The sequence below is a fragment of the Homo sapiens genome, chromosome X (assembly GCF_000001405.40).
Source record: "Homo sapiens chromosome X, GRCh38.p14 Primary Assembly".
Classification (NCBI taxonomy): domain Eukaryota; kingdom Metazoa; phylum Chordata; class Mammalia; order Primates; family Hominidae; genus Homo; species Homo sapiens.
The window spans coordinates 137012948-137084594 of NC_000023.11; the positions used below are offsets into that span (position 1 = coordinate 137012948).

At 42.4% G+C, this 71647-nt stretch overlaps 1 protein-coding gene across 1 annotated transcript, besides 5 other annotated features; it reads right to left on the reverse strand.

Annotated features, from left to right (window-relative positions):
• On the reverse strand, positions 10982-21048 carry GPR101 (G protein-coupled receptor 101). The gene is made up of 2 exons (NM_054021.2): positions 20855-21048; positions 10982-18819 (listed from the first exon to the last, which is right to left on the reverse strand). Exon 2 carries the CDS (start codon positions 18725-18727, stop codon positions 17201-17203), a length of 1527 nt encoding a protein of 508 aa, NP_473362.1. The 5' UTR covers positions 18728-18819; positions 20855-21048; the 3' UTR covers positions 10982-17200.
• Positions 18060-18604: an enhancer, noted in NCBI's record as "H3K4me1 hESC enhancer chrX:136113166-136113710 (GRCh37/hg19 assembly coordinates)". NCBI's record gives its function as "activates a minimal SCP1, AML or CMV promoter by ChIP-STARR-seq in naive H9 embryonic stem cells {active_cell/tissue: H9 hESC(naive)}" and the evidence as "EXISTENCE:reporter gene assay evidence [ECO:0000049][PMID:30033119]".
• Positions 18605-19148: an enhancer, noted in NCBI's record as "H3K4me1 hESC enhancer chrX:136113711-136114254 (GRCh37/hg19 assembly coordinates)". NCBI's record gives its function as "activates a minimal SCP1, AML or CMV promoter by ChIP-STARR-seq in primed H9 embryonic stem cells {active_cell/tissue: H9 hESC(primed)}" and the evidence as "EXISTENCE:reporter gene assay evidence [ECO:0000049][PMID:30033119]".
• Positions 39415-39464: a silencer, noted in NCBI's record as "silent region_21033". NCBI's record gives its function as "represses an Ori minimal core promoter by ATAC-STARR-seq in GM12878 lymphoblastoid cells {active_cell/tissue: GM12878}" and the evidence as "EXISTENCE:reporter gene assay evidence [ECO:0000049][PMID:35858748]".
• Positions 67015-67516: an enhancer, noted in NCBI's record as "H3K4me1 hESC enhancer chrX:136162121-136162622 (GRCh37/hg19 assembly coordinates)". NCBI's record gives its function as "activates a minimal SCP1, AML or CMV promoter by ChIP-STARR-seq in naive H9 embryonic stem cells {active_cell/tissue: H9 hESC(naive)}" and the evidence as "EXISTENCE:reporter gene assay evidence [ECO:0000049][PMID:30033119]".
• Positions 67517-68016: an enhancer, noted in NCBI's record as "H3K4me1 hESC enhancer chrX:136162623-136163122 (GRCh37/hg19 assembly coordinates)". NCBI's record gives its function as "activates a minimal SCP1, AML or CMV promoter by ChIP-STARR-seq in naive H9 embryonic stem cells {active_cell/tissue: H9 hESC(naive)}" and the evidence as "EXISTENCE:reporter gene assay evidence [ECO:0000049][PMID:30033119]".

A 71647-nucleotide genomic window follows, 5' to 3' on the forward strand; every position in this document is an offset into this window, starting at 1 on the left:
ACTAAAAATACAAAAATTAGCTGGGTGTGGTGGCACACACCTGTAGTCCCAGCTACTTGGGAGGCTGAGACAGAATCGCTTGAACCTGGGAGACGGAGGTTGCAGTGAGCTGAGATTGTGCCACTGCACTGCAGCCTGGGTGACAGAGCGAGACTCTGTCTCAAAAAAAAAAAAAAATTGGCTGCCATTGCCATTGGGTAGTAAATTAAATATTTTATACAATGATCTGTATTTTAGGGAAGGAGTTAAAAATGTTTGCATTTAGCTGCAGTCTCTTATTCTAGAGCAGTGGTTCTCAACTGCGGCAATTTGCCCACTACCCCAGGGAACATTTAGCACTGTATAGAGACATTTTTGATTGTCATGACTGGGAGGATACTAATGACATGTAGTGAATAGACATCAGGGACACCACCAAATATCCCACAGTGTGCCGGACAGCTTCCACAACAAAGAATTATCTGGCCTAAAACGTCAATAGTGCTGCTGTCAAGAAATCCTGGTCTAGAGTGAGCCATTTTTGAACCTTACATTTACTTGGGAGTTAATGCTATTTTCAGAATACATTTTTGATCATTTTGAGAGATTATGTCGAGAGTCTGAGACCCTGTACCACCAATCACTGGGCAGTGACTGAAGCCAGTGTGTTACAAAGAGATTTTAAGACCCAGAAGTATTAGCCAAATGAAGAGTGCTTTTCTGTTGGCTTTCTCACTGTCTGTGCTTTGAATATATTTTTATTCATTAAAAGAAGCTAATGAAGTTCAGTATATTTTGGGACAGTCTACTGTGTAATATTTTATCACTAAATTAAAGAAGATTTCATGTTTTCACACAGAACAAGATGAAATATACTGAAGGAAATGTCCAATTATCTTAACACACAAATGTTAGCTATAAGGGGCCTTTTGTGTTTTATTATACCAAGTTGTTGCTAGCTCTACCTTATTAAAATCTTCAGTTTTAAAGGCTGAAAGATCAAAAAGAGATAAAAATGTATTAATGCTGATTGTTAACCAACCAGTAAGTATTTATTAAGCATCTTCTATGGGCTTGGTAACATATTAATTGAGAATAAGGAAACATTAAGATATAATACTATTTTTATTGAGTTGATTATGTGCCAGCTATTTGCACACATTTATCTCACTTAATTTTTACAATTGCCAACTGAAGCCCAGAGAGATTGACTTGTTCACAGTCACTCAGCCAGTAAGTGGTAGAGCCATGATTCATTCAAACCTAGGTTTGTCTGACCTCAAAGCTCATTCTTTCAAAGTACAACTCTCTATGTCCTCCTCAAGAGGCACTTTCTCGAGCTAGAGCCAAACCAACAACTAAAGGGTGCCTCCAAAATCTGCTCTGTAGTCCTCTATTTGACCAAGTGGACTGCTCTTAACTGGGGGAACTAAGACTGGTGCATGTAAAGCAATACAATATCACCCTCAGGAATAAAGGATGACAATAGAATATCTCTGGTCTTTCCCATGCCCCTTCAACCCTTCTTTAAAAAAAACATCCTTTCTGTTTTACTACATGATTCTGGGATACAGGGAGTCAAGGCTAGTGTAACCTCTGGAATAATTCCATTACGTTCTTAATTCCAGTTTATTTTGATCTCAGTTTACATTTATGGACCGAAGAAAGTGGTAGGTTCTGTAGGAGAACAGGACACAGTCATCCCTATTCTCAAGGATACAGAAAACTTCTGGGTCCTGTTCTTTTACTCAGTGCAAGTAGTTATAGACTAACTATGGGCCTTGTGGTGTTCAGTATTCTTCGAGTTTTGAGTATCATACTAAAAAGTTTCAACAGAAAGTCTCCTCTTAAAGAGGTGTTCTATTCCCCCAGAGGTAATCAGAAGCTGCATTCTCTGGCATTCTTGTGTTGTGCATTTCACGTCCTCTGGCATCTCATGACTGGGTTGGTCTCTCTACCTTTTCCTGTCTAACTGCTGCTTGTTTTTTGAGGTCTTTCTGCACAAAGTGGTTTCTGGTCACGTCAGCCCATATTGATATCTTTCCTAGAACAATCAAGGGCAGAATCGGCTTTGACTCCTATCTGCTATTTATTGGGTATGTATTATAAGGCAAGTCACTTCACCTCTTTGAGCCTCCATTTCCTTGTGGAATGCGGAAAATAATAGTACCTGCCTCAGAAAAGCACAACTGAATGTCATCACACATGTGAAGCCTGTAACTCAGAGACAGGCATATAATTTAGTAAAAGCCAATTATTATCATCATCTTCTTGAAATACAAATTTGATTGTCTTATTCTCTGGCTTATGTATCTTCACTGGCTCCCAGTTGCCCACATGGTCAAATCCAAACTTCTTAACTTGGCATGCAATATCTGGCCCCCTTATCTACTCTTGCAGTGTTTTCTCCTATAAAAAAAAAAAAAAATTAGGCCAGGCACGGCGACTCACGCCTGTAATCCCAGCACTTTGGGAGGCCGAGGCGGATCGCCTGAGGTCAGGAGTTCGAGACCAGCCTGGCCAACATGGTGAAACCCCGTCTCTACTAAAAAATACAAAAATTAGCCAGGTGTGGTGGCAGGCGCCTTAATCCCAGCTACATGGGAGGAAGAGGCAGGAGAATTGTTTGAACCTGGGAGGCAGAGGTTGCAGTGAGCTGAGATCAAGCCATTGCACTCGAACCTGGGGGACAAGAGCGAAACTTCTCTCAAAAAAAAAAAAAAAAAAAAAAAAAAAAAAGAGGATCTCACTCTGTCACCCATGCTGGAATGCAGTGGTGCTATCATAGCTCACTGCAGCCTCGAGCTCCTGGGCTCAGATAATCCTCCCACTGCAGCCTCCCAAGTGCCAAGGAGTAGAGAGGCATATATGCCCTCTTTAGTGCTCCCTTAATTGTCTATCTTACACTTTTAATGCTGCAATCCCTCTGTCATGGTTCTTACTGTTCCTTAAAACTGCCAGGGCTTTGAGTGTTTTTTTAGGCCTTTATGGGAACTTTATTCCTCTCTCTGGAATAGTAGTCTCCAATCCTCAAATGTGTCTGAACCCAGCTTTATAGAACTTTACTCTATGATGCCTGCTCCAAAGTCCCACCATTCATTCATTCAGTAAGTACATATTGAACGTCAACTGTGTGCCAGGCTCTGCTGTAGGTACTGGGGTTTTAGTGGTGAGCAAAACTATAAAGGGATAAAAATCCTGATCCTCATGGAGCTTACATTGCTAAGCAGTTAATTTAAATACTTCAGTTTAACAAATATGCATTGTCCACCTACAATGTGCCCAACACTATGCTAAGCACTGGGGGCATAAGATTAAAGACTTAATTCCTAGCCTGAAGGCTATAGTCTTAAGAGAGAAGACCCTTAAATGGGTCATCTCCATGCATGGCAGTGCAGAACCTGATACATTGAAGCCCAGGGTTTTGTGAAAGCACAGAGGAGGGCACTTAGCTCACTTGGGGAGAGTGAAAGAGGGAAGGAAAGACTTTTCTCTAGAAAGTGATAGAGATGTGTCTTATGTTTTGAGGGAAGACTGAATCTTAAAAGTAGAAGGTAAAGTTGACAACTGAGCAAGGCATGGCATATAAATATCTCTAGATAACTTGGGGTTGCTGGAGTTTAAAATTTTAAGGTGTAAACTGGCAGGAACAAGGCCTGAAGGAGTAGGTCATGACCTGACCCTGGGGGGCCTTGTGTGCCAACACTAAGGAGTTGTAATTACTTATTTTATTTTTTAGAGACAGGGTCTCACTCTGTCACCCAGGCTCGAGTGCAGGGGTGCCATCATAGCTCACTGTAACCTTGAACTCCTGGGCTCAAGCGATCCTCCCACCTCCGCCTCCAGAGTAGCTAAGACTACAGGCATGTACCACCATGCCCAGCTAATTAATTTTTTTTTTTTTTTGTAGAGACAGGGTCTTACTATGTTGCTCAGGCTGGTCTCAAACTTCTGGCCTCAAGTAATCCTCCCACCTCAGCTTCACAAAGCACTGGGATTATAGGCAGGAGTCACCACACCTGGCCAGGAGTTGGAATTTTTGCCAGATAAAGCTTGGACGTGCATCAGATTCACTTGCGGCAATTATTTAACATCAACTAAAACCAATAAATCTGATGTCCAGGGACTATCCAAGAGCCTATGGGTCAGAATCCCTGTTGATCTGTATTTCTAATGGCTTAACCAGTTCCTAATACACTCCAGGGCTTGAGTACTTTTGCTATGGGGAAGTGTTTTTTTTTTTTTTTTGAGACAGAGTCTGGCTCTGTCACCCAGGCTGGAGTGCAGTGGCATGATCTCGGCTCACTGCAACCTCCACCTCCCGGGCTCAAGCGATTCTCCTACCTCAGCCTCCCAAGTAGCTGGGACTATAGGCGCTTGCCACCATGCCCAGCTAATTTTTTTGTATTTTTAGTAGAGACAAGGTTTCACCATATTGGCCAGACTGGTCTCGAACTCCCGACCTCAGGTGATTCGCCCGCCTTGGCCTCCCCAAGCGCTAGGATTACAGGCTTGTGCCACCATGCCCGGCCAGGTTTTTAAGGGCATGACAATCAAATTTTGTGGCTTGGAAATATCACAATCACATTGACAGAGTAGAGAATGGATTTGAGAGGAAGACTGGAGGTAGGGAGAGAAGTCAACAAACGGTTAAGTGAGAGATGAAGAGGGAGTGGCTTAATATCCCATGGCTGTGGAGATAGACGGATATGGAGGAGAGGGATTCAAAAGCTATTAAGGAGTTGCAATTTGCAGGACTTGGTAACTGACAAGATGTGGGTGCAAAAGAGGGAGGAGTTAAGGGTGATTTCCAGGTCTCCGACTTTGACCTCTACATCAATAGTGATGTGTAGCACAGCCACCAACTGAGATTATTTTCTACAAGAACCCCTTTTCTATCCCTCACACTACCTGGCAAGTGCCAGGCCCAGAGAAAGTGCTTAGTGAACGCAAAATGAAATGTGGCTAAAGGGAGTCAAGGCCCCCAAGACCCTTATCCCCAAATAAGCTTTCCCTTTATTATTTTGCACAGTGGCTGAAATTCCAGCTTTATGGACAATCTTTTTCCTGCATGTCTTATTCACTGCTGCAAGTTCTTGGAATTTAGTCTCCATGGTGGCTGTGGAAAGACTCTTTAGAAATTTTTTTTGAGATGAGATCTCACTATGTTGCCCAGGCTGGCCCCAGCCTCCCTAGTAGCTAGCACTACGGGTGTGCACCACCACACCCCCACCAAAAGATTTGTTTATGTTGAATAGAAAGTAGTAGACTTTCAAAATGTTTTATTTAACTAGTTTCTTTTTCTTTTTTTAGTGTAGTTATATGACCACATTGGGAAACCCTTAGAAGAAATGTACGTTGGATACCTATCCCAGGATCAGACTGAATTATTTTCATTGTAGAATTGCAATTAGGGAAGGGAAAGGGGAAAAATGGGTTTCTCTGCTTTTCTTGGACTGCCTCATTCAGGATCCTGTGGTTGGATTGTCTTTTGGTTCTGTATCATTATGAAAGGTTCTGAAGCTTAGAAAGAAGCTAGGGCGGCCGGGTGCAGTGGCTCACGCCTGTAATCCCAGCACTTTGGGAGGTCGAGGCGGGTGGATCACGAGGTCAGGAGATCGAGACCATCCTGGCCAACAGGGTGAAACCCCGTCTCTACTAAAAATACAAAAATTAGCCGGGTGTGGTGGCACGTGCCTGTAGTCCCAGCTACTCAGGAGGCTGAGGTAGGAGAATCACTTGAACCCGGGAGGCGGAGGTTGCAGTGAGCTGAGATCATGTCACTGCACTCCAGCCTGGCGAAAGAGGGAGACTCCATCTTAAAGAAAGAAAGAAGCTAGGGCATTTTTAATATTGGTTTAGTGCTTTCTCTGACCTGAAGCAAAAGTAAGCAAAGATATCAGGGTGATAATTCTCCCCGTTTTTGTTTTATCTGCTGTTTTCTACTCTTAAATTGTGATGCAAGCAATTCAGCTGTAGAAAAAAAATTAATCTCTCCAGATCCTTTAAGTTGCTTTTAACTTGTGTGGTTCAGTGGCCCTTTGGTTCAGTGGAAGACGGAAGGAAGGAAGGGAGGGAGGGGCAGACTAGCTGAGAGGGGAGCTTTTTGAAATCTTGACTCTCAGGCTGCATCCCAGATCAATTAAATCAGAATCTCTGGGGGTGTCACCCAGGTGGTAGTATTTAAATCTCCCCAGGTGATTTCAATGTGTGGCCAATGTTGAGAATTATCACACCAATCAGATAAACCCCATGTGATCATAAATTTCAAGCCCCACATCAGAACATTAATAATAGCTATCATTTCTTGAGTGCCTACTCTGACAGGCACTCTAATATATCTTGTCCTTTTTCTCTCAGGAAAAGCCTTAGTTGCATAAGTGGAATTCCTTTTCACATTTGAGAAACAGAGGAGGTAGGTAGCTTGTTCTACATCATATAGCTAAGTGTCTGCTTGACTCCAAAGTCCAGATTGTTTAGCTCAGCTGACTACCAAAATAGTGTGAGGGTTGATGGATTTTTGTGTTTTAGGTAGGAGACAATTGTGTATTTTAGGTAAAGCATCAAAAAGTTGAGAATTCATAAACATTTCAATGGTTTATGGGGAGAATAGGCAGCAAATCAAAATCAGAGATGTTTTTGATTCTGAGACATGTGTTAGCTATACACCTGCCATCTCCTGAACCTTTGAAGTTGGATTCAGAGAAGGAAGCTTAGAGTAAGAATAGGTATTATCATCCCCATTTTCCAGCTGAGAAAACAGAGGCTTGGCAAGATTGTTACTTGCCCAAGATCAGACATCTAGTAAACCAATAGAGTAGATCTGTGTTACTCTATACCCATGGTCTTAATCACTATACCATACTGATTCCTGATGAGCACTGAAGAGTAGAAGGAAGTGGTATGATATATTGGATGGAAAGTTATCCTAAGTTTGGAGTCTGGCAAGGAAAAAGGTACCAACTGCTGCCTAAAACTTTCTGCCATCTCCTTATTGAGTAAGATGTTTTCCTAGATGAATTGTCCTGGGGTGCACCATTAGACTATAGAATCTGGAATTTTCTTTGATTAAGTCATTGAACCATAATATCATCTGAAAAGTTTTTAATAATATGAATGTCAATGAAATCATGTATTAAAGAAAAATTTGCTCATAATTATATCATCCTGAAATATAAAGGTGCCTTCTTTTATGTATGCTCTGCTCTATCTGGTCCACATATTTATGCTTATATTATGTTCACACTGGTATGATACCTGGGAATCATTTAAGGCCTTTTATCACCTGATACCATATTATAAAGATTGCCTTATGCTGCTACATAGTCTTTACATTGGTCATTTTTGTATTATTTCATTGAGCACTCGGGACATAATTTAGCTAATTGCCTATTTTGGTCGCATTTGGTTTGTTTTTAATTTTCTTTATATATATATAATTTTTATAAATCATAGTATTATCACCATTTTGCATGTAATTTTTTGAATATGGGGCCATTTCTTTAGGATAAATCCTTCCAAATGAGATGTTTTTCTCATTTATTTCTTTATTCACTTATTTATTGAGATGGGGCTCGCTATGTTGCCCAGGCTGCATTTGAATTCGTGGGCTCAAGCGATCTCCCGTCGCAGCCTCCTCAGCTGGGACCACAGGCACGTGCCAGTGCACCTGACTCCAAGATGGTTTTAGAGTTTAAATAAAGTTTAAGGCCAGGCACAGTGGCTTATGCCTGTATTCCCAGCACTTGGGGAGGCTGAGGCGGGCAGATCACTTGAGGTCAGGAGTTTGAGACCAGCCTGACCAACATGATGAAACCCTACAAAAAATACAAAAACTAGCTGGGCATGGTGGCAGGCTCCTGTAATCTCAGCTACTCGGGAGGCTGAGGCAGGAGAATCGCTTGAACCCTGGAGGTGGAGGTTTCAGTGAGTTGAGATTATGCCACTGGACTCCAGCCTGGGCGACAGAGTAAGACTGTCTCAAAAAAAAAAGTTTAATAAAATTGTTAAAGTTTAATGATACAAAACTTTGATTTATAAAACTAATATATGCTCTGGATATGCAAATAAACAAGATTATTACCCCCTTTGGCTATGGGTAGTGATAAGGGTTATTTACATTTTCTAAATTGAAGCAAGTTATAAGAAGTTTTTTTGTATCAGAAACTAGGCTTGGACCTCTTTTATTCTTTTTGAAATGGAGAAGTTAAGCTACTAATTTTGTTTTCTTGCTTTGGTTAGAGACCTGCAGAATTCAATCAGATGGATTCTCACACCCGTTTGCAGATGACTGCCTCTGGCCCTGTTGCTCATCCTGTTTGCTCAGCAAGAGAACCTGTTGGTTTTTATTTGATAAATGTACAAATCTTGAGAGTTGGGAGAATCAGTAGCCCACCTCAAAACTGACATGCTTTGTGTTTTTGAGAAAGCTACTTTCATTTGCTATGACGTCTGGCTAACAAAGATCTTTTTCATTTTGTTTCAGAGACAGTTGGATTTTTTTCCTGTTTCTGGTTAATTGCTAAAATCTACAGTGTGCTGAAGGTGGAGTAAAGTATTTCCCCAAAGGATTCCAAGCACATCTCCCTTGCCCTTGAATATCTGTATATCTATATGAACATCAATTGAGATATATATGTGTGTGCCCCTAATTACATAATTTTAAGCATATATATAAAAATGTAAAATCTCATTGTCTGGCCTCAGTTTGTATGACACAAAATACTGATTGTATGGAAGAAAACAGATTGGGAAACAGATTTATTCTATATCATATTTTCCTGAAAAGCTACCTTAAAAAGATTTAAATTAAAGCAATTAGAGCAAGGGAGGCACATTTCTTTAAAAAATTAAAGTTGAGTACCATACTGGTTTTTCAGATGAAATTTTCTTTTCCTTTTTCTCCTTCATATTGCTCAGAGCATCTAATTCCATCAGAACTATTGTCAAATAAATTTTATGTAAAATGTGTATTTTTCTAATGGGAGTTGATTATACAAACTGTATTACACCTTTGTATCTGAGTGATCATTTAAAAATGCATATTGGTTTAGCACATAGAGTTTATGAAATGCCAGATAATGCTCTTATTCCTCAGTGAAATCTGCACATTTCTAGTTGTTGGTGGTCTATTTCTGTTTGCTGTTCCTTGGAGGGGGGCTGAGAATGTTCAAGTTTGACTTAGCTGTGTTTAAGTAATAAATCTTTGGAGTCAATTTTCTCGGGTTTATTTGCTTTGCCTAAACAATAGTCAGGTATCACATCTCCCAAAATGCTGGGAATTTGTATTGCAAGTATTCTACTAGCTTGTAGTTTTGGGAGAGCAGTCATGAAAATCATACATTTTCTACATCAAATTGTATTGATAAATATGGGTCTCATTTAGGAAAATGTTTGAAAAGTGTCTACACATACCCTTCAATTAAGGAATATTCTCAAAGCCATCCTTAAGCTGAGGAGTACTTGTTTGTGTGTGCAGGGATCAAAGGGTTTATGTTGCCCCTGGATGGGAGATTGGAATGAGGAGGGATAGGGTCAGAGAGTTGCATTCTGAAATAGAGTGAAAGGAGGAGAAGGAGTTGACTAGTTACCTCATGGAAGAAGAAAATAATTCACTAGCCAGTAATGTGTCTGTATTGGAAGGGTCAGGGCTACGACTGGTGGCAAATGGGCCTGGGGCCTAGAGCAGCCTGGTGGGGGAGGGAGTGGCTAGAGAAGGCTACAGAAGGTTTCTTGACAGTGGAATTTTTCACCTCCTCTCAACTCTCTCCCAGTCAGTCTCATAACCTAGGGCTGAGCCCTTAGCCCTGCTTGACAGGAGAAACTGCGGTTATGAGGCCCATTGGAGCCAATTCTATTCTCCTCTAAATACTCTGAACTAAGTAGTGGTATATTGAGCTTCAGGGACCTCTTTTCCCACCAGGTTGGCTGCTTGATTGTTTTATCTGAGCTCCCAAGCCCACTTATTTGCATTGATGGTAGTAGTTTGCTAGAAAGGCACATTTATTTCTGCAGCTGGAAAATGTCATTGCCTAGATGGCGTTCATAGATTAAAGTGAAGGCAGCCACCTGCAGGTCTCATGGCAGCCATCTTTGAACATCCTGAAATAGTCAGCATTTAGCTTGATTTTGGAGTGAAAAATGGAGAAGAGCACTTTACTTTGATTGCAATGGGGCTGAATAGCTCCCTGAGCCTCCCAGTGTGGGCCCACGAATACCGCTTTGGAGGCAGGAGGCATGCAGTTCCTCTGCTACCAATGAGTATCAGAAGAGGAGCTACTAGTAGGTCAAGTACTTCGACTCAATAGGAACTAGGGGCTCTTAGGTTTTAGACATATTTGCCTATCTCATCTGTGTACAGTAGTTTCACATGTAATGGTTGCAATAGAGGTATAACCATTTTCTGAAAGGAGGGCTTGAGGGAACGTGCTCTTGCCCTCCTGTTCTATAAACCCTGGTGAGTTGGGGCTGAACCAAGGTGTGTGTGGAAACTAGGCCAGGCTGGGCTGAGTTGCGTGGAGGGAAGTGGCCTGGGCTAGAGTGGTAGGGCAGCAGGGGCTGGAGCCCAGTGGCGGTGACCTGGGTGCTAGGCAGTACTGTTTCCTAAAGACAAAGGCTACTCACTGTCCTCCCCCCATCCCTTGCCCCTAGACTTCATTGTCTTTAGAATAAAGTTGGGCATTTGAGAGTTCCACAAACCATCTGGCCCCAGATTTTCTCTCTGCCCACCCCCTCCCTCCTTTTGAAATCCTTTTCATTCATAGAAGACCAGGCTTATACTCTTCCAGCAAGCCCTTCCTGCTGACCCCTCTCCATCCCTTGCATATTCCTTATATTAGAATACTGGAATATGAAATATTGGAGCCCATATATTTCATTCTACTTTGTAATGCAGTTAGTTGTTCATCCCCTGTCTCCTCCACTCAAGCAAAAGAGAAGGGATGGAGACCAAGGTATCTGTCTCCCTCACTGTTTCCTCAAGGATCTTGGCATAAAAACCAGATACACACATAAAATTTGACTTTATTTAGAATATTTAAGAGGAATATACCAAGGATAGAATAACAGCACCTATTTAAGAAACACAAACATCACTTAATAATACTTAGTTAAATCACAAACATCAATTTCTCCGCATTTCCCAAGCAGGAGTCCGTTATTCCTTTCCAGCAAAAGAAAAAAAAAGGCATTGTAACCATTTTAGAAAGGATCCAATTAAAGCCAACCAATATGTGAAACCTTGGCCTTGGGCAGAATCTCTGGGACTGCTGGCCCATGTAATAGTGTTGATTTATGAATTTGATTGGGGTGTGAGTGGGATTCTCTTCTTGTTGAGGGGAGGAAGATAAAGCCTACCTGTTTTGTGCACCTGAAGGTAAGTCGTGCCAATGGGAACTTGGCCTCAGGACTGTAGTTTGACAATCCTTTGAGAAGGCACTTTTCAATTACAAATTCTTACTGTTTTTAAAGAAAAATGAAACTTTTAAATTCAAACGTTAAAATATTAAAGAGAACTATTTATTGATTAAATACATTTTTCTGTTTTCAGTTTCAAAGCAGCTCACAAAATTTGGTATTAAAGGCAGTTTTAAAAACAATTTAATGAGGGTATATATAGTTTTTTAGTTGTAATATTTTGTTCTGAAAATATAACAAAATCATCTTATAGTTTTCTTTTCTTGTCTGACACAAATTCCATTGATACAGTACTGTAACTATCAAACACCGTAGCTGTGACCCCATAGAGGAGTCCCACTACCTCTCTATCTAGTTAGCCATCCATGCTGTCTCTATCTTGTCTCTCAGACAACCAACCAAAGGGGGAAAAACAGAGCAGCCTTTTTCTGGGTTTTGCTACTGCTTTAGGAGGGCATGGATGGTCACATTATGGATCTGCCAAGCGCGAAACCTGTCAGTTCACGGTCAGGTGTTGGTTGGGTCTTCAGGGTGCAGTATTCTTTTCGTCCTGCTAACTGGACTCTACTTGCCTATCCTGGAGTCCTTCCTTTTTAATGGAGAAGGATGGTCTTCTTTGAGTTTGCATTCTATATATTCAGTGAATAGAAAACAGGCACACCAGTGCCAAGTGTGTTGTGGAAAACTGTCAGCAAGGACTTCAGCCACGATGATTAGTTCACACTAATGACCAATTGTACCAGAATAAGTCCTCACCTGTCATATATCATATTAGGGATTTAAGGAATGAAAGGCAACACTTCCTGCAACCCCACCTTGGCACTATTTTACATATCCTGTAGTATATACTTCAAAAATAAATTTAAAAAACAAATGTACCATGTTCTACATCAGAAACTGACTAAGTTGTAGGTCACACATAGAATTTGGCATGCATTTTATTAACTAACTTTACAAGTACATACTACCTTTGAGGACAACACTATCTACAAACACAATCTAATATCTAGCACCGTATCTCCAAGAACACTTACATTTTATATACAGTTATAGTTTACATTTAGGAGAATTACTACAAAAAATACTACATCACTAAAGATGAAAATACCAAACTTTTAACATTAAAGTTGTAGCACAGATGAAGAGGGGGGAAAATCCACTCACGTTTGAAACATCAAACTAAAACCAATCTTGTTTTTCTCTACATTTTAGAACAAGACAGATAGAATAATTATTCCTCAGACATAGTAAACCTCCTGCTGAGTGTCTAAGTCACTGTGGTTTTCCCTTGGTGTGTGTACTCTGAGATATGGAGGCTTTGGGAGGCAATGATGGAAACACTTGACACCTATTAGCAACCTTCGTTTACCTTGAGGATTCTTATTCTATTTACCAAAGAGCAGTGAACTTGTCAGTGACCTGGCAATCTGTGGCCAGGTTCAGTGGATTTTAGCTTCACTGTTTCTTCCTCTAGCCAGTTTTGTTGCTTAGGGCAAAAGACTGCTGTAAGCAAGCTGGGCATTTGACGTAGAGGAAGAGATCATTGCTAAGTAATTGGAAAGAATTTATGACAAGGATTTCTCTTCTTTTTGGATTTTAGACTATCGCATTTGCTGTTTCCAGCTCATTGCTTCTGTCTCCTCATGCCTTAGCTTAGAGGGGCTTTGAGGGGCCGAGAGCACTAGTCCAGCCCATGGAAAGTAAGAGGAAGAGATAAGGAGGGAGAGGGTTAAAAGCCATTGAGTGGCCAGATTTTCTCTCCTTATCTTGGCCACTGGCTAACAGCTAACTGTTCCTGTAATCTTTTGTCTGGTCTAGAAGGAAACGGCATTTTGCTTAGAGAAACCTCTCCTGACAGCGTGAGGTCTTTCTTAAAGAGGAATACAACAGAAAAGACATTATGAGGGGAAAACACGTTATTTTTTTCCTCAAAATATTGGGCAGGGTGGTTATGAGAGAAAAATACAGTCCAGTAGTTTAAATTGTTGCTCATTGTTTTATCCCAACAACCCATGAGAGTTTTATCTTGAGAGTCCAAATTACCAGATGATGCGTATTTTTTTTCTTCCAAATGATGTGTTTCAGACACTTTTAAAAGCTTTTTTGGCAAAGTCTAAGTAAGCCTAGTTTAATCATGTAAATTATTCTTCAGGTAGTATGAAAAAATCTTCTTGAAGTAACTTTACCTAGCTTAATTGGCTAATTATATATAAAATAAGGCAATGTTAGGCATCTTATAATTCTGTAGGTGAAACATTTTTTAGTGTTCTATTTTTGCTGAAATAATTGGACAGTATCTACAGTATTGACTATTCCCCCAATGATGTGTAATATCGAGTGCTTTTTTGGTAAAAAATTAGGTGCCTACCTTCTACTAAATAATAACTGGCACTTTTCCTTACCTGTTGAATTTGAAGTAGGTATCCCGTCATCTCTAAATTGGATTGGAGTTGGGTAGGAGACAGAAAAATACCTTTCATTGCTCCTATGGCTCACTTCTCTCCTTCCCTGCTTCCATAGGCCCCCAGGTCCCTGTGAATCTGTCAGCTCTGGGTTGGGAAGGGATGGATGGGGAGTAGGTGAACACGCAGAGCTTCAAGCATGGACTATTCCTGAAGGGCCAGTGCAGCAGAGGGAGAGGGAGTGAGGCAGGTGAAGGCAGTGGGCTGATGGCAAGAGGTAGGCAGGGAGCTGGAAGTGCAGAGGCCTTCCAAGCAGCTGGTACTTGTGGTGTCTCAGAGAAGTGGGACCCTAGCATCACAGAAGTCACAGAAGCCCAGGGCTTGCTCCTTATTACTGCCTTCCCAAGCTTGTGGAAATTGGTGTGTTAGTCAAAGCACCTGCGACTTCTTGGCAAACTAGATGCTCTATTATTCGTAAATAAGGAAAATCATTAAATTTAAAATCACATCATTTCATAGTCTGGTTTGTCTGGCCCCTGTACTTTAATGGGATTTTTTTTTTTTTTTTTACTGCACATATGAAGTGGCCTTGGCAAAAGAATACATCCTTTAAAAACATTCAGGGAAAGCTATTGCACATGAGGATCTGTGAGGCTAATGATGACTTTTTTTGTGTGCTTTCAGATTTTCAAATGACAAAACAGTATGTGCAGTAAAACCTCATTAAGTTGATAGTGCTTTATTCAAAATAGCAAAAAATTTCGAGTACTTGCTATCTCCAAGCTAACCATAGGCCTTATTGTTCATTTAGAAGAAAATGTCATCAAAGCAGAATGCTCTTAATTAAAAGGTCCTCTTTTCCAGGCTCATAGTTTCAAAAGGTCTTCACTTTTGAGGAATCCAATTTACCAAAATAATGGACAATGACTAAAATAGGGAAAAGAGGAACTTCAAAAAGGAAAGGGAATCTCAGTGCCCTTGAGAATGTTGTGTGTGCTGTTAAATGGACTTACCATACTTGTACAGGTTCTGGTTCCATTTTGATTTGAGATTTTGGCAAACAATTTTCTCTGATACACTTTGAAGGGGGTGAGCTTTAAAAATAAAACAAGAAGTTCAGTTTTAACACAATGTTTGGAGACATTTATGTTTGAAATCCTGTTTCCTACCCAAGTAAGCATTTCTACTCAAAGGATAGGCTATAGCTACCTTGAACTCCTTTGACAATTTGAACAGACCTGAAGGCACTGCCCCTCCCCTGTAGGAGGATTGATCACATAGGCCATTTCTTCACCCAGATATCCTTTAAGGAAAGGTCAGTTCAAGAGTTTGGCAATAAATTGGTAGAACAAATTTATGACTGTTAATTCACTTTATGCATTTTGGTAGAAAAATAAATGATAGTGTAAGGGTAAACTTTAGCCCCCATGCCTTGTCTGAATAACTACAAGTTCCAAATTAATGGAGTTGGAATTAATAAGGTTATCATGGTATTTTTATTGGATGGGTCAGCTCTATATTATTTGGTTCTATTCCCTCTACTTTCCTAAATTCTGAACATGGCAATCCCAAATTCCCATGCAGAGTTATTCACAGTCCAAATACATTGCTGTTTACCCCTTGAGAAGTTCATGTTGAAATCTGTGAGGAGGAAGAGATAAAAAAAAATAAATGAGCTGGGCATTTATTTAAATGAAACTTGAGTTCTAATAAAGGCATGACAATCACACAAGAATGAGGCTAAACTCTGAAGATGGTCATCTTACATCATACAACTACCTGATTAACCATTTTCAACCAAACACTCCCTCCACCCATATTGACAGTGGATTTCTGCATGAACAGTTGGTTGACTCTGGAGTTGCTTTAACTTGTTCTGTAGGAGGATCAAAAACACTGGCTTGACTGTTTTTTTGGTTCCATGTTACTTGGTCACATACATACGGCCCATGCCCTCAGAAATGTATATGTATATCCCTGCCCAAAGTTATTTTGCGGTTTGGGATTTGAGGAATGTTCCTGTGAATTGACCCTAGGGATAATTTAGATATTGTTAAAGTTTTCCCAACGTGATTTATTTCAACAGCATTAATTAGGATATGTCTGATCTGAATGCTCTGATTTTAGGACTGTTTGGAATAGGTTACATGTTTTCTAGGTATTGTGAAATCATCCTCTTTGTCATTTCTGACTCTCTGATATTTCTCTTTCACATCTGCAGAGAGCTTAAAAGCTTTAAAGAGAGCCACAGGTGGAAAAGACACATGGGTGTGCCTGGAGGAAGAAAAATGTTCATTCTGCCTTCCTTGCTCCCCATGTGGAGATCACATTTATTGTCTATGATCTCATGGACACAAAATATATTTCTGATGAACAAATTATTCCTCAGTGACATCATGAATTTTGTAGGACTTAGGCCACTTCTAGTTGAATTTCTTTTTTTCTGTAAATACTGTTTGACTAAAAAAGGCTTATTTGACAAAAACAAACCAAAAGAAAACAGAAGTGTTGGCAGAGATCTGAAGAATTCCCACCAGCATCTCAATTCAGTCACATAAGGGAAGTTGTAAAATAGTGGCATGATTTCTGCCCCACTATTATTCAAACAGGAGACAGAAAATATTTGTGTCAATTGACAATTTACACTTAATGACCTCAGTTCCAGCCCATGCATAAACCCAAGATTTTATAGGAAAAAAAGTCAACTGTTTAGCTCTCCAGATGTGTGTTATTTCTCAATCTTTTCCCTTGGACTAGCTTCCCATTTCATACATGTCCTTCTACTTTTCTGGATCCCTTTAGGGGATCTAGAAACCTTCTTGAGATTCTAACTGTAGGAGGCCCTTTGTTTTAGTTTGTGTAACAGTCTTTGCACCCGACTGTGGGGCTGTTCAGTTCAGAATTTGGCTCATATGTTGATCAGTCCATTAGGTTCTGTTTCTTGGGCTCCATGAATGATTTGGTCCATTGCCTTTCTTTCAGTTGAACACAAGCTGTAGCTCTGGCCCATGAGCTCCCGACCCGAGGGCCGAAAAGTCCTTAAGTTCACAAGCATCATCTTCCCTTTCCTTCAGAGCTAAAGTTGGCATGTTGTAGCTCTGGAAAAGATAGAATACCAACTACAAGTCCAAAATGGATAGCCCTTGTTGCTTTAAGAAATGTAGAGCCTAATAATCTTTGGGGGGAAAATTTCAGTCAGAATCCTCAAGTCCATGCTTTTACGGAAAGACCCCAGTTCCTGCCTCTTCTATATATTTATCTACCTTGTGGTGAAGAGCATGTGTGTGCAACACCTTTGCCTGAAATGGTATGGTTTGGCATTAATGAATTGTGGGTCCATTGAAAAGAAATCTCCTCTTGTTTCTCGTGTTATGGACAGTTCAAGGTTTGCCTTAGAACTAACTTCAAGGAAAAGTAGCAGAATCGTAGGAAGGGACAATCTTGCCTTCAGTCCCACCCTCTGTTCCGGGCAGGTCTGGGTGGCTATCTTCTTTCGGGGGCTTTTCCTTGCAGAAGAACTTCTTCAGCATGTCCTGGATTTCCTTCTTAATGGTCTTGTGCATGTAGCCATAGACATAGGGGTGGATGCAGCACTGCAGGAAGAAAAGCCAGATGATTATGGTGATCACCCACTGGGGTACCTGGGTTTCGACATCCACCCACACGGCCAGGACTGCTAAAAAGCAGTAGGGCCCCAGGGATAGCACATAGGAGAAAATGATGATGAAGATCACTTTAGCAGCTTTGCACTGGTAGCACCTGGGCAGAGGAGGGTTGCTGTTGCTGTTACGACGACTGGGTGGGAGGCTCTCCGGGATGTTCACTGCCTCGACGTCATCCTCACTGAAATTGATGTCGTCTTCACCAAACTCCATGTCATCTTCACCCAAGTCAATGCTGCACTGGTTGACCTCTGTGCGACCCTTGTCTGCCTTCATGCTGTTCTCCTCAACTTTGGTGCTGCCTTCCTTACCCTCCATGCTGCCGTCGCTGGCCACCGTGCTGCTCTCTCTGACCTCCTCGCTGCCCCTGGCCTCTACACTACTCTCACTGGTCCCCGTGCTTCCTTCCTTGGCCTTCAGGCTGCCGTCCTTGGCTTCCATTCTGCCCTCCTTGGCCTTGACCTCACCTTCATGCTGGCGGCGAAACTCACTCTCATCCTGGAACTCCTCCTTCTTCTCTGCTCCCTCTTCATCCTCATTCTCCACACAGTCCTTGACTCGCACTTCCAAGCTGTGTCTCTTGACATTGTACAGCAGAGCATGCTGCCTCCGGGCTGCACAGAACACCACGGAGTAGCAGGCAATCATGACAATCAGTGGAATGACGATGAAGGACACCACGCTGAGAATAGTGTAGCTGGGGCTGGCCCCCCAGATCATGGAGCAGAGAGCATTGCGCTCATCAAAGGCAGCCTGGCCCCAGCCGTAGAGTGGAGGAGTGCTCTGCAGGATGGCCACAATCCAGGTGCCATAGAGGAGCAGGTAACCGCGGCGCTGGGTCATCTTGGACGGGTAGGAGAGAGGGTGGATGATGGACAAGTAGCGATCCACTGACACCACGACAATGGTGTTGACGCTGGCGAAGGCGAACAGGTGGGTGAGGCTAACCAGGGCCGTGCAGAAGTGGCTGTTGAGGGGCCAGAAGAGAGGCACAGAGGTGGCCACCACCCAGGGGGCCACGAGCGAAATCTGCAGCAGGTCGGTGACGAGGAGGTTAAAGATAAAACGGTTGGTCACCTGCAGCAGCTGCGGCTTGCGCTGCAACACTAGCGCCAGCACTATGTTGCCGACGAAAGAGGCGGCGAGGAAGATAACCAGCACGGTTGAGCGGATGATGCCGTGGGCCAGGCTGATGGGCATTTTGGAGAGGGGCATGCACGTGTGGCTGCTGTTACTCTCGCGCGTGCTGTTGGTGCAGGTGGACGTCATGGCAACAGCCAGAGGGCGTGAGACAGGTTGCAGGCTCAGTGCCGGCACCGGTGGGTGGCAAAGGGGTGCACAGACCGCACTCAGTGCCTATGCTGGTGACAAAAGAAACACGCAGGCAGAGTTAGTCACCCGTCAAGGGGAGAAGCCTCCGCGCCCAGCAAGGACGCTGCAGGACCCCCTACCCCGGGTTTCCGCACGGCTCCATCCCCAGTGCGGGCAGCTTCTATGGCTCCTTTCCGGACTCTCCAGATCTGTCTGCCTGTCTCTCTCCAGGGCTCTGATTTCCTCTCATCTGTTTCTCCTGCTGGCGCGTGCGTGCGTGCGCTTTCTCTGCTTGTCTCTCACACTGTCTCTGGCTCCGGGGAGTTTTGGTCGCTAGCGCTAGCGCATGCGCGTGCGCTCTCTGTTTCTGTCTGTTTACGACCGTCAGTTTCTGTCTCTTCTCCAGTGTCTCTCGCTAGCGCACTTTTTTTCTTTATCTCTCGGGTTGTGTGTCTGTATGTGTCTCACCGTTTCCTGATTCTTTCTCATCCTTGTCTCTCACTTATGTCTGTCTCTGTTTCTCCGTCTCTCGATAGCACGTGCACGCTGTCTCTTTCCTGTTACTCTCATTTATCTCTTCCACTCTGTTTGTCACTCAGTCTCTCTGTGTGTGTCTCTTTCGCTAGCGCACTTTCTCTGCAGGGCTTGCGCTCTCGCTCCCTATCTTTCTCACAGTCTTGCCCGTCTCTCCCTCAGTCTCTTTCTGATCCATTCTGTCTCTCTGTGTCTCTGCCTGTCACTGTGTCGCTCGCTAGTTCATGTGTGTCTCCGTCTTTCCCTAGTGCTCTCTTGTCTCTCCATTTCTCTCTCAGTCTATTTCCCCAGCAGTTCATCTTTGTGGGTCCCTAGCGCACCTGTTCAATGTCGTTCGCTGTGTCTCTGCCCGTCTCCGTGTCTCTCCAACTCTCTTGTTTCTGCGTCTCCCTCGGGTTCTCTGGGTGTCTCCTTCTGTCTCTCACTGGCACGTGTGCGCTTGCTCTGTCTTTCTCGGACCCTCTTGTCTCTGTGTCTCTCCGTGTGGTTTCTGTCTCTCCCTGCCTAAGTTCTCTCTGCATTACTCTGCCTCTCTCTCCATTGATCTCTAACACTCTACTGCTTGTCTCACCTGTCTCTCAAGCTATCTCTTTAGTGTGTGCACTCTCTCGTTGGTTTCTCTGTCCTTCACTTTCCTGTCACCCCAGGACTCTGGCTAAACACTTGCTTTGTATCTTTGAGTGTGTGCGCATCTCTATTTCTCTACATCTTTTTCCCATGGCCCCTCACCTTGGTTTTTCTCTGGCTGGATCTCTGTCTCTTTGGATCTCTGTCTCCCTGTGGACTTTATTTTGCCGTGGAAACCACCTGCCGCCCCGGCCACCGCGGGCTTTGGTTAAAAAACCCTTAGTTTATCAGCAGTGCAATGGAGACTGGAAAATGCAGAGAGGATGCCTATTGAGCTCCCCTACCCTCACCCTCCACAGCCCCATCCCCATTCCCAATTTGGCATCCTCTTTGCTTTCTCCGGATCTGCTTGGTGTCGGTGACAGCCGAGGGGAGTGGGAAAGGAGCTGGGGAGAAAGGCAAAAGAGGCAGGGGTGCAGGGTGGTGGAGAGAGTCAGAAAGGCAGGGCGAGAGAGACTGAGAGGCAGAGAGACAAAAAGGAAATGAGAGACAGCGAAAGAATGAGATACATACAGAGAGACAGAGAGAATGTGAGCAACAGAGAGGGAGAAAGAAAGAAAAAAGAAGAAATGGGAGCGTGAGAGTGAGAGAGAATGAGAGAGCAAGACAGACTGGGAGAGACGCAGACAGAAAAAGCAAAAAATAATAAGAAAAGAGAACAAGCAGAGGAAGAGGGAAAGGATGAGGAAAAAACGAGAGAATGGAGAGGAAGGGGGAAAAGAACGCACGAGAAAAAGTGAGAGAGAAAACGCGAGGGCGGGAGGATGGCTAGGGAAAGGCGAGAAGGGGCCGCACCGCGGGCCACCGCGCCTGGTAGCTCAGCAGCCGTCGGGACGCTTCAGAGGGGGCGTCGTGGGCTCCCAGGCTCGGGGCCCTGCCGGGTGCTGGGGGCCACGGAGCCCGGAGTAGGGCCGGGCTGCTTACCTGTTGCTGCTGCAGACGTGGCGTCGCGGGCGCCGCGTGCAGGTCCTTCGGGGCTCCTCGCGCTCGTCCCGGCCGCCTCTCGGGGCTCGGGCGGCTGCGAGCTGGCACGGGGCAGCGGGCGCTGCGGGCGCGGCAGGAGCGGGGCACAGCGTCTGTGCCCGCACGTCCGGCCAGCGCGCCGCGCTGCAAGCTCTGAGAGGCAGCGGGGGCGCGCGGCGTCTTAAGGCAGCGCGGTGCCCTCACCTTGCGGTGCCGCCCTCCCCTCGGCCCCCGCCTGCGCCCGTGACGCACGAGGCCGCCGCAGCCCAGGGAGCGGGGCTGGCAGGTGGGGGGCCGTGCACCAGACCCCACTCAGATTTTCTCACTCCGGGTTCCCACCCCTGGGGCCCCGAGTCCACCGAGAGCTCACAGACTGGGGATTGTCACCGGGGCTGATTTTCGTGCAAACCCCGTGCCTTCCTAGCCCCCTGATTTCGGGCCAGCTCCCAGGCACAGACCCTGCACTATCCTTCCGATTCTTCCAAATAGGAGGGCCCGGGACTCCCCTCGACTTCTGAAAACCCTCCAAAGTATGAATAGCCCCTGAGCCCGAGAAAGGAATCGTGACTTTAATGTCAACGATTTTCCACGAATTTCTCTAGCTCCCAGGAAGAGCTAAGCGGCAGTGCTTTCCCTGTGGGATTTGGAAGCATTTCATTTAAGACAAGCCACATAATTACCCACTATATTCTTTGATTGAAGTATGTCTGTCTGTAAGTCAGTCAGCATCTCTCCCTCTCTCCCTCTTTCTCCCCCTCTCTCTGCCAGGTACTGTGTTAAACTGTTTACACAGAGAATACCGCTGAATCTTTACCCCAGCCTTGTGAGATAAGTACCGCTATTATCTTCATTTTATAGAGACAGAAGCAGAAGCCAAGAAAGATTACCCTACTTGCCTAAGTTCAAGTAAATATTGCACACGTTCTATTAGCCAAGACATTCTGGTCTCTCCTAAACACATACTGGGTATTTGTTGTATATCAGGACTGAGGAGGCCCCCTCTTCCCTGCCCCCAGAAGGTAGGGAAGGTGACCCAGACCAGGGATCATTTGCATTAGATTTCCAAGGGATTAGGAGGTGTTTTCTAGGCAGGGCACAAGGGGAAATGTGTTCTGTAAAAAGAAGATGCATGGGGTAAAACTAGGGCTGCAAGAGAGACTTGAGTTCCAAAGGCTGGGAAAACAGGCTGCAGCATGGTGAGTGCCAGGAGGTTAGCTGGTTAAACTGGGTAGAGACAAATCCTGAGGGGTCTTGAATGCCAGTCTGCAGACTTCGGACTTTACCCTGAGATCCCTGGAGGTCGTCGGAGAGTCGTTTTATTATGAAAGACTTCAAGCATACACAAACGTAATGAGAATAATAAAATAATCCTCCATGTTCCTATTACCCAGCCTTCACAAGGGTAAATAATTTGCCATTCTTGTTCATTGGTGGGTTTTAGGTAGGGCGATATTCTAAAATCAGGGCTGGTGTTGGATGGAGAAAGCTGAAGGGAGGCTGTGGCAGGAGACAAAGAGGGTCTTGACAGGTCCAACAGAGCGGGGCAAGCAGAGACCTACAGAGAGGCAAATTGACAGGGAATAAGGGCAAGGAGGTGTTGGGGAGGGTCTAGAATGAGCACAGGGTTTGGAGTTGGTTGATGGGCTGGATGGAGATACCTCCTCCCCTTCTCGTCACCTGCCTCTGAGACAGGGAGATGAGACAGGTGTATAATCGGGCCTCAAGAATGCTCTTTGGATCTGGAGTCCTGCATTTGCTCTTAGATCATTTGTCCTTTTTCTGCTATGCCTGATTTTATCTCCCCAAGGTTGAATGGTAAAAACCTGGTCATTTTTCCTAGAGACAGTTTCCGTGATAATCACTCACAGTTATTATTAATTCCTAGCTTCGTGCTGGCCATGGTACAGAATCCTGGGTGGCATGCACTGTCAAGCGGTAGTTTGTTCAGACTCAATGATTTTACAATCACTTGGGAGGCAGTGAAGCTGCTAGAAGTGGCCAGAGACAAAGGCCAGTCTTTCTTGACCTTTCCTATTTTTATTGTGGTTGTGACCATGCCCGAGACTGCTAGGTTCCAGCAGGGGACCCTCTAGACACATGTTAAAGATTGGTGCCTCAGAGGGATGGGCTCATGGAGTCTGCAGCTGCACTTTTGGGCACGAAGGGGGATAATAGGGAGTGGAAGGGGTTGGGTGGGATGAGGCCTCTGCAACTGAGACAAGCCTGCCAGCCGGAGATAGGAAAAAAGCCAGAGAAGTGCTAGGAAATAAATACCAGCTATTTTTCTGTATAGGGAGATGTTTGAGGGTGGTTAATCCTCCGGTGTCTTCTCTTTCCCTCCAGATGTGAGCAGAGTAGGTATTCTTGGATTTCAAAGACATCCAAATATCAGTTCCCCAACTGGAAGTATGTGGTGGAGCTTTGGGGAATGTGGATTTGGCTTCCAGCCCTGCAGGCTCTGATTCTGATAGCCTTGAAGGAGCCCTTCAACTGACAAGCCTCATTACATTCTGGGGAGAGTCTTTGGGATGAAACAGGGAGACTTTGGGATGATGGCTTAAGAAGTCACCTAGTCCTTTTCCCTACCTTCATAATTCAGTAGCAGCAGAGGCACGATCAAGCTGATGATATTAATGGACCAGGACTAGAGGGCAAGAAGCTACCAACAAGAAAGGGCCCAAGGTCCCATTGACAATCACACGTTGCAACACTGGTCAGTAGTGTGCCGGCCTCAGGCTTGTTCACCTTGTCAGACTAATTGCCCCAATTGCTGTACCAATAGCTAGATGAGGGAAGTTGGGAAACCCAAGACTCAGCCAAGTATTAGTTCTAGTCATTCATTCTAGTAATAAACGGTGCAAGAGTCCTTGAGTGCCTACTTTATGCTTGCTGTCTTGTATTAAATCCTTGAGGAAGCTCTGCAAGTTAGGAAACAATACCGTATTTTCTGAAAGCATGACACAGTACATACCACTAGGAAATGGAAAAATGCTGAACATTTAACCATCATACCATGGCTAACAAGATACATCTTGATTTCAAAGATGCTAGAATGTGAAAAAAAATGTGCTTTAGAATCAATGTAAGACAGTATCATCCCTGTCTTTACAGAGGGGTTAAGTAACTTATCCAAGGTCACACAGCAAATAAGTTTTGGAGCTGAGAGTTAAAGCCTACTCTAACTCCAAAGCAGGGGCATTTCCTAGGCTACATCAAGGAAGAGTGCAGAGACAAGACAGAAGGGCTCCCAGACCCAGCTCAGATAAAATTTTTGAATCTAGGTGAAAGGGGACTAGGAGTTGCTAGAATTGTGAAAAGACAAGTGCATTTGCAGTGGTAATGGTTTCTTTTTGTAGGACAGACACATGGTTCCCATAGGTGGTAAAAAGACTAAATCAGTCAATCTAAGTTCTAAGTCACACTCCTTTTTGCTTAGCGAGTTCATAATAAGTCGATGGGGAAAAATATATGGTTTTGTTCTGGAGTGCCTACCCATGGGGGTGTTTTACATTTTTCAGTGTTATGTGTTACTCTGGAATTCACTTCAGGCCAACTCCTAGAAGCTGTGTTTGCAAAACTGAAACAAAATCAAGTACCACCTGGGTGTGAGCTAATATTGCACATTCTGTGGGTTTGGGCAGTACAGAAGTTCTGGATTTCAAAGCTATGTCTATCCAAATAAACTAATTTGGAAGAGAAAATCAGCAGAAAATAACTTGATGGATTAAAACTAGAGAGCAGAAGACTTGAATTCTAGCCCTAATTCTGTGGCTAACTTGCATGTAACTTTGGGAAGATCCCCTTCCTCTCTCTGATCTCACTTCTGTAATCCACCAAATGAATGTGTGTGTGTGTGGTGGGGCTAGGGGTTGGATGTTAGGTAGTCTCTAAGGATCCTGTCAGTCTATGACCTTTGATGCCATCTACTTTCTATCTGAGTGTTATTTTTAAAAACCCAAAACTAATCTGACCCAAATATTAAAAAAATTGAAAGCTGGACTCTGCTTCTGGCCATGAAAGAATAAGAGACAGGATTTACCCTTTTATCTTAAACAACTAAAAAAGTGGACAACATACATAAAATAATAGTTGTTAGACATTGGAAAATAGACAGTACAGCACAGTGATCTTCAAGAAAAGAGAAACAAATGAGGTGAGCCCTACAATTGCCTCCGTTTACTACCTAGAGAGAATTTCCAGTCCTCTGTGCAGGAAGAAAGAATCCAGGCTGAGCCTGGAAGTCCGCCTAAATTTAGGAGACAAAGTTCAGAATTCAAGGAGGTGAGGGTGGGCAGAATTTGCAGAGCAAGGTGCCAGAGGGGCACTGCACAGAAAGAGTACTCCGGAACTCTGTAAAAGATTTCCCTCAAGGCTGAATACTGATCAGCACATGCATGTAAAGTATGCAAGGTTGGGATAGAACCACTCAAAAGGAGTAGGAGGAGTGATTTGTAGAGCTCACACAAGACTGGGAATAGCTCAGTTTCCCAGTAGTCAGAGAGAAGAGACTTCATAAGATACAGTGCATCAGACTAAGTGCTCAGAGGAGGATTGCCTCAGTAGTGGAGCCAAACTAGCCTTAGTGTCAAGTATGCTCTGATCCCACATATGAAAGCTTAAAAACAGGCCCCGGTGTGTGATGTTCCCCTTCCTGTTGTGGGGTGGGGGGAGGGGGGAGGGATAGCATTAGGAGATATACCTAATGTTAAATGACGAGTTAATGGGTGCAGCACACCAACATGGCACATGTATACATATGTAACAAACCTGCACGTTGTGCACATGTACCCTAAAACTTAAAGTATAATAAAAAAAAGAAAGCTTAAAAACAAGTTTTGAAAATATCAAACTGTTTGCAAGTGGCTTTACTGCACCGAGAGCAAGATTCAACAATAAGTAAAGGAATACAATAATATTTAAAGGAGCACCCAATAAGCTAAAATTTGCAAAATGTGAAATCCAATAAAAGATTATAAGGCATGCAAGGTAAGAAAATATACTCCTAATGAGAAGAGAAATTTTTAAATAGAAACAGACCCAGATGATAGAATTAGTAAACATGGATATTAAAATGGCTTTTAAAATATAATTCATATGTTCAAGAATGTAGAGGAAAGTATGGGCATGTAAAAGCGAGACATGGAAAATATAAAAATATAAAACAGACTCAAATCTTACTTCTAGAGGTAAAAAAATACGTTTGGTATAGAAAATACACTGAATGACATTATTAGCATGCTAGACACTGCAGAAGAGATTAGTGAACTTGAAGACACAGTAATAGAAACTGTGCAAAATGAAACAGAAAGAACAAAGATAGAAGTAAATAAGAAGAGCAACAGTGAGCTGTGGGATAACTTGAAGTATCCTAATATATGTTAATTGGAGTCCCAGAAATAAGTAGGGAGGCAGAAACATTATTTGAGGAAACAATGACTGAAACATTTCCAAATGTAATGGGAATATAAACCCACAAATTCAAAAACCTCAACAAAACTCAAGCAAAAGAAATATGAAGAAAACCATGCCAGGCCACATCGTAATGCTTGTAGTTTCTTTGTAAATCCTCACTATATTTTTGGCAAGGATTTGGAGAAACTATAACTCTCATACACTGATTTTTGAAATGGAAAATAGTATAACCACACTAAAAAAGTTTGGCCAGTTTTAAAAAGTGGTAATCATCTACCTACCATATGACTCTGTCCATGTGAAGATGTACATGAATGTTTATAACACTTTCATTTGTAACAGATAAAAACTAGAAATCAGCCTAATGTCCATCGACAAGTGAATGGAATATCCATACATTGGGATAATATTCAGCCAAAAAAGACAATAAGTTATTGATGTACACAAGAAGGATGAATCTCAAAATAATTATGCAGAATGAGAGAAACTAGACAAAAAAGAGTACATACTGTATGATTCCATTTATGTAAAATTACAGAAATTCAAACTAATCTAATGTGACATAAGGCAAATCAGTAGTTGCCTTGAGATGAGCGAAAAGAGAGCGGGAGGAAGATAAATTACAGAGGGTCATAAAGAATCTTCTTGGGGTGATAAAAGTGTTCATTATCTTGATTGGGATGATGGCTTTTTTGGTTTATACCTATTTCAAAACTCATCAAACTGCACTCTTTAGATGTGTGCAGTTTTATCTACTTTTCTTAAACCCAAATAAAACTGTAAGAAAATAATCACTGGGGGAAAAAAAAATCCCAAAGCCAATGATTTACATGTCCAGGATCCTGTTCCTGGTATTAGAACACTGGCTTTTCCGTGAGAGGACCATAGGCCACCGATCACATCTGTCTTGGCTCTCATCAGTCTACTCTGCGTTCCAGCACAGTACTATTGTGTTGTAGTAATCAGCATCCTTTTTCCATTTTCATTCTGTGATGGGAACGCAATGTGAGCTCATCTCAAGTACTTGCAAAATTTTGGTCATTACCTCATGGCAGATAATAGCTCCCAGTTACTCAATATTTACCCTTCACCTAGTACCTGACCTCTCCCTGCTCATTTAATGACTGCTGTGAGATAGATGCTCTCATCGTTAGCCTTGTTTTATGAATGGGGAACCAAGGATCAGAATGGAGTAATGGTTTACATAGAGCCACTCAGGAACACAGAAGGCTAGATTTTGAAGTTAGGACTGACATTGACTTTAAAGTTTGGATGCTTAGCCGCTACTCTATTTTGCTTTCCTATCGTAGGGAATTTATTTATTTATTTATTTATTTATTTATTTATTTATTTATTTATTTTCGAGAAAAAGTTTTGCTCTTGCTGCCCAGGCTGGAGTGCAATGGCACGATCTCGGCTCACTACAACCTCCACCTCCTAGGTTCAAGCGATTCTCCTGCCTCAGCCACCCGAGTAGGTGGGATTACAGGTGCCCACCATCACGCCCAGCTAATTTTTTGTATTTTTAGTAGAGACAGCGTTTCGCCATGTTGACCAGACTGGTCTCGAACTCCTGACCTCAGGTGATCTGCCCGCCTTGGCCTCCCAAAGTGCTGGGATTACTGGCATGAGCCACCGCGCCCAGCCAAATTTGTTGTATTTTTAAATGTATCCCTGGAAAGGAATTTTATACTCCTTGTCTCATCTCATTCTCCAACAATTTTGAGAGGTGGTTAATGTTAATATTCCTTATTTTATAGATGAGAAAACTTTGGTTAGATAAGCTAAATAATTTGCTCAAAGCCACCCCAATAGTGTGTGGTTGACTTCAGAGCCCACTCTTTGTAGCTGCTTTGCTTACTGTCACCTCCAGGTCCATGGCAAGAAAGCCTTAAACGCGCTCATCTCAGAACTATGCTTGATCTTCTCCCATCTAGTTGCCCAGAGGCTCAAGAATTTCACAACATAACTTTGGTGTGGTATCAGGTGCTGGGAGCATTGGAATGGCCTACCTTGTTCTACAACATATATTTCTTGAATGGAGGGATTGGATGGTTAGAACTGACATATTGCTAATCAGTATTAATTATTCAAAGTATCAAACACTGCAAACCTCCCATGGCTCTGTGTTAAATATCAGGGACTACAGGGTTTTAGAAGGCTCATTTATATATTGTTTGTCATTGAGTTAGGATGTTCGGAAGTTTGACTTCATAAAACAGTACAAGAACTGAGATTGATGGCAGTTACGAATCAGGAGAGTGCCCTGGAGCCAGTGAGTTAACCAGAGAAAGGTGATTCATCAAGTGTGCTCAGGTGCTTTGCTTGAACTGTTGGTATTGTTTGTTGGCTGTAGAGATCTTGCCAAAATGCCTCAAAATGGAGACTACGGAAAATAGGATTATGTTTCCACATTTAGGCAAATATTTCTGCCATGCTCAGATATTAGCATTAGAGGTGGAAAAATCAATCTGTCTAAGCCAAACTAGAATGGCCACATAAGTTTTGAGTTTTTGCTCAGAGGAATGCAAAGGGTGAATTGTGAATAGTGCTGCTTTGAACATTCATATATAAGTTTTTGCACTTTTCTAGAAGATACTCATGTGAAATTCTTCAGAAAGACTGGTCTGTGGTCACAGCAGCATTGTGCCTGGAGACGGTCCATACCAGTTGGTGAGAGCTGATTGTTACATTTTCAGGAATTTTGCAAGCAATTGTTAAAATGTGAATGATATAAAATTGTAGTTAAATAAATTACATTAAAAGAAGGTAATAAATACTCAAAACATATCACTTCTTAATATTTTTATCGCCTTTTATTACTATGTGTGATCTTGTGGTGCAAATAATCTACAACAGTGAGCTTCTACATATTTCTTCCCAGCTCCACGTTCACCAATAGCACATTGGTTGCTTGACATTGGCCATGGGAATATTTTCACCATGAAAAGCATCCAACACTACAAGTCAGGACTTTTTGTCATCTGAGAGTCAGATGTTAAACATTTACCAACACATCGCTGTCTGTAGAGCACTTTATTTTTGTTTATATACAGTATTGAGACATCATCCACATGCCATACAATTCATCCCTTTAAACTGTACAATTCAACTGACTTTAGTATAATTACAGATAGGTGGAATCATCACTAAAGTCAATTTTAGAACATTTTCACAATCTCAAAAAGAAACTCCTTACCCTTCAGCTAATGGTCCCCTATCATCCCACACCCATCAGCCCCCAGCAATCACTTATCCTTTCTGTCTCCATGGATTTTCTTTTTCTGGCCATTTTATAGAAATGGAACCACACAGCATGTGGTCCCTTATTCCTTACTTTATTACTCTATTTTTTATTTTTTTGAGACAGTGTCTCACTGTCGCCCAGGCTGGAGTGCAGTGGTGCGGTCTCAGCTCACCACAAGCACCGTCTCCTGGGTTCAAAAGATCCTCCTACCTCAGCTTCCTGAGTAGCTGGGATTATAGGTGTGTGCTGCCATGCCCGGCTAATTTTTTTTTTTTGTTTTTTTTTTTTTTTTGTAGAGACGGGATTTCGCTATGATTCCCCAGGCCAGTCTCGAACTTCTGAGCTCAAATCGATCTGCCTGCCTCAGCCTCCCAAAATGCTAGGATTATAGGCCTGAGCCACCGCGCCTGGCCTCATTGTACAGATATGCCTCCTTTTGCTTATGTATTCATCAATTGATGAACATTTGGGATGTTTCTACCTTTTGGCTATTGCGAATGGTGCTGCTTTGAACATTCATATATGAATTTTTGCTTGAACACCTGTTTTCAATTCTTCTGAGTATATGCCTAAGAGTGGAATTGCTTGCTCATATGGTGATTCTGTTTAACTGATTGAGGATCTGCCAAATTGTTTCCCACATTTTATATGCCCACCTGCAATGTATGGGGGTTCCAACTTCTCCACAGCCTCACCAACACTTGTTGGTTTCCACTTTTTAATATTATAGCCATCCTAATGGATGTGTAGTGGAGTCATATTGTGGTTTTGATTTTCATTTCCATACTGACCAATGATGTCAAGCATTTTTTCATGTGTGTGTTGCCATTTGTGCATCTTCTCTGGAGAAATATCTATTCAGATCCTTTGGTAGAGCACTTTAAAAATATTTCTCATCCTCATAGCAACCTCGCAAAGTGTGTGTCCTGATTCCCATCTTACAGTTGACGCAACTGAGACTCAGAGGTGAAGACACTTGCTTAACTTGTACATAGCTAGAAAAGGAGCTGGGATTTGAATATATCTGACATGGCAACCCATGATCCCTCCATTACGTCCACTGTTTCCAAGACCCTTGGTCTGTCTGCTGATGCTTAAAGGCTGATAATCTCATCCAGGGACTGTGGTCTTGAACAAAGTGTTCTGGCCTGGGTTCTAATCCTGGTTCTGGCTCTAGATCTTCATATCCTCATCTCTCAAGGGAGGAGTCTGAGCTGGATGACCTCTATATTACTCAGTTGATCTAATAGCAAAATTTGCCCTTTCATTTTTTGATGCAGATGTCCTGAGGATTTGTACAAAGGAGGCTTGATTGCTTGGTGTGTTATTTTGAATGGTTAATGGGATTCTTTTTCTCAGTGCGTTATGTTACACTTGCCTACACTGATGCTCACCTGCTACTTTCCAGCCCACTCACACAGCTTCTCAGCATCTTCCTGCAGTTTAATCTAAAGAGCTTAACATGCTACTACCCAGAAAGGTTGGGTGTTGCCTGGAAACCTGAAGTTTTTACTAGACTTATTCTCTTCCACATAATTTTTGAGTAAGTCAAATAAGACATATCTCTCCACCAGTCTTTGATGGGAGGCCATAGTGTCTACACTTCTCTCCCTAGAGAAGATCAGGTTTATTCCTCTGTTCCCTGTCCCTATGCCTGTTGCTTATTCATGATACAACCACACCTCAATCCCATAGTGATTTGGCACTATGTTTTCATGGTCCCTTTTTTATTTATGTGTGTTTTCACCATTTAAAACTTTTTGATAGATAGGTCATGCATGACTACCACTTGTGTAAAATGTTGTCCAAGTGGTCATTGAGCCCATCTTTTGTTACAAAAATCACGTGTTTGCAAGCATGTACCCTAGAGTCTCTTTAGAAACCTATCTTATGAATGGAACTCATATTGGCAAGGTTCCAGTCTTTGTCATGTGGGCCCTCGGTAAGGACAAGCTGTATCTATTGACCTAGTTTCATGAGAATATTTTAGCCCTCAGTCTTAGTGAAGGGTGCATATTTAGGCTATTCTTTAGGCCTTGGACATCCACAGCATTTGCCCCTATCTGGTTCAGTGCATGGACAATTTCAATGAGCTGTGAGAAATGGACATCCCAGTGATATCCAGTTTGGTATCCATTCACTTCCTGGCCTGCCAAGCAGAGCCGCTTTCCCAGCTGTTGATTTTTCCCACTGATGGATTGTCTTGCTGGCATTCTCCCTAGACTACCTCAATGGGCTCTAAGCTTTGGCTTTCAGGTACCTTGCCTGGTTCTTCTCCAGTTCCATTGGTGTTCCCTGATTTTTAGTTTGCCTCTGACTTTCTATTTGTGGGGAGTGTCTATGTTCCCTCTGCTTGAGCTCCTTTCACACTGCTCATCTGTCTCACTTGGCTATTTAGTTGCTCAAACATGATTGTTTCCACGTTTCTGGGATTTTGGACTCTCGGCATACCCTGGATTGTCTATAAGATGTTTTTTTAAAACTGTCTACAGGCCTCTTGTGGTTATTGACTCGTTTGTTTAACTCTTTCTTTCAAATTCTTTCCTAATGTTTACATTTGGTCAAGGTTCTATTTGCTAGAATGAAGTAAATAAGCATGTGGTGGATTTCTTTGGCTTTCCCTTTCCCACTGGGTTGCTGGCCCTGGTTGTGCTGGGATCAGCATTTTTGAGGACTTTATTCACAATTAACCTGATGAGTACTGATCATAGGCCTCCATATTCCATAGGAGCCCAGGAAGAGGATGGATAAAGCCAGTGGGTGCTTTGAGATCATCTATGGTGTTCGAGAATCTGGCTTTTAGCCTGTCTCAGTCACTGCCTTAGTCAGTTTAGGCTACTATTGAAAAGCACCATAGACTGGGAGACTTATAAGCAACAGAAATCCATCTCTCACAGTTCTGGAGGCTAGAAGTCTGAGATCCCAGTGCCAGCATGGCAGAGCTCTGGGGAGGATTCTCTTCTGGGTTGCAGACCTCTGTCTTCTTTTTGTATCCTTACATGGTGGGAAGAGAGATAGAGAGCTTTCTGGGGTCTCTTTTATAAGAACACTAAACCTATTCATGAGGGCCTAACCCTCATGATCTAATGACCTCCAAATGACCTCCTAATGACCTTCTCATACCATCACATTGGGGATTAGGATTTCAACACATGAACTTCGGGGAAACACAAACATTCAGTCTGTACGATAGAAGGTAGGTCCTTTTCCTTCTCTGGATTCAATTCAGTTTCCTCATTTTAATGAAGGATCTGGCTTACGGGAGGGATGGGGATGTAGAAATGTGGTCTCAGTGGTTCGGTGTGCATCACCGCCTTGTTAATGTTCATTATTGCCCATAAGTAAGGAGTTAGATTCAGATTGACTCAGCCCTCGGCAACATTTTTGAACCCCTCCAGTATCTGAAACCTGAGCTCTGGATTCATATCTGGGTTGGTGCCTGGGACTATCTGGCTGTGGAGAAAAGGGTCCTAAAGTTCCCAGTTCCACCACGCCAGCCCTGTACTCTGGCTCTCTAACTTTTTCCACAATGCGCTGGGAAGCACTGCTGACCAAGCTTAGAGTTTCTTGAGAATAGTGATTTTTGCCTTTTTAGTTTATGTTTGGATTAGGGACTTTTTTGGGAAGATGATACAAGCTAGGAACTCTAACTATAGAAAAGTGGGCATAGCATACGTGCATGCGGATGCACACACACACACACACACACTCAATTGCAAGGGGTTCATGGACCTATGAAGGCAATCCATAGAGTCTGGAGTCCAGGGACGCTGGTTAGAAACCCTTGCTCTAGAAGATGGCTCCTAGCCTGTGCTGATCTCAGTGGCCTCCCCAGCAGCTTGGTTATACTCTGACTTCATGGACTAGAACAAGTGTGGTTGATCAACAAACCACCAGAATTGATCCAGAGCCTTGATTGTTTCTGGAAGGAGCCATTGGCTTTTGGACACTAATTCTATAGCTGAAAAGTTATACTAAGCCATACCAACAATTAAAAAGGAGAGGGAATGAGGGCCAAACGAGCAGATTCTCACAGCCTCTCAGGCCAAGGAGCTTTCTCTGGTGGAAGGATTCCTGGTGGACATGGAATGGCTGGCAAGTGCTTCTGTCATTGGCAAATTGGAAGGAGATTCCACTGCTTTCTATTATAACCCCCAAAATCTATTTAAAAACAGCCAAGTGAACAGTAAGATAAATGCTTATTTGAGGGGGAAGTATGTTGAAATGCAAAGTGGCAGTCTGAATAAGGGTGAAATGAATAGACTTAGAAAGCCAGTGGCCTACAAAAGAAGTGAGCCTAAGAAAAAATAAATAATAGAGGAGAGGGAATGTTCTTAGGGGGAACCTCTCTTGCCCTGGTATCTTATTTCTTGATGGAGATGTCATGATTTCCTGTGGGTGCCATGGAGCTGTGGGAGAAATGTGAGAGGGATGTTGGGATCCAGAGAGTGGAAATTTGAAGGAGTGGGCAAAAAGCACTGAGGTGTTGTGTGGTGTAGGCAGATCATCTTTAATATAACTGGGCTTGGTCCATTTTGCAACAGAATGTCCTTTCTAAAGGCTAAGCTGAGTTGACTGCTGGATGGACACACCACCTTGAACAATTATGGAGAGTGACGATCTAAGACATGGAGCTTGTGAAAGAGCTTTGGCTAGTCTGGTACCATTAGAGAAAAGCTCCTTTGGAGACAGTAGGCAGAGGAAGAGGGGGGTCAGCTAATTGAAATTAATTGTGTCAGCCTTGGGCATCTACTTGGCATCATGAATTTACTCTTGGTATTGGCCCATCCCAAGAGCAGGAGTGACAGCTGTAGTGTAATTGTGACAGGAGGAGTCCTACTTTTCCAGTCATGTATTCAGGTGGGACACACCAATGGGGCTTGGAGGCTGAATAGCTTTCTTTGCTCAGATGTAGCTCTTTCCTTGCCTAGGGCAACATGCTGTTTCTGTGGGTGGCTGTGGATGCGCTCGTGGGGAAATAACCCCAGGAACGGTTTAATATCAATCACTTCGGAGGTGGCGGGGGTGAACTGCTGCTAATGATCCACTCACTATCACTTACTTGCCACTCCACAAGTAGGCAGACTCAGGTCTGCTCCTTTTGAAGTTTTTGTTTTTTAAAAAATTATATGGTTTTTTTTTTCTTTTTATGAGATGGGATCTCGCTATGTTGGTCAGGTTGGTCTTGAACTCCTGGCCTCAAGCAGTCCTCCCGCCTTGGCCTCTCAAAGTGCTAGGATTGCAGGTGTGAGCCACCATGCTCAGCCTAGAAGTTTTTTTTTTCTTCCTTTCTTTCTTCTTAGACCTCTCTTAGCATCTTTGCTATCCAATACTGGCTGGGGACACTTTCCATCACTTTTGTTCGCTCTTGTTTCGCAGGTGATGCTCTCAGTCTCAGATTCAACTGCTGGAGCCATGTCCAGCAGAGGCATTTCCAGAAATGATATGGCTCATTTTATGATCCATGGATGGTAGGGATGGTAGGAATAGGGGCTATATGGGGCATACTAATGTCTGCTGTGCTTAACTTTTGGTTTTAGATGAAATAGCCAATTCCATAGCTATCTACTCAGGAAACTGGGGTCACATCATTGTTTGTGAGTTTTGTTTTTGATTTTGGTGTGGGCTGTTTGGATCAGAAATGGACATCTGGTTCCTACCTAGGCTGGCACCAAGGGTTTTGCCTAACAGTGGCCTTGGCATTTGGGCTAGAGAATGCCAAGAGGCTTGGTCAGTTGGTTGTGGGAAGGCAATGGGCAGGAGATGTAGAGATATCATGAGAGGCACATGAGGGGGAGAAACAGAGAAGCAGGCCTCCAGAGAAGACTTAGTTCCTGACGACTTTCAACTTCCAAGCCCCTCATCTCAGTTTTTAATTTTTATTTTTTATTGTTGAAATTTTCAAGCATACGCAAAATTAAAGACAATAGCTTAACAAACCCCATGTTCTTATCACCCAGCTTAAGTGATTACTGACTCATGGGCAATCTCGTTTCATTTAATTCCCACCCACTCCTCCTATCCTCTGGAGCACTAAAAGCAAAACAGCTTTATTGAGACATAATTTGCATACTATAAAATTCACCCCTTCTAAGTGTAAAACTCAATGTCTTTTAGTAACTTTACAGAGCTGCACAAATATCACCACAATTCGGTTTTAGAATATTTTTATCGTGTTGAAAAGATTCCCTGTGTCCATTTTCCTTCACTCCCATTCCCATCCTGAGACCCTGGCAACCACATATCTGCTCTCTGTCTCTACAGATTTACCTTTTCTGGGCATTTTACATGAAATGGAATAATACAACATGTAATCTTGTGCATCTAGCTTCTTACACTTAGCATAATGTTTTTGAGGTACATCTACATTATAGAATTTATCAACGCTTCATTCTTTTTTATGGCTGAATAATTCATTGTATGGATATACCACATTTTGTCTATCCATTCACCAGTTGATGAACATTTATGTTGTTTCTACTTTTTGGCTATTATGAACAATGTTATTATAAATATTCACTTCTAGAGCAGTTTGAAGCAAACCCCAGATATCATATCATTTCATCTGTGAATACTGCAGTATGTACCTTTACATTAAACACAGCAGTCTTTTAAAAAGCCAAACACAACACCATTATCACATGTGAAATAATTAATAATAAATCTTTAATGTCATAAACAATCCAATGAATGTTAAAATTTCCAATTATCTCTTAAATGCTGTAGGATTTTTTGTTTTACAGTTGGTTAGAACCAGGATCGAAATAAGCTCTACATATTGTGATTGGTTGATATGTATTTTAAGCATTTTTTATCTATATGTTCCCCTTCCTCCATCTCTCTCTCTCTCTTTATCCAATCTATTTGTTGAAGAAATGAGACCATTTGTTCTGTAGAGTTTCCCATATTCTGGATCTTGCTAATTGCATGTCTGTGATGTCTTTTACTGTGTTCCTCTGTCAGTTGTATTTCCTGTAAATTGGTAGTTGGGTTAAGGCTTGATGAGATTCACATTTGCCTTCTGGCAAGACTCCTTCAGAAATGGTGATATGTGCAACGGTGTCATCATGAGATGCATGATGTCTGGTCATCTCTCTTTTTGTGATGTTAGCAGCTACTGGGCATCATTGACTAGATTCTTTCATTCACGAGGTGGACCCTTTCTGAATGCAGCCTGAATGAGACTTTCTGTCCCTTTCAATCCAAAGGACCTAACTAGCCTGAGGAACTCATGTTTAAGCCGAGGTAGCAGCTCAGCATTGGTTCGGGGTGCTGGTGAGGGGTGCAGAGGGGAGGATCTGGAAACTCTGGACTGGTGGGAGGATCTGGAAACTCCATCATCATGACATCTGTGCATATGTGTGTGTTTTGGATGGAGCTACTTGGGTGGTAAGCATGGTCTAGCAAGGAGTCCCGCCCCTCCAGTTCTTGGGTTCTGTAATATTCGTACCGAACTTCTTCTTTTTTATTTTTTATTTTTTTTAGATGGAGTTTCGCTCTGTCACCCATGCTGGAGTGCAGTGGCGCAATCTCAGCTCACTGCAACCTCCGCCTCCTGGGTTCAAGTGATTCTCCTGCCTCAGCCTCTGGAGTAACGGGGATTACAGGCATGCACTACAATGCCCCACTATTTTTTTTTTTTTTTTTTTTTTTTTTAGTAGAGATGGGGATTCACCATTTTGGCCAGGCTAGTCTCGAACTCCCAACCTCAAGTGATCCACCAGCCTCAGCCTACCAAAGTGCTGGGATTACAGGCGTGAGCCACTGCACACAGCTCCATACTCAACTTCTTATATCCATACTACTATAACTTCCCTCAGTCTCCTCAGTTATTGGATCCCGTAAAATCCATACGCCTTGTTGCTTTCTGACTTTCCAATGTCTCTTCTCCACATCATCCCCTCCACACTGTGCCTTTTATCTTCTTGTTTCCTCATTAATCCTCCCTTACTCCCCCTCATTCATTACCCATCTTTCCATTTCTTACCAGTAACAGCCAGTTTGGGTACTGCATTATGCGGGAGTTGGGGGGTATCTAGCCCAGCAGGTCTGATTGCTACAGAACAGGCTAAGCACATTCTAGCAACTGATGGAGAAGATGGGAATCTGCTGGATGACAGTGTTTCCTTTTAACATTACTTTGTATTGGCCGGGCGTGGTGGCTCACGCCTGTAATCCCAGCACTTTGGGAGGCCGAGGCAGGTGGATCACGAAGTCAGGAGTTCAAGACCAGCCTGGCCAAGATGGTGAAACCCCGTTTCTACTAAAAATACAAAAATTAGCCAGGCGCTGTGGCAGGCGCCTATAATCTCAGCTACTCGGGAGGCTGAGGCAGGAGAATCGCTTGAACCCAGGCGGCAGAGGTTGCGATGAGCCGAGATCACGCCACTGCACTCTAGCCTGGGCGATAGAGTGAGAGTCCGTCTCAAGAAACAAACAAACAAACAAAAAAGCAAACAAACAACAAACCCCATTACTTTGTATTTGGCTTCCTATAGCATAGGTGAGTACCTGTTATCAAAACACGGGTGCAAAAGAGAGATGAAACAGGGATGCAAATGAAGAGAGGATGAAATGAACATTGCGCTGTGCAAAGGAAATGATTCACATTTTCACAAATTCAGTGGTCTTTTTATAAACTATACCTGTCAGCAGACCTCACTGTTTGAAGTAAACAAGCTCAAAAACCAGAAAAAAAGCAAACAAGGCTATCTTTTTTACTTGGTGGAAAGTGGTAGATGTTCTAAGTAGAGACGCAGCATAATTCAATTTCACAACTCTCTGAGAGCTGCTATGTGCCCAATGCTGACATGGTTTCTGCTCCTGTGGTTCTCATCAGCCCACTGGGGAGACAGACACACAGGAGAGAATCAGAGAACAGGAGATGGAAGCAAGCAAGTTGCTATAAGGTGGTTCATACATCAAATGCTGGGGGGAGGTCAGAGGTAGAAGAAGCTGATGTGGGCTGAGAACTTCTGGGAGGAGCTAAGACCCTAGCATCAGCAGTTCGTACCAGTGTGCTTGGTAACACCTCGGGGCCAACTGGACACTTTTCGTTCCTCTGTGCACAGAAAGCAGATCTTGCAAATCCTGGCGAAAGCCCATGCCCGAGTCCGAAAGAAAAGGCTTTGGGTGTCTGGGGCCGCTGCAGCTCCTGGTGTGTGCAATCAATTCCTAACTCAAGTGCAGAAGGCTTCCTTCCCTCAACCAGCCTGAGATACAGCATTCAAAGCACACCAGAGAAAGGTTGGGGGGCGGGGGGACGTTTCCAAGGTGAACACCGATTAGAGCCAGCTTTATTTTCATGAACTCATATGCATATTTTTAGCTCCCATATTTCCTGCTGGTTTGAAGAAGTGTATAAGCAACCATGTGGACAGCTGTGCTTCCCATCAGTGAGGCAGTGCTGGGAAGTAAAAAGAACATGGGTTCCGTGTGAACTTGAGAGGTTCTACAACCCCTCTGAGCCTTAATTTCCCCTTCTGTAAGTGGGGAAAGTGGGGCTAACAAGAGTAACTCATGGGAACTATCTAGTGGGGCTAACTAGAGTACCTCATTGTTTTAAGGATCAAATGATTGGTGTGAAAGTGCTCACAGCAGCGGATGGCAAGTAGTAGGTACTATTGTGATGATGATGGTGCAGTTCCGTGGCGTCCCATACAGGTAGCCCCCTGCGGTGTATGGGACCTCAGTATCTTCCAGGCGGGCATACCTCCGGACATCGCCAGCTCTGGGTGATTGTGAGGTGCCGCACGATGGGGTCTGACGGCAATTGCTCATCCTCAGCAGTTTAAAAATGACATTTGGTTGAGTTGCCGTAGGTGTTATGGATGCTTCCCCCTCCTTCATTTGCGTTTTGCTGAGTTGTCGTCAGATATTATGTGGTCGGATGTTCCCGAGAAGTGCAAGCCCCTCCCCGTGGGCCGCCCAGGGGTGGCCCGCGGGCGGTGCGGGCGACTAGCGGAGGTTGGAGTGGGCTTGTAGACTCGCTCTTACTCCCACCCTCTGGGAGGCCCCTAACCCCGCCCTTTCCCTGCTCGCGGCGAAGGCAAACTGCGCGCACGGCGCCCTCTAGTGCCCAGGAGCTGTCACTGCGCGGGTGCCCGCGGCCCCAGCTCTCCCCGCCCCACCAAGGGTGTTTGTGAAGATCCCTCGGCACGGCCGCATACCCCAATCTTCATTCCTGGGTGTCCTGACCATCCCCCACAGACCCATAAGACGCAGATCCGAGACCGCTTCTTGTTTGTTTATTTATTTATTTAGCTAAAAGTTTACTAAAACCGGGGGGCTCTGTCGGTTCTTGACTTTGCGGCACCTGCCCCCGAAGGCGCCGTCTCCTCCAGAGAACAGCGCCTGCGATAGGATTCAGCAGGGGTCACCCACACCCCTAACTCAACTCGAGGTGCGAGTCCCCATCTCGCAGCGCCCTCGCGACTGTCATCTGCTGCCTTCGCTACCATTTTTGTTTGGAGAAGCACTGAGAGGAGAAAGGGGCAGTCTACTCCTCACTAAACGTAACCCGGTGGCCCCAGGCGCAGCCCCATCTCCTCGGATGCCAGGAAGATGCCCGCGTGCCGCTCGCGCGCAGGCGCTGTCGTTTTAGAAAACCCGGTGTTTGGTCAGACTTAGACATCGATTTCTACCACCCTCGCAGCTTCTGTCTATTGCTTGGCAAACTGGTAGAGTAAACTGGATTTAACAAAGGGAAAATAAATTTGCCAGGGCCTGCTGTGCCGAAATGTGGGTTGCTATCAGCACGGGCGCTTAATGAGGACTGAATTATCATTAATACGTGGATGAAATTTATAGTGCTCATTAATACTTCTGAAAGACAACATTCCAGGCGTTGTCTACCTCTTCCCTCTGCAAATGTGGATGGGATTCAAAACGTGTGTCTGGCTCGCGAGCGCACTTTGAAAGGCAATTTAATTATCATTCATTTCTGAATTTGGCCATGGGGCTTGTAACACTGGCCTTCATTTCCCCCCTTCTCTGTGTTCTTAATGACACCAAGGTTTCTCTCTGTTGCCACCTAATGAATTTTACTATTGAATAGCAGAGGCTGCGAGAACATGTATTCATCCCTTCCAATGTTAAAATGTTTTAAAGTACAAAGTAAGAAGAATTATTATTGCTTGAATTATGGCATTATCTTCTCTTATTTGATTTTTTTTTCCTTCTCCCCTCTCCTTTTATGTAAACTCGGTAGGACAGGTTCATCACAAGTAGAACATTCCAATTCAGTACCCATCACTAAAAGTCTTTTCTGTGAAAGGGAGATTTGTAAGAGGCTGGAGAGAGAAAATGATAAGAGAAATACAATTGCAAAAAATATTGCATGCCACCTTCAAACAATCCAAAGCTTACAGCAGCACTCATATTGTATGGGTCTTCTTAAATGCGTGTTTTTCTTCTTTTTCTTTTTCTCCTCTTACATCCTCTACATTTTAAAAGGCCAGTGTTCTAACCCCTGGGCTATGCAGCGAACTGCACATATTCTCTATATGTTAAATTCTATTGTCCGACATGTACAAAATCCAAGGTTCAAACTTGATTTCTTCTGTCAGTTTTCAAATGCTTGCTCCTCTCTGCAACTGTGCAACTTCCTTGCAAGTAGAAGAATTGGGAGGGAAGAGTAGGCCAAATATCAAAGAAGATTCCCACTGCTCACGACTTAGCAGAGACTCATATATCTTTGGCTTACAGGGAAGTAGGCAAGACCCCTGAGAGAATTAGGCAGAGGGCCTGAGGGGCGTACCTCGGCATGGTTAGTTTGTTTGTTTTCTGTATGAGGCGTTCTTCAGTTGGGTTGGTAGGCTGGACTCCCAGAAAGGGCTACTGGGTATTCTCATTGGTGTCACCAGCACTTTTCAAGTTGGGAGGGAAGGACTGACGTAGATCTCCAGGCTGGATGGTGGGTGGGGAGTTGGGCTAGCCTGAGGCCCCTGGGGCACATTTGGCAACTAGGAGTTAAAGTTTGGACTCTTCCTTCTCCGAAGTACTAGTACTTTGAGTGGTTTCCCTCTGACTCAGAGCCTCAGTTTCCTCATGTGGAAATGGACAACAACCACCTACAGGGCTGAGTGAGGATCAGAGAGGTTCATCAAGTGGGAAGCTCATAAGAAGAGTTTAAGTTGTTGTTCATTCTGCTTTTGGTGAGATTGTGGATCCTGAGAACCTGTTGATTTGAGGTGGGGGTGGGGGCACAGTAGAAGGAGAAAACACCTGTCCACTAGAATTCTTTTTTCATGAGAATAGTGAAGTGCAGCAACTCCTAGGAAAGAGAGAGAGGAGGATTCATGTTCAAGAGGACTAGTGCTAGGGTGAGCATGGCGATTGAATAGGAATGTTTCTGAGTTTGTTAACCTATGGACCAGGCTGGATTAAAGAGCTGAGGACTTATCCCAAAACTGACAGGATGCTGAACCATCATCAAATCTACCAGTTGGGTGTAAGGAAAACAATCTCCAAAAGAATGAGAAGCACTGACAGAAGAAGCAAGAAGAATGGAAGTTAGACTCAGAAAGAACTCTGTGAGTGAGGGCTGTGATCAGTGTTCAGCAAAGGGAGGAAATGAAATCCCATTCTGTGGAAACACAGTATTTCTAAAGAGCCTTGCCTGGGAGCACAACCCCGCTGATGGGCAGGCAGTTAAGTGGATGCTTCTGGAGGCATCTTTCTGCTTCACATTTTCGCATAAATACAGATTTCTTCTTACTGTTTTCAGTGAAAGCCAAAATTGATATCTTCTGTGCAGGATTGGTCTGAGAAAAAGAGATTTTTAGAATCAAAGTTTCCCCTTTCCTGAACAGTGTTAGCAATGATGGAATGGATTTTTATTCCAAGGGAGCCTTTTTATTCACATGCTCATTTATGGGCACACATCGAATGCCTGACTATCAGGAAGATTTTAATTTTCACAAGGCAACAAGCAGTTTTGGTTGCTATGGCATTTGTCAGTATCATTTTCACTATACAACGTCTTACAGAGCCTTCTGTTCTATAAAACCTACTTAGAACTTCAATCTTAATGCTGCTGCTTTTTTGTTGTTGTTGTTGGTCAAATGTGTGATGGTTATAGCATTAACAAAGCTTGCTTGGACAACGTAGACTCCCCTTTTCAAGGATTAACAATCTGAGGGGAGCTGTGACATTGCAGTTCTTTAAAGTCTTTATCAGGATTTCTGCACAGATGACGACTTTGAATCTTGTATTCTTTTCTGCCTGACTGGAAAAGTCAGCTTTTGCGAATACATTTAAGGGGAAATTAATCTGCAGCTAAGTGGGAGTGGGGGAGCTATGTGACATGTTATGTAAGCTTCTAAAATGTCTTCTTCCTTCACAAATACAATTGAGAAAATCCCCTTTGTAACTAAAAGTCAATTTCTGCTGGAGGTGGGGTTAGCTTTCATTAGAAACATGATTAATAAGCTTTATAATGCTTATTAATTAGAATGTCTGTCTAGTGGTTGCCTTAAGGAGGGTGGGATCAACCCTTTACCCCTAACTGGTTTGGAAGTTGAGGCTGCTGATGTCACACATGCACCAAGAAGTATGAAAAGGCATACTTGCATCATGAGACTTTCTTGGGAGGGCAGGGCAGGCCCCCCAAACAGGTCCAAAAGCAGACACCAAAGGCTGAGTGAAGGAAGGGGCTAGTGGCTTTGATTTTATTGTAGTTAGGGCACGGGGTTGGGGTGAGAGTTCACATGCATGGGCTGAAGTTTGCATGGTTTGAACTTCCCCATGGGCTCCAAAGGAAGTATTACCTAGACTTTCTTATGGGCTTGCTTAAATATGGGGAAAAAGGGAAAGGGGATAGTTGGGATTGAAAGCTGTTGGCAGTCAAACACCAAAATCGAAGTGAGACTCTGTTGCAATTCACCTCTGATGTTTCACTGATGACTGAATTGTGCTACGTTTTATTTAATTGAATTTGAACTTGTTTAAGTAAGCCATTATGGTGCTCTATGAGGCCTGCAGCCTGAGACCAGTAAGGGAGGTGAATGTTTCTTTGAATATCTTGTTTAAGATACCAGCATTGTGGATTCTGAGAAGTGAAATGAGTGCCTTGGTCACTGTCAATGATGTCTGGAACTCTGAAGAGGATAATTAGTTCCTTGGTGAGGCCTTGTATTATGGTGTTAAATATGTGCTTGATTTGTATTTTGGTTATTTGTGAGGGAATAAATTTCCAGAATTCTTTGCCTTAAAGGGGGAAACCTTGGATAAGGGATCGTAGGTGCCATTGGTTAGACCAGATGGCCGGATTGTTGGTAACATCCTTGATCAGGGACATCCAGGGTAGGAGATAGACAGCAGCAGCTCTCCAGCAACACTGCCATGTGTAAGGTGTACAGACTCCCTTTTCTTATCATCCAGTTGATCCCAAGGGGCTCCCCATGTGGTCATTGCATCTGAGACATGGGTAATCTCCTTTGCATCTCTTAAAGGACTGGGAACAGGAGAGGCCACCCCTTCCTTTCAGTGGAATATGCCAGAGGGTCCAGGTTTGGCTCCATCATGTAAGTATCATTTTCATTTCAATAAGGAGGGGTGTGGCCTTCATGATCAAAAGCATAATGGGCAGCTGGGTGCAGAGAGCCCCCTGTCAGAGTCTCCGTCTCCAAAACAGCATAGTATGCAGCCAGCAGTTGCTGCTCTAATGGTATGTAGTGTGGGGCTGAGGAGAGTAGGTTTTTCTTTCACATCAATAACCCACAGACAACTTATGGTCATCATAGGTGGTCCAGAGACTCCACAAGACACAAGAGGTTGCTAAAACCTCTACAGTGAAGAACTCTTTGGAGGGCACTAATAGAACTGCCATTGCAGTTTAGACAGATTCTGGAGCCTTTTGTAGCAGGAGGTCCCATACAAGATGGGCTGAACTTAAGCAAAAATTGTGTAAGTGAGCTTAAGCAAAAATTGTAAACAAAGAATATGTTACCTCTAGGACCAAAAATGTCTGAAAGATGTTGGGCTTCATTTAATGATGTGGGTGCTGAGAGGGTCCAGCTATGTAGGGCAATGGGCACTATGACCATGGGCAATTTAGTTAAGGCAGTAGTTCTTGATGGTTAAGGTGAAACATACTTGTTTGTTTTCTATTTTTATATCTGGTAACTTCCGTAAGTGAATAGAAGATCCCACATTTACATTTAGTGGACCTCCATGTATAACTGTGATTTGAGCCCTAGTATCAATTAAGGCCATGAAAGTTTGCCAGTTAATGCATTTCAGCAGATGTTAAAGTTAATTTAGAATCTATGTCAGGTGCAAAAGCCAATCAGCACTCTTTCATTTTTCTGTTGCATAAATTATTTTAGTAAATTTTGGATATACAATTTGGTCAAATTTCAGACCTCTGCTTCAGCTACTCTTTCCTCACCTTGTATTAATTTTTTGTTTTGTTGTTGTTATTGTTTTGGTGGTTACCAGATATACCTTATGGGGGGAAAGGGGTTGTCTCTGATCATGTTTATAAATTTCTTCCTCCAGAGAGTCCCAAATCAGTATCATCAGGGTTAGGGGCCTTTAATATGGCAATTATTATTTCACTGGGTCAAGGTACACTAAACTTAAGTCAAGTTTGAATTAACTCCTTGGCATGTTGATCAGCTGTGGCTCTCAATAGGACCTAGAGTCTTCATTGGTCCATTTTACAATTATCCAATAGGGTGATGGTGTCCTCTGGCTCTTTAAGAGGGGTAGGGGAAAAACATTTAGAGTGCTTTTCATAAGGGTTTCTGTCACGGGGGTGTCATGGGTGTTTCTCCTCATAATTCTGAGGATCAGGATCTTTTTTGCACTAGAAGCACTTAGGGTCCTAATGAGCCAACTTCTTTTAAGAATGTGACCTCAGCACTTGACATAGTGACGGCCTATTTTCTTCCTCACACCAGCAATCACCCATGACCACCTGATGGGCCTGCATATTGCACATGGTATCAATCTTTTTCTTGAACACTCTATAGAATGAGACCAATGCATGGCTGAAATGCACAACCAATAGACACAGAGTAAGAGTCATCTCTCTGAGTCTAGCATCAGTCCCAGTTCATGCTGAAATTGAGGCACATGATTCAATCTGAAACAGATAGGTTTGGGCTGGGATACCAAAACTGGGGCCATTTTAAGGAGGGCTGCAATCCTGTACTCTTGTCCCTAAATGCAAAACTTCTGACTTAGGGCAACAACTCTAACACAAACTTACTAGCAGGCAGGAGTGCAGCTCAAAGAGCACACTCAGGCAGCAGCTCTGAGTGCATGCTTGCCAGCAGGCTGCAGAGCCAGTTAGTAAACTGAAATCAAGAGAAGAAAGCCCTCCAGGAGGCAATAGTCATCTCTTAGACCATCCAGCTCTCAGCACCAATGGTCTTGAGGTTTCTTCTCAGAGGGGAAGGCCAAGTCCCTTACCCCTACCCAAGAGTTTAGATCTTGAGACTGATGATGCCACACATGTACCACGAGGGTATGAAAAGGTTTATTATTCACATCATGAGGTTTTCTGGAGAGATTAGGGAAAGCACTCAAGCCTGTCCATTGGGCTGAAGTAAAAGAGGCTCTGGTTTTTAGTGTGGTTAGGAGTGGAGTAGGAGGGAAGTTCTGTGCATGTGGGCCAGAGTTGTTTTTTTTTTGTTTGTTTTTTTTTTTTTTTTTTGGTTTGAGCTTCCTCACTGGCACAAAGGAAAAGGGAGGGAGTGTTTGGGCTTTCTTACTGACTTGTCTAGATGTGGGGCAAAAGTGGAAAAGGGGAGTGGGGAGTTCAAAAGCTGTCAGCGGTTAAATATAAAAGATGGAGCTGGACTTCTTGTTACAATCTCCCTGTCACTTTGGGTGATATATTACATGCGCTAGTACAGTTAATGGGGAATGTAAGATGAATAAAATGATGAAACTGCCAAATTACTTCAAGGGAAAAATATCACATATTGAGTCCAGAGGAAATCAGTTGGGATACAAAAATGATCACATACCACTGAAGCAAAAACAGAGCTCTGGGATGAGATAATTTTGGCCAAAGAAAATAGAGCATTCTTTGCTGGTGCCATGGTCACTTCCTGAGTGCTCCCAAAGAGATGAGAGAAAGTAAACTCCTAGCATCATCACATTTAATACGTTTTCAAGGAAGGTTAAGGCTTTAAAAAAGTTCTTTGTCTACACTTAAACCTAAGCTCCCCATATCTCTGTCTCCTTTCTCTTCTCATGCTAATCACCACTTTTGGGGTAACCAAATTGCTTTCTCAAGCTACATCATTGTCCAATCTGGTGACTGCTAGCCATGGATGGCGTTGAGCACTTATAATGTGGTTAGGATGAATTAAGTTGTGCTGGCAGTGTACAATACACAGACTTAGATTTTGTATTAATTTGTTAGAGTTGCCATAACAAAGTACCACACACTGAGTGACTTAAAACAGGAGAAATGTATTGTCTCACAGCCCTGCAGGCTTAGAAGTCCAAGGTCAAGGAGTTGACAGGATTGGTTCCATCTGAGGGGTGTGAGGGAGAATCTGTTTAATGCTTCTCTTGTAGCTTCTGGTGGTTTGCTGGCAATCTTTGGCATTCTTTGGCTTGTAGAAACATTACACTAATCTCCGCTTTCATTTTCACATGGTATTCTCCCCGTGTGCATGTCTGTATCTGTGTCCAAATTTCCCCTTTTTATAAGGACACATGTCAGATTAGGGCCCACCCTAATGATCTCATCTTGATCATCTGCAAAGATCCTATTTCCAAATAAGTTCCATTCACAGGTACTAGAGGTTAAGACTTCAACATCTACTGGGGTGACACAATTCAATTCATAACAGATTTTGAAGACCTAGTATGATAAAAAACGTAAAACATCTTATTAATAATTTTTTGTTCATTACACATTGAAATGATAACATTTTGGGTGTACAGTTAACCTTTGAACAATACTGATTTGAACTGCACAGGTCCACTTATACATAGATTTTCTTCCATCTCTGCCACCTATGAGACAAAACCAACCCCTCTTCTTTCTCCTCCTCCTCAGCCTACTCAATGTGAAGACAATAAGGATGAAGACCTTTATGATGATCCATTTCCACTTAGGGAATAGTAAGTATACTTTCTTTTTCTTAATGATTGTATTCATAATTTTTCTTTTCTCTAGCTTACTTTATTGTAAGAATATAGCATATAATACATATAACATACAAAATATGTGTTAATCGACTGTCAATGTTATTGGTAAGCCTTCCAATCAAAAGTATGCTATTAGTAATGTTCTGGAAGAGTCAAAAGTTATATGTGGTTAGGGTCAGTTCCCCTAAGCACCGCATTCATTGTTCAACGGTGAACTACATTGGTTTAAATATAATATATTGTTAAAATTAATTTCACCTCTTTCTTTTGACTACTTTATTTATTTATTTATTTTTTGAAACAAAGTCTCACTTTGTCACCCAGGCTGGAGTGCAGTGGCATGATCTCGGCTCACGGCAACTTTCACCTCCCGGGTTCAAGCAATTCTCCTGCCTCAGCCTCCCGAGTGATTGGGACTACAGGCACCCGCCACCACACCTGGCTAATTTTTGTATTTTTAGTAGAGACAGGATTTCACCATGTTGGTGAGGCTGGTTTTGAGCTCCTGATCTCAGGTGATCCGCCTGCCTTGGCCTCCCAAAGTGTTGGAATTCCAGGCATGAGCTACTGCACTAGGCCTCTTTTGACTTTTTAAAGTGTGGCTACTAGAAAAGTTTATAATTAATTATGTGGCTTGCATTTGTGGCACAAATTCTATTTCTATTAGACAGGATTGCTAAAACAAAGGTTGGCAAACTACAGCCTGCACACCTGCCCACTGTCTGTGTTGTAAATGAAGTTTTACTGGATAACAGCCATATTCACTGATGTATGTGTTGCTGGTTTCACATTACAATGGCACATTTGATTGCTTTTGACAGAGATCAGATGGCTTACAAAGCCTAAAAACTTACTATCTGGCCTTTAACAGAAAATGCTTGCTGACATCTGCTGTGAAACATGGCTTTAATCCTGTCAATGCCCTGCTCCAGAACCTACAGTATCTCTCTATTGTTTATTGGAGACCCTCCAGCCAGCCCACTCTGGTCTTGATCATGCCTTATCCTTCTCACCAATCATTAGAGAATAAGCTGAGCCCTTGACTCCTCTTGTAGGTCCTACACTGCCTAGCCACTGTCTGGCACACTAGGGCCGTAAGGAGAGAGTCATAGAATTCGTTGCAAATGTCACAGGCACTTGATTGGCAGGCGGGGTGTGAAGAGAGGTGACTCCTAACAGAGCTGACCTTTACAGGGCTTCCATTGCCTCTCATCAGATGTGTGAAGGAAAACTCATATCAAGGCAGTTCCAGGTTCCACCTGCAGGCACTGGAGGGTTCCATATGTTTGAACATTCTACTGCTGCTTTTGATACCTGCAGCTATCATTTATTGAGAGCTTACTGTGCGCCAGGCCTTTTGCTAAAAGCATTATCCAAGGCATTATTTCATGTAATTTTCTCTAGCCTGGAAGGTTGGTACAGTTAGTTCTGCTATAACTCTTGTTTTGAAAAATGTGAATTTGCTTTATGTGATTGACAATATTAGGGAACAATTTGGGCATAACATGAACTTTTTGTTTGCTTATGGGCAATTTCTTCCACAAAAAACACTAAGTGAACACAAGAACCTGTACCCAGCTGAATTGAACCACACAGGAAAACACAAATCATGGGCATTCCTGCGTGCATACACACACACACACATACACACACATCCAACATTTACCAGCTACCTCAGTTCACCAAGATGTGTGGGATGAGCCACACTGGGCCACATCTGCTGTTAAAACTTCTATTTGATTTCAGATCACCATCCTTTCACCACTTCACAAGAACTCACAAACTGTGACTCTTCCAAGAGTCACTTCCACAAGCAAACTTCAGGTCTTTTTAAAGTTCCACATTTATTGTGGTATTCGTCTGCAAAACTGTGATGCTGTTTTCATTAGGTTCTTATCTTTTGAAATGTTTTGATGAAGTTTTTGAGTGTTGTACCTCTAAAGCCATTTTTTTCCCCATAAGCCCTCTGACTTTTAATGCACAATTCTGCACAGTGTGGAAATTTTTAGGAACACATATGTCACAGTTTAGCAGAACTAGCTTACTATAATTACTCCCATTTTGCATGTGGCAAAACTGAGAGCTTAAGAGAAAAAGTGACTTGGCTATGGGGCTATAGAGTTGGATTTTGAATCCAGATCTCCCTGACTCCATAGCTTAAACTCTTGACTATCCTACTCCGTTAGTTTACAACCTATAAAATAAACGGTACTTTTGGCTACCCAAGTTTTTAAAACAAAAGTTGGAGAGATCTGGTGGAAAGTAGGCCAGAGCCTTTAGTTTACTTATGATGCTTTTGTTTTGCTTTGTTTTCTTGTGGTTTGGGGGTTTGATAAATGGACTCAGGGTTTTGTTGCTTTCCATACTTCTCCAATTGTAGTACTGAGGCTGGAGGGAAGATTGGGAGTGGCTAGTGAACAGGAACCTCTTACAAAGGACTAGAGAGGAAATCAATTCTCTCTTTGCCTAGAGATGCAAGCATAATGGAAAGATCTAGGCATCATAGGAGGCCATAGAGTGAGTCAGCAAATCAATGCTGATTGTTTTTTGAAAGCTAATGCAATGCTGTGATGTGTAATAATAACAGAAATACAACCTACAGGAATCATAAAATAACCTTTAGCATTGATCAGGGCCTTATTAGAGTAGTGTGATTAGCTTGGGGTCTGTAATTGAAGAGAGATGTGAAGAAGTCAGAGGAAAGAGAAAGCTGTCGTGGCTTGTCCCTGAATACCGTGCGCTGCAAGGACTCTGTACACAGACTCCCTTCTCATACTCTAACTATTGCACCGGGTGTTGCTATGACATCATCCTGAGCCTATAGGCCCTGAGAGAATGAAAGATGAGGATAGAGCATGAGGAATATGATTTGCCAGGAGGCAGAGCACCTAGGTGGTAAAGGCAGAACAGGGTACTTAGAGCAGAGACTAGGCAGGAAAGCTGCAAAGGGACACAGTTAACTCAAACATCAGCCAGAAGTGCTGTTTACACTGGCAGCTTGCAGTCAAGGTAGGTTTGCTGAGGGAGAAGCAGAGCATATTGTCAGGTTAGGACTGCAGAGGGGGTGAATCTGTTCCAAGTGGAGAGCACCCAAGGACTGGGGATGATTACTGAGAACTCCAAAATCTTTGGTTGGTTAAAAGCAAAATTATTTTACAAATTTGAATACAAAAGAAACACATAATTATTGTAAAGGATTTGGAAAATAAAGAAGAGCAAAAGAAGAAAATACCAGTTCCCTCATATCCTACCACTTAGAGATAAGGCCCTGGTAACACACTGGTGTTTTTCCTCCCAGTCTTTGTTCCTTACATGTTCAAAACTGTGCATAAAGTAATACTATATTGTTAAAGAGCTTGGCCTCTGGAGTCAGGCTCCCTGGGTTTGAATCCTGGTTCTGGCATTTAGTAACTATGTGCCCTTAAGCAAAATCATTTATCCTTTCAGATTTTCAATTTCCTCATCTGGAAAAATTGAGGGTGGCTGGTCATGGTGGCTTGTGTCTGTAATCCCAGCTACACAGAAGGCTGAGGTGGGAGGATCACTTGAGCTCAGGAATTTGAGGCTGCAGTGAGCTATGGCCATACCACCGCACTCTAGCCTGGATGACAGAATGAGTCTCCATCTCTACAAAACGAAAAAATTGGGATGATGTCAGTAACTGTCTCACAACGATTATGAGATTAAATGTTATGTTACACCATATATAGCTTTAGCATAAAGCTTGACACATTGTGAGCACTCAATCATTTTAGTTATTCAATTAGTATAAATGTTAAATTATATATACATGTTATATATTATATATAACCAGATATTTTATATACATATATATAATATATTTAGTGATTATTAAGCCAGGCATTATTATTTGCCAGGGACTGTTCTAGGCACTGTGTATACAGCAATAAAGAACAAAAATATGCATACTGCATATGTACTTCTGAGTTTTGCTTTACCAACTTAAATGAGCATTTCCCCATGTCATTAAATGTCTTAAAAATAACCACTTTCATTGACTGTATAGTATTCCCTTATAGTACTCGTCCAGTCCCTAATTGTTGGACATTTCAGTTGTCCATTTTTTAGCATTATAAATGAAAATTACTGTACATAATTTTTTTCTGGATTCCCCCAGTTCCTACCAGATTGAACTCTAAAAGAGGCATTGGTAGGTCAAAAGCTTATGATGCAGAGAGCTAAATTGCTTTTCAGAAAGTTTTCCATCATCTTCGTTAGGCCATTCCCTCTTCCTACTGCTTAACCTTCATAAAGAAATCCTTTTAAGGTCTTAAATGACTTTATTTTAATGTTCTCTGGTGCTCATGAATAAAAATTACCTGGTTGGATAAACTCATGAACTTTGAAGAACATAAACTTCTGGAAGGCTGGACTGCTCCTCAGAAGATCCTGAGCCACCATTAAGATGGGACTATGTTCACTTGAGAGTCACTGGTAAGGCAAGTGGAAGGCTTTGTCAGGCAGTGCCATGATCTCCTTAGTGATTCAGAATGGGAACTGTGGTGGTTTTAAAATATGGCTGCAAATTCTTTGACACACTTCCCATTGAGAGGTGGGATCTATGTCCCCTTCTGCTGAATCTGTGTGTCATGACTGCTTTGACCAGTAAAGTATGAGGGAAGTGATGCTATGTGATTTCCAAAACTACACATAGAAGGCCATTCAGTTTCCACTATGTTCATTTAAATATTCATTCTTGGAAACTGAACCAGCATGTAAGAAGTCTGGTTACTCCGAGATACCAAGCTGTAAGGAAGCCCGAGCCACATGGAGAGGCCACATATAGGCACTCTGGCAGACAGTCCCAGCTGAACCCAGTTTTTAAGTGATCTCAGGCCAGGAGCCAGACCTATGAGTGAAGAAGCCTCCAGATAATTTGAGTCCTTAGCTGTTCATCTCTTCTCAGCTGAGGCCTCAGACATCAAGGAGAAGAGAAAAGCCTTCCCTGCTGTGCTTTTTCCAAACTCCTGACCCCTGGACTCTCGGGGCACAAAATATGGTGGTCGTTTTACACTGCTATGTGTTTTGGGGTGCTTTGTTAGGCAGGAGTAGATAAATGGAAAAATCATTCTTGCTTCTCAATGGAGAATGGCTTGGAAGGAGCAAGAGTGGAATTGGAGAGAGTAGTTAAGAGTTGCTGCTGTAGGCCGGACGTGGTGGCTCACACTTGTAGTTCCAGCAGTTTGGGAGGCTGAGGTGGGTGGATCACTTGAGGTCAGGAGTTTGAAACCAGCCTGGCCAACATGGTGAAACCCCTTCTCTACTGAAAATACAAAAATTAGCTGGGCGAGTTGGTTGGCACCTGTAATCCCAGCTACTTGGGAGGCTGAGGCAGGAGAATTGCTTGAATACGGGAGGCCGAGGTTGCAGTGAGCCTAGATTGTGCCACTGCACTGCAGCCTGGGTGAGAGAGTGAGACTCCATCTCAGGAAAAAAAAAAAAATTATAAGTTGCTGCCGTAGTCAGGGTGGCCTGAGCTAAGGTTGTGGAAGAGGAGATGAAGAAATGCCCATGCATTTGAGAGATAGGTAAGAGGTACAGTCCAAAGGACTTAGTGATGAGCTGAACGTAGGGAGTGAGGGAGAGAGAAGCCCAGGATGACTTCTAGGTTTTGTCTTGAGTGACCAGTTATATGGCAGTGCTTTTAAAGAGGTGGGGAAGAGTGAGGGAGGGACAGGTAGGGACAGGGGCGGAGGGTTGGATATTGTGAGTTCTATTTTGGATCTCTAAGGAGCTCTCACAGTGGTCCTGACAAAAGATGATGGTGGCTTGGAGTTGGTCATTTGCAAAAGGGAAAGAGAGGAGAAGAGGGGCTAGATTTGAGACCAGCTAAAGAGGTGAGCTTAAAAATGGATTCTGTGTCCTTAGGACACAGAAAACAAAGATTATAAAAGAAAAAAATGATAAACTAGATTTTATCAAAATTTGTAATTTCTTCTCACCAAGTGACACCCTTCAGAAAATGGATAAGTAAGCCACAGACTGAGAGAAAATATTTACAACACATAAAACAAAAGATTTATATCTATAATGTATAGAGAATGCTTATAACTCAATAATAAAAAGACAAGTAATCCAATTTAAAACGGGAAAGTGATTTGAACAGACACTTCCCAAGAGTGATATAATAAATGGCTAATAAACACATGAAAAAGTGCTCAACATCATTAGTTATTAGGAAAATACAAATCAAAACCTCTAGATACTACTACACAACCACTGAAATGGCAAAAATAAAAAGAGTGACAATACCAGGTGTTGACAAAGGTGTGGCACAATTGGAATATTTATACACTGTTGGTGGGAGCGTAAAATGGTACAACCACTTTGAAAAAAATTCTAGCAGTTTTATATTTAACTATGCATACTTTACCCTCTATCCCAGCAATGCTGTTTTTGGGCATTTACCCAACAGAAAAGAAATGAAAGCATACATCCACACAAACACTTGTAACAGCATGCTCATAGCAGCTCTATTTGTCATAACCTCCAAATGGGAACAACCTAAATGTCTGTGCACTGGTGAAGGGATAAACAAACTGTGGTACAGTCATGTATTGGCATTCTACTCGGCAATACAAGGGAATGAACAACTGAATAGATAAATCTGTATATGTGGCCTCTCCATGTGGCTTGGGCTTCCTCACAGCTTGGTATCCTCAGGGTAATCAGACTTCTTACATGCTGGCCAGTGTCCAATAATGAATATTTAAATGAACATAGTGGAAACTGAAAGGCCTTCTATGTGAAGTCTTGGAAATCACATAGCATCACTTCCTTTGTACTTTACTGGTCAAAGCAGTCATGACACACAGATTCAGCAGGAGGGGACATAGACTCCACCTTTCAACGGGAAGTGTGTTAAAGAATTTGCAGCCATATTTTAAAACCACCACAATTCCCATTCTGAATCACTAAGGTGATCATGGCACTGCCTGACAAAGGCTTCCAATTGCCTTAGCAGTTGAAATAGACCACGTTGCAAACAATCAGACCAGTGGTTGCCTCTGAGTATGTTTGTCCTCACCATAATGGGGCATGAGGGAAATTTCTGCGGTGATTGAAATGTTCTATATCTTGATAGGAGTTTGGGCTATCCCAGTATATGCGTTTGTCAAAACTTACTGAATGTTGCACTTAAGATTTGTGCATTTCTCTATAAATTTTACCTGTAACAATTGTAAAGGAGCAAACAGCGGATGGGATATAGGTACCAGGATGAGACCCGCCATGAGCAATTGCAGTGAGTTGGGCATGGTAAAGTCTAGGTAAGCCCCTCCCTGAGAGCAGCAGCTTGGATTCATTGGTTGCAACCGACTTCTGGGATTCCTCGTGGGGAACTGCCACCAAAGTGAGTGGCCTCTCTCTGGCAAGAAAATCACCTTTATCTACCTGACCAAAGAGTTACCTATTCCAGCTCAGGGAGAGCCTAAGAGTCAATTGGGGTACACAAGAGCTGTTATTGCTTTGCACTTAACATGCAAGAAGAACCATTAGGAAATTGATTCTATTTCTGATGTGAGAAGTTTCTGAGTGAACCTAAATTGCTCCAGTTCTTGGCTCTGCCCCTATGCTCTCCTCCTCCCAGTTTACTGTTGTCTCCCACTTGGAACAAAGCAGTTGTTGGCCTTCAAATTTGCCTGAGGATGGTCTATTATGATCAGCCCAGACACAATGAGGGAGAAAGCTCTTACTGTTGCATAATTATTTTTGGTAATTAGTAGAGCTGGGGAGTATGAAAATGACTTCCAATGTTTGTGGCTTAATAGCATGACTCTGTTTTCTTTGCAACTTTTCTCCAGTGCGAAAGTTTGCAGTCCCACAGGCATGCTCATTATATTAGTCCCCCCTTATCCACAGTGGATCTGTTTCAAGACCCCCAGTGGATGCCTGAAACCACAGATAGCATCAAACCATGTATATATTATGTTTTTCCCTATACAGACATATCTATTGATAAATTTAAACTTATAAATTAGGCAGAATAAGAGACTAACAACAATAATAATACAATGGAACAAGTATAACAATATACTGTGATAAAAGTTATGCAAATGTGTTTGAGCTCCCTTTCTCTCTCAAAATATCTTATTGTATATATTTTCAGACCATGGTTGCGAGTAACTGAAACTGTGGAAAGGAAAATCACAGATAAGGGGGGACTACTGTTTGTAAAAACAACAAAAATAGCTTTTTTTTTCTTTTTTTCTTTTTTCGTAGGCTCAGCAGAGATCCAGTCCAGGGGAAAGTGAAGAAAATGCAACCTGTTTAAGGACAGCCCTGTTTTTCTTTGAGATTTTTTTCCTGCCATGACTGCTAATGAATGATCCAAGATGTTCTTGTCGCAGTGTGATTTTTCTCCTGCTTGTTCCTAAAGAGAAGCCAAGAAGCCGAGGAATTAATGATGTCACAGTAAAATTGTAGGGATTACACAATATGATTCTGGAAGTTAGGCTGGTGAATTTCAGATAGGAGTCAGCAGAAGCTGGGTTTCTGGGGAGAAAAAGATGCTGCGTTACAGCCAGCATTTTTTGATGAATGCAAAGAAATGTGCCTGTTAACATAGGGTGCTTCTCCTTTCTTGAAGCAGGCAGTCAGGGTTTGCATTGAAAAAATCAAAGAGCTTGCCTTGGAAGTGCTGCATGTTGATGAGCCAACAAAGATCATAGTCGTGATGTGGCTGTTCTGATAGCTCCTCTCTGTTTCTCATCACTTACATTGACTCCAACTTATTTTCTTATTAAGCCATATAATAAATGTTTACAAATCAGCATCTAGAGAAAGCACGGGGAGTCAGGAAGCCTGGGTTTGAGGCTTGGGCCTCTCATTAACCAGCTGTATTACTTGAAGGAAGTCATGTAACATCCTATGTCTTAATCTCATCATTTAGAAAGTGTGGAGGGTAGCACCTATCTATGCCTAGCCCTCTCCTCAGGATTATTGTCAGAAGAAACGTAGAATAATGTGAGGCAAAGTACTTCACAAGAATATAATACAAATACACCCGGTATCATATCTGTGAAATGCTTGTCTCATACACAGTACTTATGTGACCAACCAATGACAATGGGTTGTTAGTTGGTTATTCATGCTGGAATTAGGCATAAATATTTTTGTGGAGGATAGCTGGAGTGAAATTGTATAGCCATGGATTGAGCTAATTGCTGTCCAGTATATATCTGTAAGCCCCAGGAGGGGTAAATGCAATCTCATTGCCAGATGGTCTCTAGGATTTGAGTGGCCAATAGCCAAGTAGCTGCCAGTTGGTTATTTGCATGTAGTAAAGGGGTCACACCACACATAGATTTCACTCCATCTCTCTTGTGCATGTTGGTAAAGATGCAATTTCCTCCTGGGAAGCCAGAGCTACTTGCAGAAGCCTGCATGTTAAAACAGGAGGTGTCTGATGCCTGGGAAGGGTAAGAGAGGCACCAAGATGAGGGGGTGCACCCAGCTCTGCGTCAAAAAGAGTTGGTTAACTCTTCTACCCAGACCGATTGGGAGGTGGGGTTTCTGGTTAACCAACTGCTTTGCTTAATAGATATGTGCCACATGAATGGATGGCACATGCATAAAGGCACAAGAACACAGAAAATTTCTTATGGCAAAATTATATTCCATACAATCGAATGTGCCTTTGTTGATTCAAAAAGCACTTTGGGATCTTGCAGCTTCTCTCAGCAGCCACATGAACCGAGGTTACCACTGCATTGTAGATAATGCCACTTTACATTTATAGGCTGCTTTAGTGTCTGCATGCAGCATAGAGCACTTTACGGTGTCCTATCCTCTCATCACGATTTTGATTGTCACAACAGCCCTGTGCAGTAGGTGCTGTGATTTTCTACATTCTCCTGATAGAAAACAGTTCAGAGACGTGAAATGACTTTCCTCAGGATTGGACAGCTAGAAAGGAGAAGAACTAGGACTTAAACCCAAGTGACGTGGCAATGACAGGAGTCCTGGGGTCTAGTGTGCAGAACAAGCCAATTTCAGCTATATTACAGGCTGTGGAAAACCTATCTCAGTACTTAAAATAATACATATTTTCCTAAAGAACAGAGGAAATAATTAATTTTTCTTGGTTTTGACATGTGGGTCAATACTAGGAGTTGAGTAAGCACTATTACCATTATTCCAAGGGGCTTCACTAAGCTCTCCATTTTTACACTATCACTACAATGTAGTGATAATGTAAGTCACTCCATTCCTCCTCTCCTTCTCCCTGCCTGCCTCCCTGCTCAGCCCCCTCTTCTCTAAGAGTAGATGCAGGTATTATTAGAGAAAAATGATTATAGTTGTAGACAGCTGCTAATGCTGGTCCATGTGGCATTTGACACAGTCCCAAAAATGGGAGAAGAAAAAAAGCCAAATAGAGCACTTCCTTTGACCAGTGAGTTTTATCATCAATAAGTAGTTGGATGCCTTCTGTGCAAATAAAGGGAGAAATGTTTGCCGAGTACATTTCTAAACTGACAATGAATAGTAGTATTAGGAATGTCATCAGGCTGAGAAATCTCTTAGCAACAACTGAAAAAGCGAGACTATATTCACTTTATATTGACTTTACTGAAGATGTACTCACATCTTTTCAATGGTTCCGGGCTGGGAATAGATTTCTGGCTTGTCTCAGAATCATAAAAACTTCATCAAGTCAAAGTGTGTATTCAGCAACCCTCCCAGGGCTGTACCCATAACCATTACTCACAAAGTCTTTCATCAATGCATGCTTTAAATGGTTACCAATTGATATTTATAAATTTCTTACTCCTCCTAAAGAATGGCGCAGGGAGAATTTGCAGCAATATCCAGGCAGGATATTGAACTGGTGAAGCATTTTACCTAAATGGGTATTATTAGGTCTCTGCTGTAGTACAAAGGAAAGGAATTCTCTAAACAAGTCTACAAGGGCTCTGCGAGTGGCTCTTATAACTTGACTTTGGGGCTGCTGACAGGTTATGGGAATGCCATTAGAAGCTGTTTCACTACTTGATTTTCTAAACTAATATGAGACATTTTGAAGAGAGGTGCAGGGAAAAAAAATCTGGTCTCAGTACCAGGGAACTTTATGTAGAATTACTCTTTGCCAAATGTGGTGTTTCCACAAACTTCCACTGCAGCAAATGCAGCTGTTGAGAGGAATTGTACTCATGATCTGTGATTCACTAGTGGCAGACCACATGCTGGCCTGAAAAATGGCAAACTGGGAATGTTCTCTCTCTGGCTGACAGTCTCCCGTGAGCTAGTGAAAATGCAAATTCCTCATTATCAATTTGAGTTTTCATGTGGCTCACCAAGAAGCAAATTTCCCAAGAACCAACGGTCTTTATGGGAAGAAAATAACATGGCAGAAAAAGAAGGACCTGCTTCCACAGCCAGGCATTCAGCCTTATAACCTAGGTCTTCCTGTTTCTATTTATAAACAAAGAAAACCGAATGCATTCAGAGTTATAATGCCACATTAATATTGCTAAAACTTTTCTTTCATTCTTTTTTTGCTTGTTTTTGACACAGGGTCTCATTCTGTCACCCAGGCTAGAGTGCAGCAGTGCAATCACGGCTCACTGCAGTCTTGACCTTGCAGACTCAAGTGATCCTCCCACCTCAGGCTCCTGAATAGCTGGGGCCACAGGCATGCACCACCATGCTCAACTAATTTTTTTTTTTTTTTTCAGAGGCAAGGTCTTACTATGTTGCCCAGGCTGGTCTTGAACTCCTGGGCTCAAATGATCCTCCTGATTTGGCCTCCTAAAGCACTGGGATTACAAGCTTGAGCCACTGCACCTATTCTAAAACTTTTCTTCATGCAGATGGATCATGGAAATAGAGCAAATGTGCAGCAAGCATGGGTGACGTTTATGGACCTTGGTAACTTTCTAACAGTGCTTATTACAACATTTCACTGGCATATAAAATGATTTGGACATTGTCATGTTCTCAGGTTACATGTGAAACAAATTTCTCTCCCTTGAGGAATATTAAAAGCCAGACTGAGGAGGAGAATGACTAAAGAGCTCTTAGAGGCTTGCATACTCACACACAGAAACAAGAGATGTTTTACTGTGCCTTAACTCTGCTGAAGGCAGCCTAGCAAGAGGGAAAACCCTGGGGAAGAAATTGAGCATTTCCAGTTCATATAGGGATGTGAATTTTACTCACTAACGAGAATATTATAGACACATTTAGTTGATAATGTGCTTTTCACACCAGATCCTCAGTTGGGTGTCTCAGCTGGGTTTCACTTGAATTTGTTACCTTACAAAGTTAAACACAGGTTTAAGACAGACACAAAAGACTGCATATTAACACAGAGTAGCATCTTAGACCAACTTCTTGAGGTCTATAAGAGTTAATTCAGTTGGCTATCAGAGATAGAGAGAAACGTGGGAGGCTGGGAATGAAAAGTGAGAAGAGAAAGGTGGTAGAAAAGTTCAAGAGTTCAGTAAGCCCCCCAGTAAATTGCCAAAAATATTGTTTCCTGGATTATTCAGAGTGAGATTTTCAATAGAATCTACAGGCAAATGCTAGACATCACTAGTGCCTCTGACAAATGGTTCAATCCACTGTTTGCTTTACTGGAGAAAAAAGATCATGAAACCCTTTTTCTCCATTGCTTGTTGATTACAGTGCTCCCAGAATTTCAAAGGCAATATGTAATCCAAGGGATATGACATGACGTTTAATTATGGCATCAATCCCATTCAGAATGGCTTTTGGTTTTCTTCCACACTTGCTCAAAGGTTAGCCATAGGTTGGTTGGCCATTGCTTGCTCAGGCTATTTTGAAGTCCCTCCCTGCCTTTTTTTTCTTTTTGTTTTTTTTGCAACTCCCACATCCAGAAAGTCTCATTGTTTGGCCCGGGGATGTTAGGTTGGCATAATATGCCCAGCACCAAAAAACAATTCTTCCTTGTGTCCTTTGTCGCACTCAAATGCAAAAAGCTCGAGACTTAATGAGAGTGTTAAATTAAAGTAATATGCTATTTGCATGAAGGTAATTGATCCATGAAACATATATCTTACTTAGCAATGTGGTTTGGTACATCAAGCTTATGTTGAGATGACTACTTCCTGGGCAATAAATATGCTAGAATATTTTATCAGTAGGGGCAGGAGAGACAGCTTGAAAGATGTATTTAAAGGTGGTGGCAAGGACGGCCAACTGGCAATCGGTTTGCCAGTGCCCATTTGTCTCCAAGAGGCCACCTAGCAAAGGAGCTTGTTCTCTCCTCTCACAGACATACATCAGACAGATTATGAATAGAGTTGTATACCATAAATTAACTTGTTACTGGAGTAAAAAGTGAAGGAGAGTTGCAGTGAGAAGTAGTTTTTTCCTGTTTCACTGTGAATAACCCCCAGGAAGCCAGCTGGATTCTGGCCACTCCAAATCAAAGGCCAAATAGCAACTGGTTTCCACTTATAGCCCTTCCAGGGTCTATGAATGTCTCTTGGAGAGTGCACACTTTCTGGAACTTATCATTACACTTTGAGGAATTTTTCAGGGAAAAGTTTTTCAATTCAGAAAGAAACCTGATTTCTCATTGCCTGTTCACCACAAAATTTTGAAAGGGCAAACCAAATGCTAAATGTTGAAAAGGAGGAAGAAACCCAATTGTCAAATTGCCTTCAGAGTCTGTCGCACATTCCTTTGAATCTCCTCAGTGGTGACAAATCTTTGTCCTCAGAATAGGCTATATTTGAACAAACAGCTAGAAGTCATCAGGGCCCACACTGGTGGATAAGGTGGGTAATCATGCTCGGTGATGAATGTTTTGGATTTAGAAAGGAGCTGTGTCTCTCTGGGAAGGACTTTCTTGTGTGGCTTAAAAGTGAGTTTTGGAGGACATTGTGACAAAAAGTGCAGCAGAAAGTTTGGAGCACTGTTTATGTCCTTGAAATCAGTGTATATCCTCCCATGGGTACAACTCAGAGTGGTATCATTCACTTGGTTTTGGTGGTTGGTTGAAAAACAGAAACCATATTTGACTTTGTATTCATCTGTTATATGAATGTGGGATATAACACCTGGAGCTCTTTATAATATTTGCCCATTCTGAAAACACAATTCTTGTTTTTTTAAATTTTGTTTTATTATTATTATACTTTAAGTTTTAGGGTACATGTGCACATTGTGCAGGTTAGTTACATATGTATACATGTGCCATGCTGGTGTGCTGCACCCATTAACTCATCATTTAGCATTAGGTATATCTCCTAAAGCTATCCCTCCCCCCTTCCCCCACCCCAAAACAGTCCCCAGAGTGTGATGTTCCCCTTCCTGTGTTCATGTGTTCTCATTGTTCAATTCCCACCTATGAGTGAGAATACGCGGTGTTTGGTTTTTTGTTCTTGCGATAGTTTACTGAGAATGATGATTTCCAATTTCATCCATGTTCCTACAAAGGACATGAACTCATCATTTTTTATGGCTGCATAGTATTCCATGGTGTATATGTGCCACATTTTCTTAATCCAGTCTATCATTGTTGGACATTTGGGTTGGTTCCAAGTCTTTGCTATTGTGAATAGTGCTGCAATAAACATACGTGTGCATGTGTCTTTTTAGCAGCATGATTTATAGTCCTTTGGGTATATACCCAGTAATGGGATGGCTGGGTCAAATGGTATTTCTAGTTCTAGATCCCTGAGGAATCGCCACACTGACTTCCACGATGGTTGAACTAGTTTACAGTCCCACCAACAGTGTAAAAGTGTTCCTATTTCTCCACATCCTCTCCAGCACCTGTTGTTTCCTGACTTTTTAGTGATTGCCATTCTAACTGGTGTGAGATGGTATCTCATAGTGGTTTTGATTTGCATTTCTCTGATGGCCAGTGATGGTGAGCATTTTTTCATGTGTTTTTGGCTGCATAAATGTCTTCTTTTGAGAAGTGTCTGTTCATGTTCTTTGCCCACTTTTTGATGGAGTTGTTTGTTTTTTTCTTGTAAATTTGTTTGAGTTCATTGTAGATTCTGGATATTAGCCCTTTGTCAGATGAGTAGGTTGAGAAAATTTTCTCCCATTTTGTAGGTTGCCTGTTCACTCTGATGGTAGTTTCTTTTGCTGTGCAGAAGCTCTTTAGTTTAATGAGATCCCATTTGTCAATTTTGGCTTTTGTTGCCATTGCTTTTGGTGTTTTAGACATGAAGTCCTTGCCCATGCCTATGTCCTGAATGGTAATGCCTAGGTTTTCTTCTAGGGTTTTTATGGTTTTAGGTCCAACTTTAAGCCTTTAATCCATCTTGAATTAATTTTTGTATAAGGTGTAAGGAAGGGACCCAGTTTCAGCTTTCTACATATGGCTAGCCAGTTTTCCCAGCACCATTTATTAAATAGGGAATCCTTTCCCCATTTCTTGTTTTTCTCACGTTTGTCAAAGATCAGATAGTTGTAGATATGCGGCGTTATTTCTGAGGGCTCTGTTGTGTTCCATTGATCTATATCTCTGTTTTGGTACCAGTACCATGCTGTTTTGGTTACTGTAGCCTTGTAGTATAGTTTGAAGTCAGGTAGTGTGATGCCTCCAGCTTTGTTCTTTTGGCTTAGGATTGACTTGGTGATGCGGGCTCTTTTTTGGTTCCATATGAACTTTAAATTAGTTTTTTCCAATTCTGTGAAGAAAGTCATTGGTAGCTTGATGAGGATGGCATTGAATCTATAAATTACCTTGGGCAGTATGGCCATTTTCACGATATTGATTCTTCCTACCCATGAGCATGGAATGTTCTTCCATTTGTTTGTATCCTCTTTTATTTCATTGAGCAGTGGTTTGTAGTTCTCCTTGAAGAGGTCCTTTACGTCCCTTGTAAGTTGGATTCCTAGGTATTTTATTCTCTTTGAAGCAATTGTGAATGGGAGTTCACTCATGATTTGGCTCTCTGTTTGTCTGTTATTGGTGTATAAGAATGCTTGTGACTTTTGTACATTGATTTTGTATCCTGAGACTTGGCTGAAGTTGCTTATCAGCTTAAGGAGATTTTGGGCTGAGACAATGGGGTTTTCTAGGTATACAATCATGTCGTCTGCAAACAGGGACAAGTTGACTTCCTCTTTTCCTAATTGAATACCCTTTATTTCCTTCTCCTGCCTAATTGCCCTGGCCAGAACTTCCAACACTATGTTGAACAGGAGTGGTGAGAGAGGGCATCCCTGTCTTGTGCCGGTTTTCAAAGGGAATGCTTCCAGTTTTTGCCCATTCAGTATGATATTGGCTGTGGGTTTGTCATAGATAGCTCTTATTATTTTGAGATACGTCCCATCAATACCTAATTTTTTGAGAGATTTTAGCATGAAGGGTTGTTGAATTTTGTCAAAGGCCTTTTCTGCATCTATTGAGATAATCATGTGGTTTTTGTTTTTGGTTCTCTTTATATGCTGGATTACATTTATTGATTTGCATATATTGAACCAGCCTTGCATCCCAGGGATGAAGCCCACTTGATCATGGTGGATAAGCTTTTTGATGTGCTGCTGGATTCGGTTTGCCAGTATTTTACTGAGGATTTTTGCATCAACGTTCATCAAGGATATTGGTCTAAAATTCTCTTTTTTGTTGTGTCTCTGCCCGGCTTTGGTATCAGGATGATGCTGGCCTCACAAAATGAGTTAGGGAGGATTTCCTCTTTTTCTATTGATTGGAATAGTTTCAGAAGGAATGGTACCAGTTCCTCCTTGTACCTCTGGTAGAATTCGGCTGTGAATCCATCTGGTCCTGGACTCTTTTTGGTTGCTAAGCTATTGATTATTGCCACAATTTCAGCTCCTGTTATTGATCTATTCTGAGAGTCAACTTCTTCCTGGTTTAGTCTTGGGAGAGTGTATGTGTTGAGGAATTTATCCATTTCTTCTAGATTTTCTAGTTTATTTGCATAGAGGTGTTTGTAGTATTCTCTGATGGTAGTTTGTATTTCTGTGGGATCGGTGGTGATATCCCCTTTATCATTTTTTATTGCATCTATTTGATTCTTCTCTCTTTTCTTCTTTATTAGTCTTGCTAGCAGTCTATCAATTTTGTTGATCCTTTCAGAAAACCAGCTCCTGGATTCATTAATTTTTTGAAGGGTTTTTTATGTCTCTATTTCCTTCAGTTCTGCTCTGATCTTAGTTATTTCTTGCTTTCTGCTAGCTTTTGAATGTGTTTGCTCTTGTTTTTCTAGTTCTTTTAATTGTGATGTTAGGGTGTCAATTTTGGATCTTTCCTGCTTTCTCTTGTGGGCATTTAGTGCTATAAATTTCCCTCTACGCACTGCTTTGAATGTGTCCCAGAGATTCTGGTATGTTGTGTCTTTGTTCTCGTTGGTTTCAAAGAACATCTTTATTTCTGCCTTCATTTTGTTATGTACCCAGTAGTCATTCAGGAGCAGGTTGTTCAGTTTCCATGGAGTTGAGCGGTTTTGAGGGAGTTTCTTAATCCTGAGTTCTAGTTTGATTGCACTGTAGTCTGAGAGACAGTTTGTTATAATTTCTGATCTTTTACATTTGCTGAGGAGAGCTTTACTTCCAACTATGTGGTCAATTTTGGAATAGGCGTGGCGTGGTGCTGAAAAAAAATGTATATTCTGTTGATTTGGGGTGGAGAGTTCTGTAGATGTCTATTAGGTCTGCTTGGTGCAGAGCTGAGTTCAATTCCTGGATATCCTTGTTAACTTTCTGTCTCGTTGATCTGTCTAATGTTGACAGTGGGGTGTTAAAGTCTCCTATTATTATTGTGTGGGAGTCTAAGTCTCTTTGTAGGTCACTCAGGACTTGCTTTATGAATCTGGGTGCTCCTGTATTGGGTGCATATATATTTAAGATAGTTAGCTCTTCTTGTCGAATTGATCCCTTTACCATTATGTAATGGCCTTCTTTGTCTCTTTTGATCTTTGTTGGTTTAAAATCTGTTTTATCAGAGACTAGGTTTGCAACCCCTGCCTTTTTTTGTTTTCCATTTGCTTGGTAGATCTTCCTCCATCCTTTTATTTTGAGCCTATGGGTGTCTCTGCACATGAGATGGTTTTCCTGAATACAGCACACTGATGGGTCTTGACTCTTTATCCAATTTGCCAGCCTGTGTCTTTTAATTGGAGCACTTAGTCCATTTACATTTAAAGTTAATATTGTTATGTGTGAATTTGATCCTGTCATTATGATGTTAACTGGTTATTTTGCTTGTTAGTTGATGCAGTTTCTTCCTAGTCTCGATGGTCTTTACAATTTGGCATGATTTTGCAGTGGCTAGTAATGGTTGTTCCTTTCCATGTTTAGTGCTTCCTTCAGGAGCTCTTTTAGGGCAGGTCTGGTGGTGACAAAATCTCTCAGCATTTGCTTGTCTGTAAAGGATTTTATTTCTCCTTCACTTATGAAGCTTAGTTTGGCTGGATATGAAATTCTGGGTTGAAAATTCTTTTCTTTAAGAATGTTGAATATTGGGCCCCTTCTTCTGGCTTGTGGAGTTTCTGCGGAGAGATCCACTGTTAGTGTGATGGGCTTCCCTTTGTGGGTAACCCAATTTTTCTCTCTGACTTCCCTTAACATTTTTTCCTTCATTTCAACTTTGGTGAATCTGACAATTATGTGTCTTGGAGTTGCTCTTCTCAAGGAGTATCTTTGAGGTGTTCTCTGTATTTCCTGAATCTGAATTTTGGCCTGCCTTGCTAGATTGGGGAAGTTCTCCCAGATAATATCCTGCAGAGTGTTTTCCAACTTGGTTCCATTCTCCCCGTCACTTTCAGGTACACCAATCAGATGTAGATTTGTTTTTTTCACATAGTCCCATATTTCTTGTAGGCTTTGTTCGTTTCTTTTTATTCTTTTTTCTCTAAACTTCCCTTCTTGCTTCATTTCATTCATTTGATCTTCCATCACTGATATCCTTTCTTCCAGTTGATCGCACTGGCTCCTGAGGCTTCTACATTCTTCACGTAGTTCTCGAGCCTTGGCTTTCAGCTCCATCAGCTCCTTTAAGCACTTCTCTGTATTGGTTATTCTAGTTATACATTCGTCTAAATTTTTTTCAAATTTTCAACTTCTTTGCGTTTGGTTTGAATTTCCTCCTGTAGCTCAGAGTAGTTTGATCATCTGAAGCCTTCTTCTCTCAACTCGTCAAAGTCATTCTCCATCCAGCTTTGTTCCATTGCTAGTGAGGAGCTGCAGTCCTTTGGAGGAGGAGAGGCGCTCTGCTTTTGAGTTTCCAGTTTTTCTGCTCTGTTTTTTCCCCATCTTAGTGGTTTTATCTACTTTTGGTCTTTGATGATGGTGATGTACAGATGGGTTTTTGGTGTGGATGTCCTTTCTGTTTGTTAGTTTTCCTTCTAACAGACAGGACCCTCAGCTGCAGGTCTGTTGGAGTTTGCTAGAGGTCCACTCCAGACCCTGTTTGCCTGGGTACCAGCAGCAGTGACTGCAGAAGACCAGATTTTCGTGAACCGCGGATGCTGCTGTCTGATCGTTCCTCTGGAAGTTTTGTCTCAGAGGAGTACCCGGCCGTGTGAGGTGTCAGTCTGCCCCTACTGGGGGGTGCCTCCCAGTTAGGTTGCTCGTGGGTCAGGGTTCAGGGACCCACTTGAGGAGGCAGTCTGCCCGTTCTCAGATCTCTAGCTGCATGCTGGGAGAACCACTGCTCTCCTCAAAGCTGTCAGACAGGGACATTTAAGTCTGCAGAGGTTACTGCTGTCTTCTTGTTTGTCTGTGCCCTGCCCCCAGACGTGGAGCCTACAGAGGCAGGCAGGCCTCCTTGAGCTGTGGTGGACTCCACCCAGTTCGAGCTTCCCCGCTGCTTTGTTTACCTAAGCAAGCCTGGGCAATGGCGGGCGCCCCTCCCCTAGCCTCGCTGCCGCCTTGCAGTTTGATCTCAGACTGCTGTGCTAGCAATCAGCGAGACTCTGTGGGCGTAGGACCCTCCGAGCCATGTGCGGGATATAATCTCCTGGTGTGCTGTTTGCTAAGACTGTTGGAAAAGTGCAGTATTGGGGTGGGAGTGACCCGATTTTCCAGGTGCCCTCTGTCACCCCTTTCTTTGACTAGGAAAGGGAACTCCCTGACCCCTTGCACTTCCCGAGTGAGGCAATGCCTCGCCATGCTTTGGCTCGCGCATGGTGCGCTGCACCCACTGTCCTGCACCCACTGTCTGGCACTCCCTAGTGAGATGAACCCGGTACCTCAGATGGAAATGCAGAAATCACCCGTCTTCTGCGTCGCTCACGCTGGGAGCTGTAGACCAGAGCTGTTCCTATTCAGCCATCTTGGCTCGAGCTCCGTTTTTTTTTTTTTTTTTTTTCCTGAGACAGGGTCTCTCTTATGTCACCCAGGCTGGAATGCAGTGGCATGATCATGGCTCACTGCAGCCTCCATTTCCCAGGCTCAAGTGATTCTCCCACTCAGGCCTCCCTATTAGCTACCATAGGCTCTGCCACCACACCTGGCTAATTTTTAAATTTTTTGTATGGACTGTGTCTCATTACTTTGGTAAGGCTGGCTTCAAACTCTTGGTTTCAAGCAATCTTCCCACCTCAGCCTCCCAAAGTGTTGGAATTACAGGCGTGAGCCACCACATCCAGCCTGAAAACACAATTCTTAGGGGTGATGTGGGAAAGCAGAAAGGATCAGACAGACCTAGTTTCACTTACTAGTTCTGTTGAGTTTTGAGCTAATTTTCTTTATCTGTAAAGTGAGGTAACAGTAATACCTACTTCACAATATAGTACTTTTTATGAGTATTGAAGGAGACCATGTACATAAAAAAATGTAGTGCCATGCCTGGCACATATTAAGGACTCAACTAATTGTAGCTATCATCATCGTCATCATCATCATCATCATCATCATCATCATCATCATCACTGCTGCTGCTATTACTACTATTAAGCAAACATCCAATGGTCAAGAAATGATTAGAGGACTATTTTGTAAGCATCCACTGATAGGATGGCACTGCTTCAGGCAGGGGATGTGGGAGTGGAGGAGGGAGAGGCAAGGTCTTGGGCAGACGAAACTATGAGGACAGAATGAAGGTGATTTGGGACTGCCCATCTCCGTCTGTTTGTGGGATTTCCATTTTTAGCAGGTAATGTTTGTTTTTTAGGGAAGTTGGTAATGAGAGATTTGTTTAGAGTTTATTATGTAAATGGTTAGGGGTCAAAAAACCATATTGATATTCCCCTCAATTAGGCTGGAAATATTTAAAACATTTGGACAATTAACTGCCTTGTTTATATGAACACTATAATAAATTAAAACATACCAGACTGGTCAGAAATCACCACACAAAAACAAATAAACAAACGAAAAACCCAGGATCAACAAGGTGAAATTTTAACTGGAGCTGAGATTTTTTTTTCTCTCCAAGTCACTCTGTGCCCATCAATTTTGTGCTGTTAGGTCACTTTTGCCTTGGAGTCCCTTTTTTTAAACTGATGAGTTTTACAGTAATGAGGATATTTAAAAGTAGGCTCTGGGGTTTAAAAAATGTGTTATGAATATGTTTCATTTGCAGAAAGTGACTTAGTTGATGCACAAACTTAGGCAAAAGTTCACGTGGAGTGACTTTGAGAGAGCTCCTGGTAATAAGAGATATGGTTGAGATGAGCAGCTGCAAATTTCTCCTTGCTGTTCTTTAGCGGGAGTAGAAAATTTCTCAGTATCAATTGGAAGACAACTGGTGGGAAAATTCTTGTCTCATACACTTCTGCCTCCTTAGCCTCCTACCCTGAAGTAAAGCTCACTAGCAGGATCATAAATTAAGAAGATCCAGAAGTCATGCTAATGGAAGAGAGGTATGTCTGTTGAATACAGGCCTTCATTTGAAAGGAAAGGCACCATGGGAGATGCCTGTGCCTGTTGGATTTATTCCACTCCACCAAGGCTCTCTGACCACTATGGAATCTTCATCTTCCATTCCTTTATTGTGATAAAAAGCACATAACATGAAACTTACCATCCTATTTTTTAGTATGTAGTCCAGTAATGTTAAGTATATTCACATTTTTGTACGACAGATCTCCAGAACTTTTTCAGCTTCCCAAACTGAACTTTAGACCCTTGAAATACCAACTCTTATTCCCCCCTTCCCTCAGTCTCTATGAATTTGACTACTCTAGTTATCTCATGTAAGTGGAATCATACAGTATTTGTCTTTTTGTGACTGGCTTCTTTTACTTAGCATAATGCAGAATTTCTTTTCTTCTGAAGGCTGAGTAAGATTCTATTATATAGATATTTTACATTTCATCTATCCATTCATCTATCAATGAACATTGGATACATCTCATTTTAAAGGGATCTTTCCTCCACTGACCCTACCTTACATTCCCACACAGCATAACATTTGAAAAGATTCTGAAGGCAATTAGGGAGAGTGCACTTCATGAATTAGCAAAATGAGAGAAGAGAGAAGAACATTATTTAATTTGTCCTGATTCCTGCGTGCTGACGAAAACCCGTAGCTGAAGTATAAGTCAAAAATGTCTTGGGCTTGGGATTTTCTCCAAATCTCAGTTTTCATAGACACAAGAGCCCCCCCCTTTCTTTCTGTTAACACAACCTCTAAAAAATAATGAACAGGTTTTCAAACTGTATAAGATTTAGCTTGTCAATAATATAATAAAAAGAGGGATTGTGTATGAAAACCTCTAGCACACTGGTTAGTGACATAGAAGGCTTAACAAATACTGGATAGAATAATTATTAACATACAATTAACTATTTCATGAATATGGATCGTGTGCCTTCTATGTGCAAGGCCCTATTGAGCGTTCGATATAAAACATTTGGCAACTGGGAGGGGTTTAGAACTATGAATCAACATAGCTACTTTTTCCTGAGCTTGTAAAAAAAAAAATCTGAGAAAATTTGACAAAGGCTGTTTATTCATAAACTTGTGGCCATCATTTTCGTTTTAGTGGGGGTACAAAAGTGTTAGAAAGGACAGTAAGTTCTAGAATATAAAAGAGGAGATACTGAGAAAGCCTCTGATTGGCAAACATTTTATTAGAATGGGAATTTTAGAATGAGGGGAGACTTTGTAAACGGTCTTCAGGTATATTTGGCAGTCCTTGGTTGGCTGCAAGGGGGCAAACAAGCAGTTTGGTGACATTTCAAAAGAGAAAAAAAAGTATTCAATGTTAAGGGTAGAGGATTTTCTGACTGTTTCCCTGAATAAGTAGGGGTCGATGGAGTGTCTTTGGTGTCAAACATTTGTCACGGTCCTTACAGTAAAGGGTTGTCATGCAAGCAGCTCTCGAGCAACTTCTGTATGTCAGGTTCTTAGCCCATGTTACATCACTCTAATCAGCACAGCAAAACTGGGGAAGAAATGTATTTCAAGACGAAGAAACTGAAGTACACAGAGTCTAAATAACTTGTCTGATGACACACAGCAGGTAAGTTGCAGGGTCAGGACTTGAATCCCCTGCTCTGAACCCTTCTTTGATATTCCCTAGAAAAGGTGATCTATAGGGAAAGATGGGAAGGAAAAACACTAGTTCTGTTACAGAAAAGAAAGCTAAGACATGTGCATGGTGGGGAGGCATTTGTTCTTACCATTAAAATTATCATCATCATCATCATCATCATCATCATCACCATCCCATTAAACAATATTTATGAAGTGCCCAGACACCATATGCTGTATGAGGGCTTTTGGACCCCAAGAGAGAAGTAAAAGATTTGTTTTTCTCAGTGCAAAGAAGAACATTTTGTGATTTTTTTTTATTTGGTCATACATTTTTTTTCCTATCTTAAGATAATCCAACTTCATTTTTCTTCAATTGCTATTGCTTCTAAAAGGAAAAATGAAAACAATTGCAGAGCAAAATGCTTCTCGGCACCAATATTCTGCATTGTCATTTCTCAGAAGTTCCAACAAAAGATTGGAAAGAAAATTTCGTTGGGCCAGTGAAGGAAGAGAGGGAATGACTCTCATCTTAGGCATCTAAGAAAGGCTTAGATGATCTTGAGTTTGAATTTGATGGGTGAGA

Coding starts and splice junctions, on each gene's coding strand:
- GPR101 (NM_054021.2), bottom strand. CDS start 18,727: ATGACGTCCACCTGCACCAACAGCACGCGCGAGAGTAACAGCAGCCAC.